The 72,089-nt window shown below is 47.5% G+C and overlaps 2 pseudogenes; one reads left to right on the top strand and one right to left on the bottom strand.

Moving 5' to 3' along the window:
- The window catches only part of LOC143389088 (myelin protein zero-like protein 1), a 20,260-nt pseudogene extending 14,954 nt beyond the window's left edge, over positions 1–5,306 (top strand).
- Positions 5,307–15,219: 9,913 nt separating this feature from the next.
- Positions 15,220–55,645, bottom strand: LOC143389010 (adenylate cyclase type 10-like; annotated as a pseudogene).
- Positions 55,646–72,089: the final 16,444 nt, after the last annotated feature.

The raw sequence follows: 72,089 nt of genomic DNA on the forward strand, positions 1-72,089 counted from the left end.
CGTGGGCCATGAGTTCAATCCCCAGCGCCCCCCCCCCAAAAAAAAAATAAGTGAAATAGCGATGGTCAGGTTGGGTAGAAGTCACTTTTGTCAGCAGAGTGGGTGGCTCATACCTGGAATCCCAGGCACTCAGGAGGGTGGGGAAGGAGGATGGCAAGTTTGAGGCCAGCCTGGGTGCCTTCTTAGAGAGATACTGCCTCAAAATAAAAAATAAAGATTAAAAAAGAGGGCTGGGGTGCAGCTCAGACACAGTGATGTGGGTTCAGTCTCTTATCCCTGGGGAGGAAAGCAGAGGACCATCCTTATTTGGGTGTCTTCCAGGTCCTGTTTGTACCCTTTCTGTTAGACTTACTAAGGGTAAATGACTTGGGTGTTCAATCCGCGTGTCCTTGGCCTGTGGTGAGAGACAGAGGTGGCCCTCTTACTTCTGCAAGTGTTCCCTCGTGAAGTGTGCTGTGCTGTCCGGCTTCAGTGTCACACTAACTGCCTTGGAGGACACTGTCCCGGGTCAGAAAATTTGCCTCAGATACTCCACGGCATTCTAAGCCCTCGGTGTGTAAGCGAGTGACCCTGCTTGCTGTGTCAGTGTCACCACGGTGCTGCTTTGCACGATCAGGGATGCTTCCTTTGCAGAGAGCCCAGGCCCTGTCCAGCGTAGCTCTCAGCAGAGGCCACAGGAGATGCACCATCTTCAGTTTGAGCTGATGTGTTATCTGACTGTGTCTGCTGTGTCCTTTTTCATCACTTCCATGGGCATCTGAGTGCCTACACAAGCCATGCGGCTAGCTGCCACAGAACCAAGGCAGAGATCAGCACCCAGCACTGCTCTCAGGAGACTCCCGGGGTGTTCAGAGAACCTCAGGCTCTTCCACCAGGTAGAAAAAAGTGTTTGCAGATATTCTGGCAGACAACCTTGGGGAGATTTTCACATCTAGATAAGGCCTGCGTAGTGCTGTAGGGGTTAGTCGTGTGTTCCAGACCCGGGACACCCTGGGGACTAGCTAATGGTGTTAGCTTGGAGAGACTTTTTAACATGGGCTTCCCTTCTCTTGTCTCTGAGGTGTGGTTCATCTGTTCCCTACTTCTAACCCTAGGCCTGTGTGATGTGCACATGGGTCTGTGATAGTCAGAGCTCAGAGTGGGGACATGGCAGGAATGCTTACAGACTCTCCCTTGAGTTCATCCCAAGGGTTCTCTCATCTTCCTGCGTTTCCATGTGTAGGCACCACCTGAGAACTGAACAGTGTCAGCGGTCACTCTGTGGATGAGTAAGTAGCTCTCTGCTATTTCACCATAAGAAGAAAAGGATAATAGCTCCCCACAAAGGGAACTTTAAAAGGAGCACCCTAATTTCCAGGCGTGCACCCTTGGTCACCACCGTGACAATTGAAGAAGACTGATTAACAGAAGCCCCCCAGCAAACATGTCCTCGATCCCATTGTCCAAGAATCAGGCACACGCTGTTACGTCTTCCAGTCACCTGCAAGGGAACAGGAATTTTGACTGGCTTAGATGTCACCCTGCTTCACTTTGAGGGGCAGAGGAGGCAAAGGGAGGGTGAACAGCAGAGCCAGAAGCCCTCCCCAGCACAAGGCCTGTGGTCAGGACGTGAGGGTGGGAGTGGGGGCAGCACAGGGAGAAAATGAGCCAGAAATCTCTTATAAAGCATAGTTTAAAATAATTTTTGTCTAATTATTTGATGAGAATTGGTTTCCTAGTTCTTTTCCTGGACATGGTTTTGCAAAAGGCATTAATTTTGGAGAAAGGTGGTTGGGATATTTAAGAGTTTGCTGGCTCTAATACGCAGACACCGAGATGCATAAGATTGCTGTGTGCATTCCCTCCTTGCCTCATGGCAGCTGATACGCTGCATTCTTTGTGACCCCTGTAGAAACTGAGCTGTGTCCAAGGCGCTGAGCCGAGGGTAGTCGTCAGTGGCAGAGCTGGTATCAGCCCGTCCGCCAGGTCCTGAGAAGGGTGCTCCTCCCGTCCTGCTCCAGTTCCGAATTGATGGTCAATATTGGTTCCATTTGCCTCAGAGAGCCACTGTAATTAGGTGCTACCATTTACCTGGCTCTTCAAACACTGGAGTGAGTACTGAGAGTGTTTTGTCAATAGCAGTGAGCATGTGCTCAAAGAGACCATGGCGCAGTTACCCCTTCCAGGTGGGAAGACGCTGCCCGGCTAGCCGAGGTGCATGCTCAGGCACCCGTGTGTTTGCAGACAGGTCTCTTTGTTCTTCCAGAACCCTCTTTTCCTGGCCCACCTTCCAGTATGTTTTTACTTGGGAATAAATTTGATACAAGTAGAATTCAGAGGTACATTTCTCTCCAGTTATCACTAAAAGGATCGATCTACGTTGGGCCATTTGTTTCTGGAAACATTTTCAGTACTTAAGGCCCTTTGTGAGTCAATATTTGAGGGAAAATATCGAAACAAAGCACATGGAGAGTGTGGGGGGAGGAGTGTCTGCGTGTGGGCCCTCGGTGGCAGCCCTGGGTATGGCCCCTTGGTGGCGGCCCTGGGTGTGGCCTCTCGGTGGCAGGGGCTTGCCTGGGAAGCCCCAATGCCAAAAGAAGAGATTTACTGCAAAAATAGGTAGGCTGGTGTGGTCTTGTGATTGTCCTTCTTATCATTTCTGCGTACACAAGTGACTGTCTCCGCAATGGCAGGGTCATCTCCAAATTGATCTTGTTTCATGGTGTCCTCTGCAGTCCTGAGTAGTCTCATTGGCCCTCAAAATCCAGGTCCATGGGGACCCCGTGTACCCTCAGCTTCTCAGCACCCTCTCGAGCAGACTTCCCTGAGCTCAGGGCACCTCCTCCCTTCCTCTGGACCCACCTCTGCCAAGGCCTCAACTGAAAAGTCCCTGACCTGAGTCACTCTGTCACATCCCAGGGGGAGAGGGAGTGACCTCAGACAGCTGAGCAGCATCCTGGGTGGGAGTGGGGCCTTCTCTCTAGGAGGGACTTCCTGACCTCTGAAGCTTGCTGGCGGGTGCAGGTGCACTCTGTGCTGCCTCTGTTCCTGGCTCCTCTGCATTTCCCACTCACATGGTTTCTCAGTTACCTCCTGTGTTAGAGCTGCCGTGTGTTTGGCTCAGGCTCTCCTGTTGATGGGGCAAGCCAGTTTACTTGTGCACCTGCAGTTGGCTGGAGGGATGACCAGCTGGGCAGCCATAGTGTGGTCTTACAGTTTGACAGTTGGGCCATGTGTCCCATGTCACCAGCAGGCTGGCCTGGGCTTGTTCGCAGAATGTTGGATGTGGGTCCCAAGACCAGTACAGGAGTAGAAGCTACGAGACCTGTGGAGGTCTAGGTGTGACAATGGTGATGTCCCTCGGGCCTTATTCTGTGGGTCAGAGCAGGTCAGGAGACTGGCCCTGATTCTAGCAGTAGAGGGGTAGATCCTGCTCAGTGGACGGCGCTGACTGCACTGCGGAGATGCTGCTGCACCCTGCAGACCCCTCCCCGTGGTGGTCATGGGCAGGGCTCTGTTATCAGCTGTGGGAATGCTGTCCTCTGAGCATCTTCTGCATCTTTGTGGATCAGCCTTTGGTTTTCCTGCAGCTTTGGGATGCAGGTAGGAGGTCTCTGTGATTCAGTGTGGATGGTGTGGTCTGTTGATCTTACGCATGAGGGGCCTCAGTGAGAGCACCCCCACGCGGATGCCTGCACCTGGGCTTTGACCCCCCGGTTACCCCACCAGTTACTTCAGCCTGATTCAAATTGTGTTCATATAATAAGATGCCCGGGTAATGGCAGCTCGATAATAACTGGTGTATGTTTAGTTGGCCTGTCAGACAGACCTGGGTTGCCTAAGGACCTCATTCAGCCTGTGGATTCAGGTGTAGATACCGTTCTTAGGGCCGTGTTAGAGATGAAAAAACTGATGCGTGAGCCTCTCCTGTGCTGGAGCCACATGTGGTACTGGGGGACTGTCCTGTGAATCACATGGGTACTGCTACATTACAAGCTCGCAGCCTGTACCTTGGGCCTGGCCCTCCTGGGGAAGTCAGAGCTTGAACCACCCAAGACCGCAGAACACACACGAAGTTCCACATTGTCAGGGTTCCTTCCTGGGATGATATTGTGTTGTTATTGCTGCTGGAGAAGTCAGACGTGTGGCCAGCTGGCCAGGGGAACCTCAGCCTTTGCCCAGGGCTTGCTTCCCCTGGAGGCAGGCACCCGCTGTCCGGCTGATGCTCCTTGTGTGCCCTGGGCTGGGCCCCGACTTGAGCAGCTGCTTTACTGCCGAGAAGAGACCTGTGCTTTAGTCCATCAAGGATTTTTCTTTATATTTCAATGGATTGTGATTCTTTGGTTTTTTCTTTTCATATTTTAAACCAGGAAGAATAGTTTTCTGATATTAGAAGTCAAAGAAGGGGCTAGGGGTGTTGACCAGCGGTAGAGCACTTGCTTTTCTTGAAGAATAACCTGGGTTTGACCCCCAGCACCTAAAGATTGAAAAAGGAAATAAAAGAAACAGTATTTGGAGTCTTGAGGATCACTGTGCCATCAGTAGTTATACTGAAGATAGTGGGCACAGTGGTGCACACTGTGATCCCAGCAACTTGGGAGGCTGAGGCAAGAGGATCCCAAGTTTGAGGCCAGCCTCAATCAATCTATCTAACAAGCTGAGCAACCTAGCAACCTGTCTCAAAAGAAAGAATAAACAGAAAAAAATTGGGGATATAGCTCAGGGGTAAAGCACTCTTGGGTTCAATCCCTAGTACCATACACAAAAAATAAATAAATAAATAAAAGTACCTGTTTATCTAAAATGACCAGTTCAAATTGATGGTATCTTTGAGTGGAACCGAGTGTGTTTTCCATAGTTTTCACAGGTCTCAGGTTGACACACGTGCCATCTGGTCCTGAAGACTGATTGCTATTGCTAAAGTTGCAGAGTTCTGTGGGACTAAAGCAAGGGATATTCCTGAGGAGGAGTGTTATGTTGTTACATAAGCTTCCAAACATACGAGAGAAGTGTAACAAAGTGCCTGTGCTGGCTTTAGAGTCACCACCTGTGCCTAGCCTTGGTGGACAGGGGTCCAGGAGGTCCTGCAGGGGAAGTCTTCTTGCAGACACAGAGACGAGGGAGGTCTGTGCCTTAGAACCAGAGCCACAAACCCGACCGTGGTTGAGACATGTGTCCCGCAGGCACATGGTCGCCCAAGACCTCTAATTCTGCTTCTCTTCGAGGGCCCAGTCATATACGCGCAGTTAGACCACTCCAGCGGCCATCACAGTGACAAGATCAACAAGTCGGAATCCATGGTGTATGCGAACATCCGGAAAAATTAAGACCCAGAGCATCCTGGACAAGAAACAAACCCAAACTGGACTCTTGTGCAGAAAATGTAACCCATAACCACGTGTGGCCTTGGGGACCCAGGCAAGGACACATACATGTGTAGACCCAGAGGGAGGAAAGGATGTGGATGTCATGTATATTCTATTTAATCTTTCTGCTGTTGGGCCAGCGTTGCATGTCGAGAAGATGGTGTGAGGGTGTGAATCTGCCTATGTATAAACATCTTGTTGTTTTTGTACATGCTTTGGGGGTCATTAAGAGTTGGGACATTTCAGAAACATTCCTGTCACCACCATTTAGATGTGGTTGCCTTTCAGAGACAGTAGCAGACTTCGGTGTTTCCAGTGGACGTGGCCTTTTAATCCAAGGGCTCAACCAGTCTTAGCATTTATTGTCATTGGAGGAAGGAGATCCCATGGCGAACATGCAGCCAGGGGACCTATCACATGTGCCAGAAATGTTCATTTGGTTGTAGCTTTTAGACAGCAACTGTTAACTATTCCACTTACAGAAAGTTCAAGAAATTGGTGTTGGTGCTTTTCTAAAACATGGGGCAAATTTTATGTGCTGTGTCGACTTACTTAAATGTTACACCCTTTGTGTCCTGTCAGTGTGTGGGTTTATGACACCAGGTTAGCAAGGATAAGTGTGCCACTAGGTGCCACTGGTACCGCTCCCCTCCAGGTGCCTTAGATCAACACATGGGAGTGATTTGATGGAAAGGCCAGGCTGAGCTCGGGAGTGTGGCACCTGTGGAGGAGAAAGGTATCGATCACATTCTTGGCCCTGGTCCTTCCTCCTTGGGCCAGAGTGGCCATAACATCTGAAGCCAGAGAGGCCTTGGCTCCCTCCCCACATGGGATATGGGAAGGGAACCGGGCTGGCTGGATCACCCTGGTGGTCAGATGGCCCTGATGGTCAGATGGCCCTGGCCTCGCACTGCATAGGATGACCTTCCTTCAGAAGCCTCAGGCCACCAGCAAAGCAGCCTCGGGCAGTCGGCCTGGTCTCCCAAAACTTCCCACCCCCCAAGACGATTGAGGTTCACGGGGTCAAGACTTTTAGGAATCAGTGGGAGTAGAGTGGCCCCATGCACTCTCTTCTCTTCCTGTTTTGGTGTTGTGGTTGGTTTGTCCCACCCCCCTTCACCCCTCGTTACTTGAAACAGTGAATAGTGGTGGAGGAAGGAGAGGGATCTGTTTTCTCATTTTCCTCCATGGCCGCCCTGCCACCTCTCTGCGTTTTCAGGTTTTCCTGGCCTGGCAAATCTCCTGAGACCATGGTGCAGGTTGCATTCTCCCATCTTCCAGATTGCTTTGTTTTAAAAGAAACATTTTCCCCTTTAGAACTGCCTGGAGCCCTGGATATGGGAAGACTGTCATCTAGAAGGTGGTGGCAGGGGCGTGGGCCCTTCCCCTGGAGTCCTGAGAGCTGCTCCCCCTCCCACCTCGGTCCCCTGTGGGAAGTGTGGGATGCTGCATCCTAAGAGCATTTTAAAGGGAAAAAGGCATGACTTGGGTTAAAGGTGCTCCAAGGTGGTGAGTGGAGAAAGGGCTGCTGCGGACTCGCTGTTCACTCCTGAGCTCTGCTGCTCCCTGAGACCTGCCTGCCACTCCCCGGCTGCAGCCACACTGCGTGCACTCGCCAGCCAACAGACGGGTTTGGTGGACATCTGCTGGCTGTACCTGCCTTCAGCTGGCTGCCATTTCCACCCAGCACTCTGGCCTTCGACCCTGAGACCTTTGCCTGTTTTTAAGACCTCAGGAGCCCTCAGCAGGCCCCTGCGTGGGTGGCTGGCCAGGGTGTGGTGGGGAGGCCCAGTGCCAGAGCCCACGTTTGAGCCTGCCCTCTCTCCTTCCTGTAGAACTATGCGAGTGGGAGGCCGGTGCTCTGTGGGCTTCACACACTTCTCTTTCCTCCCCTCCCTGACTCCTGGTCTCCCTGCCGAGTGGACACCTCACACTGTCTGCCTCTGCCTGGTGGAAGAATATTCCTCCTGACTCTTCCCCCAGGGCAGCGAGCATCCAGAGCGCTGGGCCTGTCCTGGCCAGTCTGCCTGCCCTGGAAGCTGCTTGGAAAAGCCTCTTACCAGAGGCTGGTATCCAAGAGCAGAGCCTCCACCCACTGGTCCTCCACGTCCCTCTGGTTGTTTGGTACTTGTGACCAGGGCCAGACTTGTAACCAGAGAAAGAGGACAAATTTTTCATGAGTCTTGTGAAGGGACACCTAAAAGGGATCACCTAGGAAATTAAAACTCCGAACTATCTAGTTGCTCAATGGAAATGTATCCAATTAGGGAAAAAATGTCAATTCATTATTATTTTTGATCTTTTTAAATTGTACTTCTGTGAATATTTTAATACATCATTTTTAATTTCTGAATGTTATTGTGTGGTCATTTTTAATCAAATAGAAAAAAATATAAAACCTATTTATTTCTTCCACCGCAGTCACACCTGCCTCTTTATTCTTCAAATACATGAGCCTCTGGGCCTTTGCACAGCCGCTCCCTCAGCTGTTCGTGCTTGTTGACTGGGTGAGCAGATGGATGGGTGGATGCATTTATCCATTCAACAATCTATACTGAGAGCTCTTCTGAGCCAGGCTCTGTGCTGAGCACAAGGAGACAGGAGTTAAGATAAAGCTCCTCCCAGAACCTGCTTTGGTGTGAAGACCACAAACATAAGTAGGAGTAACAGACACCTTAGAAATAGTTACTTGGTGCTTGGTACAATGTGCCAGGCACTTGGCATTTCTTATTCCATTACAGCTCTATGAGCTAATAATAGTTGCACTAATCTTATACCCATTTTCAGAAAGAGAGTGTTAGGCTTAGATTATGACTTGCCCAGCCACGGTCACTTAGCCAGTGTTAGGAAAGGTGGGGCAGGCCCTTCTGTCTAAAGTAGAGCCCTTAACTTCTGTATTTAAACAATGAGGCTAGGTGCCTGATGAGTTCCTCAGGAGCTGGGTGCAGGTGACGTGAGGGAGATGGTAGAATGCGAGGTAGAGATGCAGGTCGCCGGGGGTCTTAATCTATTGAGAGCTGTGTCACAAATAACATGTTACACCAGACGTGGTGGTGCCCTCCTGTAATCTCGGCAACACAGGAAGCTGAGGCAGAAGGATGGCAAGTTCAAGACCGGCCCCGGCAACTTAGCAAGACTCTGTCTAAATTAATAGAAGAAAAGGGCTGAGATGTGGTTAAGTGCCCCTGGTTCAATACAAAAAAAAAAAAAAAAGTGGTCTTCTAGGCCAGGGATCCCAAGTACAAGTCACTATTAAAGCACTCAAGTGTTCTGGTGTTCTGTTAATTCCATAGATTGCCAAGGGTCCGTGAGGAGCCCCGGCCGCATAGCTTTACACTCTTGAGTGGGAGAGAGTGTTGGCAGGAACATCCCTAGGTGACCCTCACAGGCCCAGGAGTAGAACGAGAGGGATGCTGTGCTTCCCTGGGCCCAGGAGGCCACCAGTAATGGGACTCCTCCTGCCAGCTCTGGTTTCCAGGCTGCACGGGGACATAGACATGCTGGCCAAGGACACAGGTGCTCAGCAGCCATTTCACCCCTACACCCTTTATTCTATATCTTCAACCACATGGACGTTTTCTAACAACTAAGATCTTCCCATACTTAACAAAGCATTTGGGGTGGTGCAGAGATTAAACCCAAGCGGCTCTGCCTGGAGCTAACCCTCTTTTCTTTTTTTGATACAGGTAGTCTCCCTAGGTTGCTGAGGCTGGCCTCCAACTTGAAATTCTCCTGCCTCACTCAACACCCCCACCCCCACCACAGTGGCTTGGGATTACAAGAACAAAAGCATTTTTAAAACCACATTTATAGGGCTGGGGCTGGGGCTCAGTGGCAGAGCACTTGCCTAGCATGTGTGAGGCACTGGGTTTGATCCTTAGCACCACATAAAAATAAAAAAATAAAATAAAGGCATTCTGTCCATCTATAACTATAAAAAAATTTTAAAAAAAGACATTTAAAAAAACAAATCTTCGGTTTCTTCTATTGCTCAGTTTATAGACTCCCTTTGTCTCAGAAATGGTTTCTTTGAGTCAGGACCCAACATATTCTAATGAAGATTTCTTTTTCTTTTAAAACCAAAAGGAGCACACACAAGGCCAGGTTGAACCCGCACCCCAATGTTCTAATAATAAGAGAAAACCCCACACATGTGCGGCGCAGGCTGCCTTTCCCAGCCTTGTGCCCGGAAATTTCTGGAAAGGACAGGGCCCTGTGTTGTTCACACCTGCATGACTTTCCATAGAAGCCATTTCTGAGCCTTGGACCTGTAAGTGTCAGTTGTTCCTGCAGTGCCGTGATGGCCATTGGTCCTGATGTACTATAAAAATGAAAGCCAGACCTGAGCAATCTGAAGCCCCGGCCTGCCCTCTGCCCTCCTCACATCCCTCCCAGAGGCCTGGGCCTGGCTGTGGGGCCACAGCTAAAGGCTGGGGCTGTGGGAGGCCTGGCTGTTTACAGGGGAGGAAACAGGCCTCTGGGCTCAAAGGAGTCCCCCGGGGAGCGCTGCTTCCACACTTCCTCCTGCAGGAGGATGGGGGCTGTTTGTGGCCGCAGTCCTCATCCTCAGGCCGTCCTTAGCCCATGCTTGGAGTTTCAGTCTCCATTTCTCTGGCCTTGAGTCTTCCTGACCACAGGGAAGGGCTGGTTCCTGAGGTTGGTCTCCCTACCTCTGGGAAGAGGAAATTTGGCAGGTTTAACATTCTCATGTTTGCTTGCTTTTGAGTCTGGCCCCAGAGAAATCCTGCTGTATGATGGACACATCTGTGGTTGCTTTGCCTGGGGAGGAGCATTCAGTGATTTCAGGTTCCCACCTGAACCACTGTGGGAGTGTGAGGTGGGCAAAGGTGCTGGGGTCAACCCATCAAACTCCAAGAGCCTGAAGTTTAAATGTAGACCATGTTTTTTGTTCTTTCTCTGCCTTTGAATAGAAATTTCTTATTGTGAAGGGTTTTTTTTTAACCAAATAAAAGAAGCAAAATTTGCACTTACTTTTCAGGGCCTCTCTTAGAACGTACAGTAAGCCTGGAGGGACCTGCCCTCCTTGCTCGCACAGCAGAGCACCAGGGCTGATGTGTAATGGACTGATGGCCGGCCAGTCACTGCGCACTGGCTGGTGTGTTGGACTCACCGTGTTGGTGAGAGGCGCAGCCTGGGCAGCCTGACTGTGTTCTCTGGAGGCCATTCTCTCCTGGGGCACACCGGCCTTGTCCTGCTGTAGAGAAGTCCTGGCTGAAACGTCGGGGTTGTGTCTGGCATCTTAAGCTCAATGCAGATATGTACAGACCCACACCGCCCTATGTGGTGGCCCAGGTCAGGTGCCATTTAAGTTTAGATTAAATTTAAAATTCAGGTCCTCTATCACTCTGACCATGGATCTTGGTGGTTCCATGTTATGGGGGCTGTCACGTTGATCAGAAATAGAACGTTTCCTTCCTGTGAAGTTCTGTTGAATGCACTGCTATCAACCACGCGGGAACCAGTGACCTTCAGATGTGTGTCAGTGTGCCAGGTCAGGTGAGGATGGTGGGAACGTGAGTGTGAGGGGATGATTCTGTAAAGTGGGCCCACTGTGCAACCCCACATGCTTTCTTTTCCAAGAAGCAATTTACCTGCAGCCCTGCCTGGCCTGAGTGGACAGGACATGTCACATTCCTCAGCTAGCCACCTGTTATCTGCAGGAGAAATGCAGGCCAGAGATAATGTCAATGGGAGGAACCCAAGAGACTTTTGTGATCTGATCCCCAAACTCTGAGAGATAAGGATAGTTCCTCCTAACCATAAAATCAGTAAGAATTTATGGGTAAGAAACCAATTAGAATCAGTCAGCATGAGCCAAACAAAGTGACCTAAAATTGTCAATGCAGTGGGGACTTGAAAATCTGATGTCATCTTGCTGTCAATCAAAAGTAAAGAAGTGAGCCTGAGCGGGACTCTCTGGAAACCTCTCTTGAATCCCCAACAAAACTGGAGTGCAGGACAGGTGTATTGTCCTTCTCCTCCCTTGAGAGTGTCCCCTTTCCCTTTCCCTCTCCTTTCCATGAACTACTGAACTAAGCCTATTACTCTGAGCAATGTCTGGGATCTTTCCAACTTGGTTACACGAGTTGATAGCTCCAGTCATCCTGCTTCCCCACATGTTGAAGTGCAGCATTAGAGATGCACGCTGAGGCAAGCGTATAAAACAGGGCTTATTTAAAAAGGGGTAATGTGAGCTTCTCCGCGTGGGAGCAAGGGGCCATAGCTATCCCGGTATCCCAGGAAGTGAGAGTGTCCGCCTTTCTATGTTCCACAGGCTTCCTTTGTTCTCCTGGTCTTCCCCTGTCTCTCTCCTTCCTGCTAGTGACTGGGCCAGGAGATTCTCTGAGGGAGGGCACCAAGGTGAGAAGAGAGGGGCTGGAGGGGCCTGGTGGAGTAATCTGGGCTGGAAGGGGCACAGGGTGCACTAACTTTTATAACTCTCCGGAGGGAGGGACAATCTCTGGGACAGGTCACCCTAGCTGCTGGTAGGAACAGGGTGGAGGAAGGGCTCTGAAGAAATTAACATTTCAATCCCTCCAACTTCCCAGACCCAAATTGGCCTCCATTCTCTCCATTGACCCTCTGTTCTGACTACCTGTCTTTAATTCTGTCTTGTGAATCAGGTTTGAAGTGGGGTCTTTGCATTGCCTCATTTTCTCGGAAGGCTCCTGCTCTGTGACACTCACACCCTCTCTTCCTGTTGGAATGGACACCTGGTGGGCAGGGTGGTGCCTGGGGGCTGCCACTTTCTGCCACGTCTCCTTTTTCACTCCTGCTCACTCCAAGTGCTCTCGGCCTCAGGTCCCACACGTGGCCCAGGGCTTCCTGCAGCTTGCCACAGGCCTTTGGAGGCTGCACCCCTTGCCAGGGAGACAAGCATGAGCACCCACCTGCCCTGGTGAGCTTGGAGCTCGTCGTAAGCCACAGCAGAAGTCAGTCAGCAACCCAGGAGGAGCTCTGAGGCAGAGGCATTTGAAAGCACTGTTCCTGGTGGAGGGTCCCCAGGCTCCTCAGGCATCCGACCTGAGGCGAGCTCTGCCTTAAAAGCCTTACATTCCAGGCACAAAAATGGGATTCCGTCTTGAGGGAAGGTGGGATTTTTAGTAGTATAAGGAAGGGTCTTTGTCTTAGCAAGCTTGTCTTGCCAACTTTAGGCAGACGGTGGTGTTCGAAGTTCAGAGTAAATACTTATCTGGCCTTGCAGTTTAGCTCGACACAAGGAACTAGACATTGACCAGCAGAAGGGCAGGAGGGACAGAGATGATGGGAGGGTGTGAGGGAGGTGAGCACCATGTTTAAGAGCAGTGGCAGAAGGTAAGGAGCAGCCGCGGGCTGAAGAATCAGGAGCAGGGTGGGTACCTGAGCAGACCCAGGCAAGGGGGTCAGGAGTGCAGACCTGGGTGCTGACGAGGTCTGGTGGGGGGGGAAGGGCAGACACATTGTCCCTTTAGCAGGCATGGCACCACGCAAAGGCTTGCCAAGGGTCAGTCTTTACCTGGCCTCTGTGTGTTCATTTTGAGCACCTCCTTGAAGAGCCATCTGATCTCAGTTTGTTATGCCTCCTATAATTTCTCATGTCAATGCCCTTGTCTCTCTCTAGGCCACTTCCTGGTTGCAGGTCACCCTAATTTCAGGCTCACATCATTACCTCCCCGCCTCCATCTTGCACAGCCCATCTCTAGTCCATTCTCCATAAGTAAAGGTGGATTGGGGTGGGGCTCAGTGGTATAGAACCTGCTCCCAGGGCAGAAGGCTCTGGGTTCAGTTCCCAACACCAAGAGGAGTGGTAGTCTTTCCAAAGCTAATGTGTGCATGCACCTCCTCAGGAGAGTCATTGGGTGACTGCTCCCATGGGCGGGCTGTGCCCTGAGCCCCCAACCCCCAAGACAAGGCTGGAGTTGCATGTCCCATGGCGTCACACACCCATGTGCTCATCCGGCTTCTTCAGACCGAGACCCAGTGGGCACACCCTGAGAACTTCCCTGAATCACCCCACAGCCACCTCTGAGCATCCCTGCCAATGTGCTGTTATTGTCCCCATTTTACAAACAAGGAAGCAGATGGGAAGGGGCTTTGCCCAAGGACACACAGCTTGCAACTGGATCCAACCCATCGAGCTGGGGTCCAAAACCCACCTGCCTACCATGCCTCTTTTTCACTTGTGAGCATCCCTGCCAATGTGCTGTTATTGTCCCCATTTTACAAACAAACAAACAAAAGCCTGGCTAGTTCAACTGAGGGCAAGTTACTTTTGTCCTCAGTTGAACCAAGGTCTCCACAAACGCATGAAAGGATAAAGAAAATGAAGTGTGAATTCCCAATGGCTCATCATTCAGCCACAAAGCAGAAGGAAGTTTGTTTGTTTGTTTGTAAAGCCTGGCTAGTTCAACTAAGGCCTCTTTTTCACTTGTCCTTGTGACCTGGGCAAAGCCAGGTCCTCTAGGTATGAGCCAAGGAAGCGCAGTTCCAGCGGCATGCACAGGTCCAGCAAGCCGCAGAGGAACTCCGCGCGCTGCGGCGACCGCAGCTCAGAGAACCAGCGGTACACGCCTCCCTCTGCAGCGGGCAGCGCTTCTCCACCATGCTGCCTCCTGCGCCGCGCCGCGACCCGGGACCGGGGGCCGCGCGGGGGCGGCCTGGGGGGTGCGGGGGGGGGGGCGCGGCCAGGGTGCGCTGGGCCGAGGGCGCGCGTGCCGAGGCCAGCGCTGGGGCTGGGTGAGGCCCAGGCGGACCGCGCTGGCGCGGGGTGGGGGCGGGGGCGGGGCGCGAGCGGGCCGGGGCGGTGAGAGGCTTCGGCCCCCAGCTCACGGGGAGGCTCCCCGCCCGTGCCTGTCCCCAGTGGCGGCCGGTGTGCGGCGGCAGCGGCTATTCCTCCTCGTCGTCGCCCGGGAGGCGGCCGCCCCCATCTCCCCCCCCCCCCCATGGAGCCGCTCTGGCCACGTCGCCGCCCACGCCTGCGCCCAGGCCGGCCTTTAACCCGGGCCGCGCGGCGTCACCGCCTCTGAGCGCTGGCCGCGGGCCACTGCGGGCTATGGGGCACAGCGGAGGGATCTGGCCGCAGCCGCCGCTCGGCTAGGCTTGACGCTGCTGTGGACTGATCTGGCTCATTGCGGCGGCCCTGCAGTCGGAGCACGGGAACAGCGGGCTCCCACAGGGCTAAGGCCAGCACTTAAGTTTTTTTTGAGAGAGAATTTTAATACTTATTTTTAAGTTTTGGGCGGACAACATCTTTGTTTGTATGTGGTGCTGAGGATCGAACCCAGGCCGCACGCATGCCAGGTGAATGCACTACGCATGCCAGGTGAATGCACTACCGCTTCAGCCACATCCCCAGCCCCTACTATTGCAATTTTTAAAAGCTAATTTCCCACTTGTTGATGCACATGGCTAGAGGGGTTGGCACACCCGCCTGGCTTTGGAAGCTGTAGTCAGGTGACGCAAAAGTGTGTCTTTTCCAATCTCGTCATTAGAGACCATGATGAAAGTTTGTCATTTACAATTTTGTGTTACCTTAAAAAGATTTAACAAATGGACATTTAAAAAAAAAACATTTTGAGTTTAATACATTCATTAAAATGATGTCTGTCACAACTCAGGATGCCACCCGCCTTGGTGCTGACGTTTGCCCATCTGATACGACCAGCCCAGGCTGGAAAACAGGCTGCAAAGCTCAGGGGAGGTGGAGGTGTGTGGGTGGGTGGAGTTAGGAGAGTGAGCAGGACCCTGCAGCCCCTCTCGAACGTCTGGAAAGAAGAAACCAACAAGGGAGCAGGAGGGTGCAGGAGGCAGGCAGCAGAGGAAGGTGGCGAGGAGTCAGGGCGGTTCTTGCCACTGCCTGCCTCCTCCTGGAGTGTCAGAAAGGGTTGTCCAGGATATTGACTCTCATCAGGAATTTGTTCTTTTGAACATCATGGATGTTTACTTTGCCCCATAGGATCTTCTCCCAGGAGGGGAGGCTCAGCACCATTTGAAGCCACTGGTCCTCCAAGCTCTCCAAGGTGGAGTACCACCACTCCTGAGGGCACAGAGAATGGTGGGTTGGTGTTCTTGACCTGTGTGAGTGTGGCGCGTCTGATCCCAGGATGCTAAGGCCCTCCAGCTTTCCAAGTCGTTCGACAAGCTGACCTGTGGCCCACAGCAGCCCTGTGACAAGGCCTTCTCTCTCTCTCTCTCTCCTCTCTCTCTCTCTACACACACACACACACACACAATTCATTCCCCTGCTCAACAACACCAAATTTAAGGTGAGGTACTAACTACATTTTTGCTTTGGAACAAAGCAACATGCAGCATTCGCAAGTTGGGAAACAAATGTAACGCAGAGTGGAAGAGGGAAGGAAGACAGACTGGAGCCATGCTAGTAGGATTTGCGTGAGGGAGAGTCCACAGGGACATAAGGGGAAAAGGAGGTCACAAGCCTGATCCATGGACATGCAGCCCCTTTGTGTGGGATTCCCAGACAGGCTGTGATGGCCACGGGGGTGGAAGGGCAGTACGGCCCAATCCCTATGTTGGAACTTCACCCCAGATAATGGCGTTGTGGAGCAGGGTCCTTGGGAGGGATGAGGCTGTGAAGGCCCTGCCCTCCTGGATGGAATTAGAGCCCTTAGACAGGGCAGGAGGGAGCCAAGCTTCCACCCTGCACAGCTACCATGTGAGGATGCAGCCAACGGCACCATCGGCGAAGAACAGGCCTGGCAGACACCAGATCTGGCACCTTGATCTTGGACCTGCAGCTCCCAGACCATGAGCAGTAAATTCCTATTGTTTTAAGCCATGCAGGCTGCAGTGTTGTGTCAGCAGCACGAGTGGACCAAGACGGGGGCCTCCCATGCTAGGGAGAGCCTGATTGGGAAGCTGTCCAGTGGGGCTTCCTGAGAGTAGCCCCCTGCAGCCCTCGAGCGGGGGTCCACACCTTGCTCATGTTCAGCCAGCATTTCTCCAGCATGTTCCCCTGTGTTTCCGAGAGCCTCAAGGCTTTGTTCAGGAACAGGTCGCAGTTCTGCCCATCTCCCATCAGAATGCAGACATAGGCCATCAGGTAGTAGAGTCCTGGGTAGAAGACTGGGCCAGTAGTGTTCTGAGCCACAAGACTCTCTAGGTTCTAAAAGAAAACAACAGAATGGTACAACCAGAGTCTGAAACAGCTCACTGACCACAAAGTCATTTCCCTCACAGATGGTTTGGGAACATTTTAAATATATGAGCAATCAAGGGAGAAACTGTGTTACAGAGACGTACCTACTAAGTATGGTAGATAGAATGGTAACATGAGGTAGAGGGGCCACCAGGGCCCACCCCAGACCACAGTGGCCTGCCAATAGTTTTCTGAAACTAGTTTTTTTTTTTCTTTTGATAGTACTAGAGATTGAACCTATGGCCTCACTTGTGCTAGGCAAGTGCTCTACCCTTGAGCCACATCCACGATCTGTGACTACTTTGAAAACAAAACATCTTACTCTGATTATCAAAGCAGTACAAGTGAATGATTGAAAATTTAGGAGGAAAGTTGGCTAGTTCTGCACGTAAGGAGCTTGGAAATCACCACGTGGTAAACGAGTTGAGATCTGAACAGACCAAAACCTGCCCAGCTCTTCTCAGATCTGTAGGAGAGGAGAGACACAGGACAGACAGCCACCCCCCAAGACTGCAGACAGACAGGTGCACACAGGGCCTCCAGGGCAAGCTGCTGTGGAAACAGTACCAGGGTAAAGGACCTGCACTGCACCGGATGAGTTCAGAGACTCATCAGGGGCCATCTGGGGGTTCAAGACTCCAGGCAGAAGAAGTGGAGCGGGAAGCGCCAGGGTCTGTCTCCCACTCACACAGCAGCCACCTGGCAACCTGCAGGACTCAACTCTTTCAGAACTCCGGGGTCCTTGGAAGCTTTGCACGGGTCTGGGATGGATGGTGAGTTGAAGCAAATTTTGACCAACTTCAGCACTTAGCACAGTAGAGGCTGCCTGTCTCCTGAACCAGCCCTGCGGCAAGCAGCTGTGACATGTTTCTGAGTGACCTACATACAACTTGCTGAATCCAAGATGGACAAAAAGGACCCTGCCCCAGATACCTGGGATCTGCACTCTGACTGCTGATTACTGCTTTTGACACAGAGGGACAGTCCCAGAGGCATGCAGCTGGCAGGCAGTGCATCTCCTGCCATGATTACAAGCCCTCCTCTGGCTGCAGGGACACCCAGGGCACTGAAGGGCTGGTGAACCTCCCCTCTCATCATTCTTCTCTCTCTCTCTCGATTGAGCATTCCAAAGCAGCTGCCTGTATGCAGAAAATTAGAAAGTGACTATGCACAGCCAAGGAAAGGCATAGGCTCAGAAAGACCAAAGAAGAGCTTCAGTGGGCCTTCCTGCTGATCCAGGGCACAGAGACAGCCCAGAACAATGAAAAATAAAAACAAAAAAAATAGCAAAAAAAAAAAAAAAAAAAAAAAAGGAAATGCTGGGGAGGAGAAAGAATCTTATATCCATCAGAGCTACCACACTGTTATATGCAAATCTGTAATATCAGACACACAGAGTTTAAATCAAAAACAGTTATAGGAGACAAAAGAGGAGTTTGATCATTAAAAAGATGTTCCAAAAATAGATAGATAGATAGGTAAATAAATAAAAGAGGTTCCACACAGCAAGAGGAGGTTTATGCAAACCATCAAAATCATAAAGCAAGAACTGGCAGAACCAAGGTGGAGACAACCTAGAGGAAGAGTGGGAGACTGTAGGACTCCACTCTGGACAGAAGGGAGAAGAGCCAGAGGAGATCAGTGAGGAAATAGAGGACATAAGAAACTGGAAATGCTCAATCACTGTGCACTTAGCGGGCAGGTTCCAGCTCTGCAAGATGTAGAGTTATGGAGACAGATTGAGGAGATGATGCTCAATAGCATTGCTGAACTGCACACTTGGAGTGGGCGGCTTTGTGTTGTGTGCATTTGACCACCACCAAAAAAAAAAAAGGGACAATAAATAAATTTGAAAAACTTACATGTTGAGAGTTTTACTCAAGGAGATTGACCAGGTTCTTGCAGCAAATATGGGGGCGGGGGGGGGAATTCCCTTATGCTTCCAGCAGGGAAAGGCAAAAAGGGATCATTTTGAAATATACCAGTGCTCTCAGAAGGACCTTCGTAAGCAGTCTCGCCCCCAGGGGGTTCACCAGAGCAATGGCTGACTGCTGCACTCCTGTCTTCCCTCGGAGAGGCAACTGCACTGCACTTGTGAGGCTCAGGGTCCAGCTAAGCAGGCTCTCTAAAGATTGAGCCTAGTCATGAGGCCACAGGACACCTCCCTTCCCAGACACCTTATACCACACCACTAAAGACCTTTTGCACTGCTTCCTTGTACCTTGTACATCATGTCCAGCTATCAAGAAAACATTATACAGAAAAGGAAACCAATTTGAAGAGACAGAGCTAACAACAGAACCAGACATGGCAGGGATATTAGAATTGTCAGTCAAGGAATTTGAAGCAACTATGATTAATATGAACTCTAGTGGATAAAATAGATGGCAAGAAAAACAGAGATGGAAATCCTGAGAAAGAACCCAAAACAAGTGCAAGAGATTAATAAAAAAGAAAATAAATGCAGAATGCCTTTGATGGGTTCATTGGTAGACTAGGAACAGCTGAGGAGAGAACCTCTGAGTTTGCAGGGATTCCAATAGAAACCTCCAAAACAGAAAAGAGAATAAAGACTGAGCAATTAGGGGCTGGGGATGTGGCTCAAGCGGTAGCGTGCTCGCCTGGCATGCTGTGGCCTGGGTTCGATTATCAGCATCACAAAAAAAGATTTTGTATCTGCTGAGAACCAAAATAAACATTAAAAAAAATTCTCTCTCTCTCTCTCTCTCTCTCTCTCTCTCTCTCTCTTAAAAAAAAAAAAAGACTGAGGAACACAGAACAGAATGTCCAGGACTGTGGGAGAGCAGAATGTGTCTGTGTAGGGCAAACCCCAAATGGCTGTGGTAGGCTCCTCTGTCAAAGCCTCCAGCAGGCTGCTTGTAGCATGCTGTCAAGGTCATGAACACCTTGATTCAGCAGAGGCACTCAAGGTCACACACAGGGCCTGTTAGGTAGGCCCACTCACGAAACCTGTGGACAATGTGCCTTCTTTGTCTGGCCTGCATCAAAAATAATAGCCTATGGAAATGGCCCAGGGAGTTGGCTAAATGGAATTGGCCGGGACTCAGTGGGGCTTGAACCAGGCTGCCACCACCTCTGAATAAAGAAGGTCTGCTCCCCAGGATCCAGACTCTGCCCCACAGGGTTTGAGCCTCCACCCAGCAATGTACCTCGTCCTTGCCTCGGGCTTCCATTCCCACTCCCTTCCTGAATCCAAAAGCCACCATCTTCTTAGTGTTTTAGGCCTTTGTTGTGATCCCAGCACCGTCTGCTTGTTTTTGGCCTTGCTTGTCTTTTGTAAGAATGGGTTTTATCACTTTACTATTGATGGACCTTCACTTAATCACCTGCTCATTTTTCTGTCTGGGTTCTCAGATATTGATCAGGTTGACCACAAGTGAGGGGAACTTTCATCAGTACTCAATTCATCTCTAAAAGTGAGAATGACAGTTGACTCATGTGTCAGGTGATGCACCTGACATTTGGGGAAAAGAAAAACTTGGAGTAAATTAAATCCAGTGTAAGGTGGCCAAGAATATTTTTTTCTGAATGACCTGGAATTAAGTATATCTCAGATTTCTCCTGAGTATCTTCTTAAGTAAGAGACATTCACTCTCTCCAGTGACATTTTTAAAGTAATGCTTTATATAAACAAGTGATTTCCCTATCCCGAGAGCCAGCACATGTTGCACAGATCTGAGCTGCATACTCCTGTTCCGTTTCATGTCACCTTCAAGTGGGCAAAGTCTGAACATCCACCTGTTCGGAGGCAGTGACTTGGTAAGCTGGGAAGAGACCCTGAGGTGTGTGTGGGGGGGGAGTGGTAATGAGCCCTTCCCCAGGCCATGTATCACTCCCTCTCTACTCTCTTTTTTTTTGAACCCAGGGTTGTGCACACAAGCCAAGCACTCCACCAACTGAGCTATGTCCCAAGCCCCGAGCTCTCTTCTCATAAAGCAGGAGTGACAATGTTCAGAGCTCAGTGAGCTGCCTTGCTCCATGGGCCCAGCTGCCTTGTTCAGGTTTTATCATTCAGCTTGTCTAAAGTGGGCCTGTGTCTTCATGGCCTGAAAGACTTGGAAACAGACTCTTGGTTTCTACAGATGAGAATGCAGCTGGGCCCCTACCTCAGTTCTAGCCTCATAAAACCCTCAGCAGAGATCCCAGCCAGGCCCTCCCAGACCTCCAGCCTGCCTAACTGTCAAACAGGAAGTGGGTGCTGTTGGTTAGTTTTGTTTAGGGTGCTGGGGATTGAATCGAGACTCGCAAACACCAAGCCCATGCTCCCTGCTCAAACACGGAGCTAAATAAAGCCTCAGCCCTGGGTGCTGGTTCCAGCTATTAAATTTGTCACACAACAATACAAAACACATCAGTGCTCAGTTTTTATGAGAACAAGGTAAATGCTAACACCAGCAGCTTGACCCTTCATTCCCTGAGGGGCTTGTCCTCCCTGGGCGGTAACCCAGATCTACTTTGCTTCCCACCCCCATACTGGGGAGTTAAACTCAGGACCTTGAACACACTAGGCAAATGCTCTACCACTGAAGTATATGCCCAGTCCTTTGAAATTTTCGTTTTTATTTTTTTAAGACAGTGTCTTGCTAAGTTGCTAAGGCTGGCCTCAAACTTGCAATTCTCCTGCCTCAGCCTCCTAAATTGCTGGGATTACATGCATATGCCTCCACACCCAGCTTAATTTGCTCATGCTTTTATTCTGGTACTTAGTTTAGTTCTTAATACATATCAGTTGAATATTTGAAATTGTCATGTTCAAAGACTTATCTACCAGGTTGCTTATCAGAACAATAGCAATAAAATATTGTAGAAAAGTTCATCCAAGAATAATTGGGCTATACAATATAATAATATAATAATAATATTAGATAAACAATATGCTTTGTTTTAATTTAATGACAGGAAATTATTCATAATATGTTTAATAGCAAATTACAACAAATGGAAACGTGTATGTACAAACATCAAAGAGAACTTGAAAGGTGATATCTCAGTGCATAAAAGCAATCATCGCTGAATAGTAGGGATACAAGCAGTTCATACTTTCTTCTTGTGGTGTTTAGGAGGATTGCTTTCAAAAATATCTATTATAAATAAATGTCTAATGTAAATTCTGCAGTCAGAAATTGGTTGGCCCAGAAAGTAGGCAGCCATGAGTGGAGGAGGGACAGGGCCCCTGGCCTCACCTTGAGCAGCTCCACCCCATGGTCCTGGGCATTCTCCAGCTTTTGTTCAATTTGCTTCTGCAGATAGAGAACTTGCCCCTCCAGGTACCTGGCAATTCCTTCATAGTAAAGAACTGTGGGGGTTCTCCTTGACACCAAGTGTTTGGCTCTGCTGGAAAATGTGTGGAATTCATCCCAATCCTGAAGCTTCGCATACTTGCACACCACAGGAAAGTAAGACAATCAGAGCCACCCCTGGGGACAGGGAGCTCGCATCCTGTCCACTGCTTCTGGGTGCAGTTTCCAGCCCTGGGGCTCTGGAGGCCTCCTGCCTGAAAACACAGGAGGCTGTGGGCCATAAAGCCCTGAGAACACGGAATTCACTGATGGTTTGAAATGAATCAGATCTTTAGGAGCACCCAGGTAATGTTAGCCACCATCGTTCTTTAGAGTCAAAAAAAAAATGAGACATATCAGACTATAAATTCTGGGCTTGAAGAAACTGCTCCAGTTTTTCCAAAGAGAGATGCAGGGGCCAGCACTCCTGAGTGGTGTAAGCAGACTGGTAAACTCAGTTCCACCTGGGTTCCCCTTTTAAATATGAATTTTCAGGTCCCCAGATTCTACTAAATAGACAGGTGGGGCCAGGTGATTTTTTTTTTTTGAGGCAGGATTTTGACATGTTGCTGAGGTTGGCATAGGTGTGTACCACCATGTTCATCTTTTCCAGGTGACTCTTATGCCCACTAAATGTGAGATGCATTGGCCTAGGACACAACTGTTGAAAAACTCTCCAGTCAAAACAGAAAAAAATTAGAATGACATTTGGACTATTATTGAACTTCAACCCACATGGCAAGTGAATTTGACTTTGAACATTAATTGGCAAGGGTAATTAATTTGGAGATTTTGAGTTCTCCCAAGTAATTTTATAATAAGAAGGCATTTCGATTCAAATTTGAAGCTGCTCTGATTGTGACATTTTATATAAGAATGTCTCCATATTGTCACTGACTCTCATCTCAAGACCTCTAGTGGACAATGTGGCTGCATGTAGTTGAAGGTGGGTGGGAAATAGACTGGAATGACTTTGAGCTGAGGGGGGCTGTGGAATTTAAGGAACGTTTGGCTGTGACCCATCTTGGAGGCTTGCTGTTCATCAGGCACAGGTGTGGCCATCACCAGAGGCTTGCTTGGTCAAAGGCTTAGCAAGCTGATGGGACTGAGCCTAGGGTCCTGGGGAGTGGGCTACCAGAGAGTCTTGTTTCCTCCCGCCTCCTTCCACATGAGGGCCTCCACAGGTGAAGCCCCAGGTTACGCCTGCTTCCTCACTCCTCCAGCGAGAAGTGCTGCAGTTGACTGGTGGTCTGGGGAAAGAATGAGGCAAGTGCACGGGGTCCCTGTCTCTGTCCTTCGTCTTGAGAGCCAGGGCAACAGGCCTGGGCATGGTGTGCATCTTCTCTCCACAGGGGGAAGAGGGCTGCAAGTCCCAGGACTGCCCACTGCTGAGGGTGCACAGAGTCCAATGGCCATATTCTGCAGTCCTGGCTTCTTCAACGTGGTTTCTGTCTGCTCTGATATGGGTGGGTTCAGGTAGGCAAGCACCACTCATGACTGGTTTGGAGGCTCCACCCTCCTCAGAAGCAGTGTGGCCACCCCTCATTCCCCTTGGTGGCCTGGTTCCAAGACCCCTCTCCCCACACACAGGATCTGTGGATGCTCAAGTACCTTACAGCAAATGGCCAGTATTTGCACATAACGTATGCACCCTGTCCCGGAGACTTAAAGTCACCTCCAGAGGACTTAGGAGACCTAACCCAGTGTGATGCATGTAAATATTGTTTTAATGTATTGTTTAGGGGAAAATGATAAGAAAATGTACATGTTCAGTACAGATGCAATCCCACCACTATCTCCCAATCCAGGTCTCTGTCTTGGTGCAGTTGAATCCACAAACAAGAACCAGGGACACAGAGGCTGTCGGGCCATGCCCTTTCTGGTTTCTCCAGCGATGTGTGTATAGCAACTGCTCACTGCAGTACACCTGAGACTGCCACTTCCCTGTCCTTGGTTGAGGTGATGAACTAGACAACCCCTCCCTGTCTCTGGGTGGATACTCTGTGATACCCTCCAGACAACTCAGGTATAAGCTACACAGGCTTTTGCTTTCTTCTGGAAATACTCCCTGGAGCTCTTCCAGGAGACATTTCCCCTTAGAAACTTAAGTGACATCCAAGACACTTACCAGATAGCAACATAGGAGTAAAGTCCCAGGGGGATTCCACTCTGGAACTTGAGAATTCTGTTGTTTTCATTTTGGCATATGAACTCCACACATTCTTCAAATGTTCTATAGATAAAGCCTAAAAGAGAAAGCAGCAGGAGAGCGTGGCAGGTAGGTGGGGGTGCTCCTCATGCTGGCCTCAGAGCCCACTGTGGAGACAGTTCTTTCTGATTGCTATGAGCCAGAGGGTCCCGTGAACTTCAAGAACAACAGTCCTACACCCGCTGTGTTGCTGAGTCCCTGCTATCATGGAATGTTATAGGTTCACAACGCAATTCCACAGCACAGACCAGGCAAGAGCAGAGTCTAAACCAACCTTTCCTGACCTGAGCACAAAGAGGACCTTAGTGTGGCCTCTCCCCAAACTTCCCAACCAGGCTTCCGGACTGGCAGCAATATGTGCAGCCCTTTCTAAAATGCATGTGTGGAGAACAGCCCCCCGCTGATCCTGCTGGTGAACTGTGCACCAAGGGCTGCCCACTTGCAGTCAATTCAAGGTCATCAGGTTCACCAACAGCTGTTGGTGCCTGCCACTGTCATCATTAGCAACCCAGTCCTTTAATCTAAAGCACAAAGTCTCTAAGAATACCCTACTAAACATGAAGCCCTCCCAGCACAGGGTGCATTGCTAGACAGACCTGTCAGCTCCAGGGTAAAGTGAGCTGAGAGTGTAACTGACAGCTTAGGTCAATGCTTTCTCCAGACAGGATTCTCCTTCTTGCTGTTCCTCAACAATCCTGTCACCAGCCAGACTGCTCGTCAGCACAGCCACCAACCTCTCCATCCCCATCATATTCATGCAGCCTGAAAACTTGCAGTCTCAAGGCCTCAGCCCTGGGGCTGCCTTACCACACAGCACAGGGGCCACACCCACCTTCTCTTCAATTCCAAAGCTGCACTTACCAGAATAGAGCATGATGTCCAAGCAGACAAAATAGAAAATTGCCTTGCTGAAGATATGCTCTTCTGCCACAGTAAGGTCCCATAGCCACCCCAGCACTTGGATCAGCTGCTTGTATCTGTGAAACAGAAAAGGCGATAGGATCACCAAGTGGTGGATGGGGAGAAGTGAGCCCTGGTCTAGTCCTGGTCCTGCCCAGTAAAACAAAACCAAACAAACCTTAAACCCAAACTGCCATCTGTTTTGTTTTGTTTTCCAATCTGTTTTTTCATAGAATCTTCTTTTTCAAATATACATTTTTTATTTATAGATGGTCACAATAACTTTCTTTCTTTCTTTCTTTATCTATTTATTTATTTATTTGGGGGTGCTGGGGATCCAACCCAGGGCCTTGTGCATGCAAGGCAAGCACTCTACCAACTGACTATAGGCCCAGCCCTATTTATTTATCTTTCTGTGGTGCTGACAATCGAACCCAGGCCTCACACACGCTAGGCGAGTGCTCTACCACTGAGCTTCAGACCCAGCCTGTTTTTCATAGATCTTGAGACCAGGGTGACCATAGTCAGGCCAAACTGGCCTTCAGTCCTGGTTGCTATTGTCTGGGCATTTTCCTTCCTATGAGACATTTCCCTTTCCTGCCACCTGTTAGGGCTTGTAGTCCTGATTCCAAAATAAGGTTGATCAGTCTCATGGCCAGAGCAACCAAATTAGAAATGATGCTTATGAATGAATTCTGTTAAACAGAGGTATCCAAAGGCAAAAGAAGGCCACCAGCTGTCCCATCTTACTGGGAACTGGACTCCCTGTCCTGCCCTATGGACCAGGATAAAAATGAGCCCTGAACATTCAGCAATATGACTGACTTTGGAAAATAAATAAGCTTCAAGATAAATACCTGATTTTCAGGAAGAGCAATTTACAAAGTCTGCAGAGGACCAGATAGTGTTTTTTGAGATTCCAAAGCAGTGACCACAACTTATGGGCTCGAGAGCCTGGGAAGAAAACAATTCCGGTGTGGAGGGGCATTATTTGTGTCTTCATTTCCCTTCTCACCCACCAGCCCTTACCTAACTCGATGGCCAGGTCCAGGTGGCCCATTATGTATTTGATGTGGGCCAGTCGACCAGCCACAAGGGCCATGATATCAATGCCCTCACCCTTCAGCGGGAGGTTCATGATCTGCTCCATGGCCATCAACTCATACTTGAACCACATGCCCTGGCAGCCAGCCAGCTGGTGGTAGAGTGAATAGTCCAGGTAAGCATTAATGATCTGAAATGGCATCAGGGCAGGGGAGAGGGGAAAGCCTAAGGTGGTCCCCAGACCCAAGCCCAGGCACATCACCAGGCACCTGTCAGTGAACCACGGGTTATCAAGCCTGGGAATAAAGCTGGTCACCGGCCAAAGCCATGGGTTTCCAGAAATCAAACTGAGTTTCTATCACCTATTTGCTGGGGCATCCGAGGCAAGCCCATGGCCCCTCTTGTCTACATCCCTTAAACAAAAGGCAAAATGTTTAATTTTTGTGAAACATAAAAGCAATAGCAAATGTAAGTAAATGATTGCACAACAGAAAGCCTGAAAATGTCTTTTAAAAGAGAATAACCTGTTAAGCTTCTCCCTTTTGCCCTCATTCTCTGGGTATATTGTGCACGTTTCCAGAGGTAACCTGTGTGAAGCTGCGCCAGAGAAAAGGCTGAAGCAGGTGTCAGAATCTAGTATCTTCTGTGAATCCAGACATTAAGCTATTTGCCAAATTTTAATACAATGTCGTTGTATTTTGTTTGTTTGGGGAAACAGAATTCTTTTAAAAAATAAAAATGTTGCCAGGTGCAGTGGTGCACCTGAAATCCCAGCAGCTCAGGAGGCTGAGGCAGGAGAACCCCAAGTTCAAAGCCAGCCTTAGCAACTTAAGAGACTGTAAACAACTTAGTGACATCCCTCTCAAAATAAAAAATAAAATGAGCTGGTTTGTGGCTCAGTGGTAGAGTGTCCCTGGGTTCAATCCCTGGTACCAAAAGAAAGGAAAAAGAAGAATGTTAATACGTAATGTGTTTATTACTTTTATTTTAAAGTATTTTTGAATTGTTGCAATTTTTGTTTTATGATAATATCAACAGATACAACACATAGAGAAAAGCCACTTGGGATCCTTGATCATTTCTAAGAGTGTGAAGTTGGAGAAGGGAGGGGCACTCTGGGCCAGAGCTTCTCCAACCCCCTCCTGACTTGGAGTCTCCTCTCCAGCAATTGAGAGCCGCTAGGAAAGCACCCTACCTGGAAGTCGTTCTGCGTCTCCAGTGCGGAGTTCACCTGCATCACAGCCGCCAAGTGGCCATAGAACTTGCAGTGGAAAAAGTAATTGGAGCTGTAGATCCGTCACAGAAGGGAGAAGCAGGCGGTCTGCCGGTAAAGCTGGGCCAGCCTCCTCTTCCTGTGCAGCGGAGGGTGCAGGGCATGGGCAAGGGGGTGAGGCCGAGGATTCAAGCAGGCTCCCGCCGGGCTGTGGGCAGCCCGGGCTGGGTGGGCGCTCGCTGGATAAGGGACATGCACTTCGTTCATCACTTTTGGGTCTGGAATGACCACCCTTCTAGCTGAGGAAGGAACGACGGACCCCAGCCCTGGACCAGCCATGCAGTCTCCCCGGCTATTGCCTCCACCGCTCCCCGCGGCTGGGAGCCAGGGCTCTGCTCCACGGAGTCAAGGACGCTTGGGACACCCTCGGTCCAGCAGTGGGACACAGAGGGCCAAGGCTGCAGCACCCATGGGTCTCACCGTCCACGAGAACGGGGAGGAGGGGTAGAGATGCTGGGTAGAGATGGGAGAATCTGGGTCCTTTCCTTTAGACAGGGACAGACGGCAGGGCAGGATCCCTCTACCGCTAACGTGGGGAACTCATCATTAATGAGGCGCCGAGGCCGGGACCCAGGGTCCTGTCTGCCCTGTCGCCTGGTGGGTGTGGCAAGGCAACAACAACCACAGCTCCTTCTTCCCAACGCTTCTCTATTTTTTTCTCCTTGTGCAGGTATTTCTTATTCCTTTTATTAAACATGGTTGCCAACTAGGGTCATTAAGTTTAGCCAACGAAAATACAGGATCCCAGTACGTTTGAGTTTTGTTAGAATGCCTATGCTCTGAGTAGCTCATGTCACACACTGTCATCAGAGACTCAAGCACAGCTGCCCACCTCTGCCCTGAGGCCTCTCAGAGATTCCTGTTAAGCTCCAGCCCTCCCCTCTGCCTCCAGTAGCCCACCTCCACCTCTGTAAAGGAGCTGGCTCATCTCATTGCCACCCAGGGAACCCCACATCTAAGGGCCACTCTGGAAGCTGGGAAGGCAGCTCTTGGTGAGATTAAAAGAGCTGGAGAAAACCGGCCATGCTGCATCTTAGGCAGAAGGTATAAGAATAGCGCTAGGGTCTCTCTCAAAATGGAAGAGAAGTTCTCTGTAGGCTCTCCAGGCCACCACCCAGTGACAGCCTCCTTGTATGAACTGCCAACAGGTGGGAGACGCTGGACACTCTTATTATTATGGAAGTTGTCAGACCTGTACTTGGCAACAAGAGTATAATGAGCTACCTGCACTCAACACCCAGCTTCCACAATGGTCAACCTTCTTGCCTCACCCACCTTTCCACCCACTCTCTCTCTCCTCCATTATCATGTTTTATAATGCAAAATTTCCACCCACTGAAATGCACAAATCTTTTATTTTTAAAGAAGACTTTAAAATTATAGTGCATTTTGCTTTCTGTGGACTGTATTCAGAATTATTTATAGTTTTCTTTTTTATAAAATTTGTTCTTTGTAGTTATGACTGTGGAGTTTATTTTCACATATCATACATACGTGGAGTATAACTTCCCATTCTTGTGGTTGAACATGTTCTGTATTCATGTATGAACATGGAGAATGATGTCCCATTCATTCCACTGTCTTTCTCATTCCCATTCCCCCTCCTGTCCCCTTCTCCTCCCTGTCCAATTGGGTTCTCCACCCACCCCCACCCCCATTGCATATCAGAGAGAACACTTTTTGGCTTTTGGTTGTTTGGGATTGGCTTATTTTACTTAGCATAATAGTCTCTAGTTTCATCCATTTATCATCAAATGCCGTAATTTCATTCTTTGTGGACAAAATTGTGTACATTTTCTTTATCCATTCATCTGCTGAAGGACACCTAGGTTGGCTCTATATCTTGGCTATTATGAATTGAGGCATTGATATGGCCAAGTCACTATAGTATGCTAATTTTAAGTCCTTTCAATATATGCCAAGGTGTGGGATATTTGGGTCAAATGGTGGTTCCATTCCATGTTTTCTGAGGAATTGCCAAACTAGTTTCCAGAGTGGTTGCACCAATTTGCAGTCCCACCACAATATATGAATGAAACTTTTTCCCCACATTCTCACTGATCTTTATTGTTACTCATGATATTTATTGTTATTCTTGATAATTGCCATTCTGACATGAGTCAGATGAAATCTCAGAGTAGTTTTAATTTGCATTTCTCTAACTCCTGGTGATTTTGAACATTTTTTTCATATATTTGTTGACCAATCCTATTTCTTCTTCTGTGAAGTGTCTGTTCAGTTCCTTAGCCCAATAATTGATTGTGTTATTTTTGTTTTGTTTTGTTTTGTTTTTTTGGTGTTAAGTTTTTTGAGTTCTTCATATATCCTAGAGATTAATGCTCTAGTTGAGGTGTAGGTGGCAAAGATTTTTCTCCCATTCTGAAGGCTCTCTCTTTATGTTTTTGATTGTTTCCTTTGTTATGAAGAAGCTCTTTAGTTTGATACCATCCCATTTATTGATTCTTGATTTCACTTCTTGTGCTTTAGGAGTCTTATTGAGGAATTTGGTTCCTAAGCAGACATGATGGAAAGTTGGGCCTACATTTTCTTCTAGTGGGCACAGGGTCTCTGTTCAAGTTCCTAGGTCCTTGATCCACTTTGAGTTTTGTGCAGGGTAAGAGACAGGCGTCTAACTTCATTTTATTATGTATGAATTTCTAGTTTTCCCAGCATCATTTGTTGAAGAGGTTATCTTTTCTTCAATGCATGTTTGTGGTGCCTTTGCCTAGTATGAATAACTGTGTTTATGTGGGTGTGTTTCTGTGTCTTCTATTCCTGTTCCATGGGTCTTCATGTCTGTTTGGGTGCCATGCTGTTTTTGTTACTGTAGCTCTATAGTATAATTTAATGTCCGGTATTGTGATGCCTCCTGCTTCACTTTTCTTGCTGATTGTTTTGGCTATTCTGGGCCTCTTATTTTTCCAAATGAATTTCACGAGTATCTTTTCTATTTCTGTGAAGAATGTCATCAGAACCTTAATAGGAATTACATTAAATCTGTATAGCACTTTTGGTAGTATGGTCATTTTGACAATATTTCCTCTACCTATCCAAGAACATGGAGATCTTTCCATCTTATAAGATTTTCTTCAATTTCTTTCTTTAGAGTTCTGTAGTTTTCATTGTGGAGATCTTATGTTTCTTTTATTAGATTGATTCCCAAATGTATTTTTGAGGGTATTTTGAATGGGATAGTTTTCCTAATTTCTCTTTCAGTTTATTCATTACTGATGTATAGGAATGTCATTGATTTATGGGTGTTAATTTTGTATCCTGCTGCTTTGCTGAATTCATTTATGAGTTCTAGAAGTTTTCTAGTGGAGACATGAAGAATCATGTCTTCAGCAAACAGGGATAATTTTAGTTCTTTTCCTATTCCCATCCCTTTAATTTCTCTCTCCTGCCTAATTGCTCTGGCTAGAGTTTCCAGGACTCTGTTGAGTAGAAGTGGTGAAGGAGGGCAGCCCTGTCTTGTTTCATTTTTAGAGGGAGCGAAAGCACAAATCATACCAGTACAATTTGACCATGGCACCCCGCATCCTCATCGGGCTACCTGGACGGGCAGTAATTTGCTCTTTGGCAGATGTCCCTGGGTTGGGACAATGCCCAGAGCCTCAGTACTGAATGGAAGTGGGCTTGAGACTGAGATTCTGGGCTGGCTGGTGCTGGTTACAACAGTGTGGCCTGGTGGTGAGAGGTTACAGCAGAGGAGGCCACTGGAGCTCGCTCTGCAGAGGGACCCTCATACTTTTGTCATCTGAACTCCCTCTGCAAAAACTGCCTGTGAGGTTCTGTGGGACCCAGTCCTGGTCTAGGAGCCCCTCCTAGACGCTCTTCCTCCAACTAGTCAGAGCTAAACAGGGGTCCTGGCGCCCCCTAGAGGCCGGGGCTTGGGGGCTGACCTGCATGGTGTGGGGTCTGCCTTGTGGTCCCCCAGCTCCCCCTTACCCTGGAGGGGAGCTGTCCGAGCCTTGCTGGTTCAGGTAGTGGAAGTGTCTGTTCTTCTCCACGTGGCTTTGGAGGAACAAGGAGAAGATGTTGTAGGGGAACACGTGGTTGAAGAGCTTCAGCGCCTTCCTCAACATCTTCATGGCAAGCACCATCTGGCCCATGTTAAAACAGACCTGGAGGCAGCTGGAAGGAAGAGGAGAAGCCAGGATTCTGGGTGGGCCTGAAGGTTCCAGCCACAGATGGCAGGATGCTTACAACACAGCTCCTCTGTGGCCCAGAAACAAACCTCCTGTGGGGTGGGGTGCATGGGGGGTGTAACTGTAACTGCTGGCTGGATAAGTGCATGAAGGAAGCTGCAGCCTAGGGTTAGCATTTGGCATCTTACTCATGTATCATGAGCTCACGTCCATTCCTAGAGGTTGTTGAAAGGGTTCACTGAGCTGTCGGCCTGGGACAGCGAGCTTGTGCGGTAAGTGGCAGTGAGGCCTGGGGGCTCGGGGCTCAGGCGGGACTCTGGTGTGGGTGGCAGGAGGACTTGGGAAGCTCAAGGGTGACTTCTGCCAATGACCACTGAGTCATGCCTCCAGTGGCTTCTTACCTGGCCTTTGAGACTGTAAAATGTGGCAGACTCAAATGTCCTTCTTCAGGACTTTTTCTGCCTGAGAATTTTCAGCAGGTTCTCTCCCTCATTCAAGTACATGTATGCCTGCAATCAGCACAGAGAGAGTGGCCCTGTGCCAGCGGGACAGACCCCTGAAGGGACACAAGCCCCCCCAACCCCCACAGTACGTGGTGGAGGATAGGAGGCAGGCACCACTGTGGGCCTCTCCTGTCCCCAGCCCCACTGAGGACAATGACCGGCAAGCTCCAGGCAGCAGGTGCTGGGCAGAGCTCCCTGTCGCATGGTCCTGGGTGCAGGATCCCTTGGCCAAGAGGACCCACTAGCAATCCCAACTTTCCTCCTGCTGCTGCAAGTTTTGACCACCCCCACTGCCTCTGCCGAGGCCATCTTTGGGAGGCAGCAGAGGAAGGTGAGCCCCAAGCAGCTCTCCTCACTTATCGCCAGCCTCCAGGGCGTGAGCAAACACCAAGACAAGATCAGACCTGGAGAGGAGCACAGGGGAGGCAGCACACCCAGCCTCCTGCAGCCAAGGGAGGTCAGGAGGCTCGTGAGGAGGCAGCTGCCATCCAGCCAGCCAGCCAGGTTCTCCTTGGCAGTGTGCACTGGGACCATGTACCCGGCCCCTGCTGTCAGTCACTGTCTTCCTCCTCAGTCACCACTCCGTGTGGAGTGACAGGGGAACCCACAGGCTTCAGTGAGTTGGTCTCTGAGGCTACCTAAACCTCTGCCTCCTTTAACCCACTGGCCACCTCCTCACTGCCACCCCAGCTACATGCCTGAAATACATACGAGACTTCCATGTTTAAACACTCGAAGGGCTGACAGACATTCTTAATGGTTTAGTTTTTAAAATTGTATATGAATTCAAGGTATGAATGTTGATTGGACTGCTGTGATGGACAGCAACTTTAAAACAGACTAGACTAGCACTGTGGCCAAGGACTGGGGACACAGCTGCTCAGGTGTGTGGAGCTTCTGCAGCTGCTGGAGGCAGATGAAGCAAGACCCAGAGAGACCTTTCCTCAAATTCCTTCAGGGAAGGTTAGTCGGCCAGCAGCTCCAGGAGGCCCTAAGGTCAGACAGGTGGAGAAACACTAGGTTCCTCAGCCCAGTCTGCCTGCCCTGCCCCATCCTCCTGAGACCTACAGGTGTCTCAGCATATCAGAGCACCTGGAATGTCTGCAGTAAAAAACCTCCTCAGCCAAACCCAGCTCAACCCAAGTTGCTTAGCAGTGGATCATTTCAATGTCATTCTGTGATTCACATTGCCCTGGAGCCTGATTTATAATTATCCTGGAGACACATTCTTTTGTGCTTTGGGGCCTAAAGCTATATGTGATGATTTTAGCACAAATTGCAGCAAGAAAAAGTCTAGGAGGTCTTTTTTTAAAAAATATTTTTTAACATATTGTTTAGTTGTCAAAGGATGTTTATTTTATTTATTTATGTGGTGCTGAGAATCGGACTCAGGGCCTCACACATGCTAAGTAAGCGCTCTGCCACTGTGCCACAACCCCAGCCCGAGGAGGCCTTTTTGGAGATGAGATTAAAACCAGATTTGCACCCATCAGAAGACCTCTAGGTATTTCATGCTCGAAGGCATTCTGGTACCAGAGGGTGAACGTCACTGGGGATATTACTGAGGAAGGCTGTGCTGGACCACAGCTCTGATACTCGGAGTCCTTGCTGTATTGAGCTGGGAATAGGGCCACTTTACCTCCCACACGGGGAGACAGGCCATGCCAGACTCTAAAGGGAGCAGTGTACTGATCAATGTTTGATCCTGGTGGCAATTTGTTCCAACTCTCTTTTCTCAATTGAACACTGCCTCTGAGCAACGAGGTTTTCAGAGGAAAGGGGCAATGGCAGGAATCAGGAACATGGTGAGATAAAAAAGCCTCCGGGAGCTTCCCTGGCAGCTTACCATGTAGTTATCGCCCAGGATGAGATAAGCGGCAGCAATTTCCAGGAAGTAATAAAAGGCTTTGTTGTTTTCTCCCAGAGCCACAAAATGTTGGGCCAGAGGCAGGATGACGATCTCCAGGACTCCCCACACTGGCAGGACTCCAGGGGGAGTCGATTTGGAGTCAAGGTCTGGCTGGCCTCAAATTTGATATCTTCCTGCCTCAGCCTCTCAGTTCTCTGTAATTACAGCAATGCACCCACCACATCTAGCTTAGCATACTTTTTTTTTTTTTTTTTTGCGGGGAGTGGGGGTAACTGGGGATTGAATCCAGGGGTGCTCAACCACTGAGCCACATGCCCAGCCCTATTTTCTATTTTATTTAGAGACAGGTCTCACTGAGTTGCTTAGTGGCTTGCTTTTGCTGAGGTTGGTTTTGATTCACAATCTTTCTGTCTCAGACTCCAGAAACGCTGGGATGTCAGGCATGCACAACCTCTCCTGCTGGGTGTACTCCTTTGGTATGAAACTATCTTTAAAAACTAACAAGAACAAGGCAGTTAAACCTACTATAGATACTACTGACCAAAATCATCACACATAGCCTGGACATGTTCCCATTGTATCTCAGAGGCCAAAAGGACTGATCAGATGAAAGAGTCTAACAGCGAATTTACTGATAATGGTTTTTATTCTTATCTCCTAAATGGTTACATATAGCTCTACTTGAGATTTTCAGGAAGTAACTCAGGTCTCTTAGGAACCTCCGATTTAGCTAAGTTGATCTCTTCTTTAGCTGGAAAATGAACAAAGGAGTTGTGGGGATAATTGTAATGCTCCCTGTAGCAGAGGGGTCTGGTCTCTAGATGAGACACAATATCTTTATTTTATTTATTTTTGTGTGGTGCTCAAAGACTCCGGTTCCCTTCTGGCCACAGAGGGCTGCTGCCCTGCCAGGAGCCACATCCCCCAGCCCTGCTGCACCATGAGAAGCCTTGAGAATACTTCTTACACAGAAGATGTCACCTCTGGGCTGAGAGGGGTTATGTGTATGCTCTACTCTCTCCTTCCATAGGAAAGCAACCAACTCTGAGGACCTAAGAGACAGCAACCGAGGAGCAATCTGAGTGCCAGTGTAACTGCAGCCAGGCCACTTTTTAAGCTTTACCAGGGTATCACAGGAGCAGGACGTAAACCATCCCTCCATTTCAGGAATTCTCTGAGATGTCCTATTGGTCATAGTTCACAATGGTACCCTAACTCCTCTACCCTGCACTAATTGAAATAGCAATTTAACCATCCTGAAAAAAGTGACTCAGTTTCAAGTGGGAAAACACAGATAAAATTTAAATGAAATGCCCCAAAATGCTGACTCAAGGATGGAGAATCTTGAAGTGAAAGCCTTTTGCTGAACCAGATGTCAGCAGAGATGATCTTATAATAGAAAACAAATGAGGACTATCTAATTCAGCCAACTCCATTCAGGGAGCAGAAAAAACCCTAGAGCCAGGGAGAAACTGTCTCCTGTCCAGATTTGCTGGTGGTAGAGGCAGGGCTACAACAGGGTTGGCTAGCTCCAAGGCCACGGCCTCCCTCCACAGACATCCCAATTTCTAGAAATGCCTTGTGAACATCTCAGGAGTTGTCTTTTATTCACTTCCACCACGGAGCAAGTGCCCCGCCCTGTACGTGCCATCAGGCCTCCTGCAGACAGACCCCTCTCCTTCCGGACTTCTCCCACTTGTCCTCAGAAGTAGAGGCTGACTGCTTTGGGCTTTCTCTCCCCTGGTTCTGGAAAGCTTCTCTTGGAGGCCAGTAGAAGGAAAGAAACAAACCATGGAGGGAGAGGGGAAGGAAATGAGAGATACTGGGAGTGATACTGACCAGATTACATCATTATCTTGTCATCTGCATGAATATGTAACAATGAATCCCACTATTATGTATAATTATAGAGCACCAATAAAAAATAAAGAAGAAATAAAACTGCTCTGGTCAAGGTTCCCAGTGGCGCCTGCATTGCCAAATGGAAGGGCTGTGCATTTGCCCACATTTGATCACACCTTTCAGCAGCATTCAGGACAAGCTACTGCTCTCTCTTTTCACCAGTTTTGACAACACAGATTGCCTCGGTCCCCACCCCACTTCACAGCCTGCTGAGCCATCATGTAAATACTGCTAAAGCTCAGCTGGACACGGGGCTTCCTTTCCCACCCTGATTTCCCCCTAGATTATTTCATCTGACCATGACTTTAAATCCCATCTATGTGCCAGTGACTTTCAATTTCATATGCCTAAGCCCTGACATCTACTCTAGCTACATGTCTACACATCCAAAATCCTCCTTGGCCAGAGCCACTTGGATGCCTAACAGGCATTGCAAAGTTACCATGCTCACACAGAGCTCTTGAATCTCTCCTCCACACACCTAGACCGACACACACCTTTCCTAATTTAGCATTGCTGGTTGCCATGGTTCATTGCCTCAAGGCAAGAACCCAGGCAGAGGCTAGATTCCCTGCTGTCCCCACCCTTCCTCATTCAGCCCAGAAGCATGTCCGGTGGACCCCACCCAGGAACACACCTGAATTCTTCCTGTTTGCCCTCCTTCCCTTGGCACTGCCCCCCTGCATTGCTAAGACTTTCTCTGGACAGGAGCGGAGCCCATCCCATTTGGACTGTTTCTATAGAGAAGATGAAGTGGGTCTTTAACAACCTGACCTGGATCTCTGGCAGAAGCTGCTGGTCCCCAGCTCCATCTCCTTCCCTCCATCCCTCCTTACTAACAAAACTCAATTTTATTCAGAACAGTTACATTTTCAAGCCTTCCTTGCAGCTGAATGCAGTCATGAGTTCAAACTCTGTGATGTGTTATAGAGGAAATATTGGGTAGGACTTCTAGAGAATTCCTTAAAGGGGACGGATCCCTTTCTTCTTCCCCTTCTTCTCCTCCTCCTTCCTTCTTTCTCCTGGCATTAAATGGGAACATGATGGCTGCAGTTCCAGCAGCTATTTTGGTTCCTGATGTGCTAGTGTCTTGTGAGAAGAACATTTTACATAAGAGCAAAGCGAACTTAAAAATAAGTTTAAGTCCCTCTAGCCGAACTCCTGTAATACACAGCCAGCAATAATTCTGAGCAATCCTCTCCAACTTGTCCCAACTCACTTAGTCCCACAAGGCCCCTGGATGGTTTTATTAATTCATCTTTTTATTGTCCTCTGGCCTCCACTGAAATTCAAACTTGTGAATGGACACGTGACCATCCCATCATTTTTACCATTACGGTCCCAATATGGACACCATTACCTGGCATGAATCGGGGCTCAATAAATATTTGATACATAAATAAATGTTTGTTGAAAAAAACTGATAAGTAGAAATGAAACGCTATTCCTCCTCCTTCAATGTCCTACATTATTATATGTATTGTTTTTAAATGTTTTAAATTGTAATGGTAGGGGTTGAAGATGAGCTCAGTGGTAGCGCTCTTGTCTAGCGTGTGCAAGGCCCTCAGTTTAATGCTTTGCAAGGGGTGGGTGTGTGTATGTGTGTGTGTATATATACATATATACATACACACACACACACACATGCACACATAACAATGCAAGAATTAGATGCAGAGAAAACAGGGTATGCGAGATATCCTCTCTGCCTTTATTACCCACTGAGTGGATCATATTACTTATAGTTTTCTATTTTCTTCATTTATAAAGGTTATTTTATTGAGCTTCCTACTCCAAGGACTATTTATAAAAATCAAAAGAAAAAAGGTACTAAATGCTCATAGAAGAGAAGAAGGAAGGAAAGACACCACCTGCTCACCCCATAGTTTCAAAGGCCTGGAATAAGACTTCTGGTTGAAGGGTCAGACTGTCTCCTCCTTGTACTTCCTGCTCCTCCAGGCCAAGACACTGTTTCTGGTGCTCAGAGTGAATGAAGGACCCTGAGCAGGCTAAGCACTCTGCCTCTGAGTCCTCCCCAGCCCGAGCCCCAGGACATCTACCCCATTAAATGAGAATAAAATGTTTTTTAAAGGTGTACACTCTTCAGGTGGAGAACGGGAAGGGCCACATTCCTGACAGGGACCTTGTGCTGGCTGTCCCCTCTGCCTGGCACACTCTATCCTAGCCATCCACACGACAAAACCCCTGCTCTGTCTCTACCTGAGTCTCCTGAGGGCTACCCTAATGACCTTCTCCTCCTAATCCCCTTGCCCAAAGTTCTATTGCCAGCTGTGGGATTTGTTATTATTGTTATTTTTTAATATTTATTTTTTTTAGTTTTAGATTGACACAGTATGTTTATTTTACATTTATGTGGTGCTCAGGATCGAACCCAGTACCTCATGCATGCTAGGCAAGCGCTCTACCTCTGAATCACAACCCCAGCCCAAGATTTGTTATTTTATACACACACACACACACACACACACACACACACACACACATCATGTTTACTTCTTCTTCACATAAACTTTTCCCAAAAGAATGCTGCTTTGCTCACTAATGTACGTGACACACAGTAGGGACGCAGTGGTATCTGTTGAGTAAATGAAATATCCAACAAGGCCCTTGCGTTCCTGGAAGCTGAAGGGGGTGGCAGACTCTGCTGAGCCAGGGGAGGGATGAAGGAGGAGCTGTGGACCCTTGAGATGGATTGAGTCACAGAAAACACCATTTTTAAGGATGTGAGGTTCAAAGGAGGCTTGGAGAAGGAGCCACTCCTCACTCTTACTCACATCAGCCTCCTAAGTGTCTCCCAGGTAAGGCCTTGGCCAGGAGGTTCAGTGGACCGACTCCACCTGTGGGAAGGTCAGGTATTGCGGTACTCCCCAGGCCAAAGCAGGATGTCCTTGAGGAAGACACTGATCAGAGATTTTCCTAGAAACTCTAGGACAAATACACATTCACTAAGAAATCTCTACAGTCGACATGGAAGCACTCACTGATTCATCTGGGGTGCTAGTAATGAGATACTAGGAGGTGCAGCCGGGGCTGTGGCACACACCTGTGTCCCAGCTGATGGAGAGGCACGAGGAGCACTAGGGCCCAGGAGCTCACGGCCAGCCTGGGCCACACAGCCACCCCCCCCACACACACACACACAGGAAAGGGAAAGAGATGGTGGGAAGTTATATAAGAGTTAAATCTTCATCTACCATGGTGGCGAGGAGGTGGGGGGGCAGATAAATTTCACAATTTGGCTTTTTGAAAAGCAGTATGAGGCAGCAATATGTAGAAAATATAAGACCCTGAGAAGAACCACTGAAATTACAGAGGACGGTCATGGACTACCGCGTCTGCGATCAGACTTGCAGGGAAATTCACAGGCTCTTTGTGAATTCTGTGTAGGTGACAGACTTTTGTACAGACAGCAGGTCCTGACCATAGTGGTAAGGCTCTGGCCTCACTCCAGTGGGGGGTGCTGGTGAAAGATCACCAGCAGCACTTCCCAGAGTGGCCTCATGTGACATAGGCTATCTGGCCAAGATCTATTGCAGGATCCAAAAGTAACTGGAATCCTCTTCTCTGCGCCAACCTGTTGGAGGCCAGCTGTTCAGAACCTATCTGCTAGCTGCCAGCTTATCTTATTCCCCCAAATAAAACGGCACTCTACTAAGGACCTTGGGAGGGGTCACTGGGTTCATGCCCTCTCCCCCATCTCCCTAGGGGCTGCCCGAGGTCCTCCTTCCTTCAGACAATGCTTCCTCCTCCTTCTCCACTGCCTGCCCCCTGACCCAGACCTCTGTGGGGGTCTTCTCACATCTTCAAGACTCCCCAGACTGCCTTCTTCTCCAAGCCGGGTTATGACTTACCTTTGAGAAACCCTACACATCTTTTCCACACTCTGGGAGGGCAGCTTGATCCCAGTGCAGCCCAGGTCCCTTGCTTTAGCCTTCCTGGGTGGGCAGGCGGCCCAAATTCTGTGCTAGGCAGTCGGTGGAGAGACAGCCAGCTGTAGGTGCAGAGGACCCCCACCTCTCCCCAGAGACGCTCTTCCTTATCCACGACAGACTCTGCTATTTTCTTGACAGTTTTTGCAGATCCACCTCTGACCCCAACTTGGATCTCAGCATTCACTGTGTCTTTGTATCTTAGTTCAAATATCAACGTCAACATCACATCACATAATACAACCTTTATAACAATAATTAAAAAGGCATCGATGGCCTTGGAAAAATATAGCATCTGAGGAAAATTTTAACAAATGCTACTGAGGGACTCTGGACTCAGCCACAATCGAGTTCCCTTGATGTCCTCCTGCTGAAGTCTGCTCTGTGCCACAGCCCCAGGGGCTCAGAACATTAACGATTCTCAGCATCATATATAAATAAATGAATAAAATAAAAGTCCACCAACAAAGAAAAATATATACGAAAGAATTCTTTTTTAAAAAGTGATGGACCTGACGCTGCAGATCCTCTTGCAACCTCTGGTAAAGCATTACCCTAAAAGCCCAACCCCTCACTGTAGGAAGCTGGGATAGGGGGAGCAATCAGATGAAGAGGAGACTAAATTACATCCCTCGCTTTTTTCTGTGTTAAATTACTGAAGCTTCCAGAGCCTCAATTTCGTTGTTCATAAAGGGAAAATAACCCCCCACTTTGAAGTTTGATCCAGTGAGAATACATGCAAAATAGAAAATGAATGGGAATGAATATTTATTTTGAACCTGCTGCAGTTCTTCCCAGGGTTTGATATCCTCATAATAAAGCACCCTCTCTGTATAGCCCTGCTTTCCCACTGAACCCAGCCATATGCACTGAGGCCCTCCCACTAGGGGCCGTGAGCTGGGCCTTTCCTGGCTGGCTTTGGTGCTGCTACCGTGTCCCTGTGGTAACTGAGTCCTTAGTCCCTCACAGCCCTTGAGTCCTCTGCTGTTTCCCCAGGTTTGTTGCTAGTGTGTGGCCTCTCTACCTATGCTTTGCTGTGGTCTGGAAACCCTGCCTTAAGACCAAGCACACTTCTCTGAAGCCCTGCCTACTCCTCCCTGCCTGATTCTCTCCCACTCCTATTCCTTTCTACCGGGAATTGTTTCACACTAGATCAACAAAGCCACAACTGCGCTCTTGCTGCATGAAGTTGGACCATCCCAGCCCCCTTGGATCCCAGCCATTGCTGTAAACTAATACAGGTATTTTAGTTTAGGCTCTGGTCAGGCCAGAACCCGGATCCCCAAACCTGGGCCCTATCAATCTCACAGTGAGGCGGGTTCTGCTAGACAGAGCTGTGTGGACAGTCCCCACCTTCTCCTTCCCCACAGGCTGCTGAGGTCTCAGCCTCCCTGTGCCCAAGCCAAGTCCCTGGGGTCCAGATTTACTGCTTCTAGATCTTAGTCTCCAGAGTTCCCAGGAATAGCTGGGGTTCATTAGAAATGAAGGAGGTTTACCTTGGATTCCCTGAAGCTTAGTCATCTTCTTAATGGTGTCCATGTCCAAGGTGTTGAGGCAGATGTTCACCATGAAGTGGTGATACGGGATGAAGTCCCCACTTCTGCAGTGGTTGCACCTGTGGGCATTCTCCTCTAAAAAGTGGCCTTCTTCTGGTCCTTGAGCAAGAGCTCGTAAGCTGTCTTCTGCATTATAGGCCAGGAGAACCGAATGATGTGGCACTCAATCACCTCGCCCTCCAGTTCTCGAAACTCTTCCTCCTCGCTGTGAGCTTGAGGGAACAGGAAGGGCTTGCCAGCCAGGCAGTGGGAAAAAAATAAACCCACTACCCAGCACAGATCAGTCCGTGAGTCTATGTGCCTTTGGCCAAGGGGAAATATGGTTCACTTCAGGTGCGACTAACCCATCTCCTCGCTGGGTCTCAGAGACAAGGACCGATGGTGAACCTCAAATGAGGTGCCATTTTGCTTCAGGGCCAGTCGAAGATCCTTACCATTCTGGAAGCAGTAAAAAACGTTCAGCTCCACGAGGGTGGCCAGGGCCTTGATCATCATCTTCATGTTCCAGCAAGGGAAAACCTCAAACAGCAGTTCCATGGTGAAGGTCAGGCCAGTGATGGCAGTGCACCTCACCAACATCTGGTGGGAGAGGCTCATGCTGTCCACCAGGACCAGAGAGATTTCTGCAAGTGGAAAGCCACACACAGAAGGACACTAGTTACCCATCTGACTACCCACATCCTGGACAGGTCCTGTCATACTCCATAGCTCCTCTTGCAGACACCCAGCTAAGCTAAGTCTGGTTCACAGTTTGCTCCTGTGCAGGAAGACACACTACAGGGCTGGGCTGGGGCTCAGCAGCTGAGGGCTTGCCTCGCACATGTGGGGGCCTGGGTTCCATCCTCAGCACCACGTGAAAATAAACAAAATAAAGGCATTTGTCCACCTACAACTAAAACAAATTTAAAAGAGAAAATGCAGCTGAAGCTCTAAAGACACACAGGAGCAGAGTGAGGCTGCCTCCAAGGCTCTGACTTTGGGTCAAAGTGGGACAGAAATGTGTACAGACAGCAGGGTTCACGCAGGCCACGGCTGGCGCTCGCCGTTCCTGCTCCTTGTGGACTTCTCTAGCTTGTCCTCTCTTTTCCCCACTGGCTCTTCTCATTCCTGGAACCTCCCAGCAATAGGCCTTCTCTCTGACTGTCCCTGAGATTTATTCACATGCATTTATTCCCTCCTCTGTATCAGGAGCAAGTGTCAGAGTTCAGAGTGCTGGTGATCCCTGCTTCTCATGGAATCTCGTGGCTTACGTGGCTCACTGGACGCTCCCTGGATGCTCCACTGGGATGTCCTTGGGTTAGAGATAAAAGGTCAACTCCTCAACAGTTCCCAAAACACACTAGAAGCTGAGCTAGTCCTCCTTCCCACAGCAGGAGACGCAGTAGTGAAAGACACACAAATGACACCAACTGAAGACAGAGTTCCAAGGTCTGAAGTCACTCTGGATGGCATGTGTTGGGGCTGAGTGCAAACTAGAACATTTCTTGAAAGTCATTTTTCTTCCAAGCATAATTAATAATACCCCTGTGACATCCAGTGCCTTGTCATTCCTTTCTCACAAGAGTAGACGGCAGAAGTGTCTCAATGCTAGACTTTTCCCTCTCATATTTGGTTTCTGTTTAACTGAAAATGTGCTGTACCTCATTCTCTTGTGCAGTTAAACAAACTGTCCAAATCAGACTCGCAACACATCACGGGAGGAAGGCTCCTAATCGGAAGTAGAAGAACCAGCCTGCCAGGGCAATGCAGGACAGACAGGCCAGGGCAATGCAGGACAGACAGGCCGAGAGCCCTGGCCCCTCCCTCCTGGGGCAGGGGGGATTTCAGGGGAAGTGGAGGCAGAACCTGGAGAGAGCTGGCACCAGGTGGAATGCCCCTTACCTTTCAGTGATGCGGGGGGCGACAGGTTTTTCAGTCTGACACCACTGACCAGGTTACAGACTTCTTCATTTCCCTCCTCATTTCTAAGAGAAAACACATTTAATTCCTCTGTTGGCTTAACAAAATTCTCTGTGGGGGAGATCAGAAGGAAAGGAAGCCAAAAGTTAATATCCTGTCTTTAAATTCTGGCTTTCCCATTAGCTCTGAGGTGGATCTTGTGTGAAAAAGAGTAGGAAGAGAGGAGCACTGCCTCACCAGATATTCTGGGATACCTTGTTTTAAAAAAACTGATTCATGAAAATTGAAATTTACTCAAAATGGTTTTGTTCTCCCCCGACAACTCCCACCCCAGAACAATAAATGGCACCGATATTGGTGTCTTCCCTAGTATGCACAGTTTGGTAAGAATAGAGTTCACAGGGGACTTAGGATCCCTCCCAGAACACACAGTAACCTACGTTAGTATGCACACTTGCAGTCCCATGCTCAGGCACAGGCACACCCTGAGGGAGACCCAGCTCTGATTGGGGCATGATTGTAGCCAGATATTTAAAACAGTGAGGTCTGGAAAGTGATCTTGCCAAATAACTGGGTCTCTGGGTACCCCAACATGCATCGCCTGCTCCTCCCCGTGGTTCTCCCACACTTGGCAGATTGAAGACACTGTGGTGGGGAGGGGAAGATACCAGTGCAAGGCCGAGGCCGCATCTCCTGCAGAGGTGAGTCCTACGCCAACAGCAAGACAACCAGGTCGTGAAAGAGGGCCCCGTGAGTGGCAGAAACAGCAAGTGGCAGACGATCTGACTCTTCAGTGTGCATGTGGATTTTAAATGCATTGTCTCTTGCAAGGGATGAAACATGAATGCTGCATGTGCGCAGCTCTTGAGGTGCTTAAGAGCTACGGGACACATAGGCAAGTGGTAACACCAGGAAGAGTGATTAAGAACCGAAGAGCAAAGACTAAGCCAGATACCGTGGAGCACACTTGTATTCCCAGCAACCTGAGAGGCTGAGGCAGGAGGATCACAGACTTGAGGCCAGCCTCGGCAATTTAGCTAGACTCTCAGCAACTGAATGAGACCCAGTTTCAAAACAGAAGAATAAAAAAAGGCTGAGGATGTGGCTCAGTGGTAAAGTATCCCTGGGTTCAATCCCCAGTGCCCTCCCCTCCCCCAAAAAAAGGCAAAAAAAAAAAAAGCAAGAAGAAGAGTGATGGTGGATAGGAGTACGTAAATGGGGGTAGAGTCACCGGAAAGCAAATGCTGAGCCCAGTGCCATTAACTCAGCTGGGAAACGGGGTGGAGAAAGGACAGTGCGTTAAGTTTACAAGTGTTATACCAGGGGGTCCCTGGGAGAGCCAATGCACACATGGCGATATATAGCACCTGGGATTAAGAGTGAGATTAGGGCTGGAGATCACACATGCGTGCACACACATACACACACACACACACACACACACACACACACACACACACAAGTACACTTCAAATCCAGCAAAATATAAATAAATGGAAACATCAGGGGGGAGAAAGCAGAGAGTGAGGGTGAAGCCCAGGACCCCCACAGGAGGGTTTGCCCAAGAGAGGGAAAGGAGGAGGAGGGTGTGATGGGAAAGCCCAGGGAGGGGAGCACCTGAGAGGAGGCCAGCACGTCGGTGTGGGAGGTGAAGGGGACAGCGGGTGTGCTGCCCTGGGCTGCTCATACTCTCCCTGGGGAACCACTTCTAAAGCAGCCACGCTCTGCATCGCTCCATCCATGATTACCCAGGGAGCCTCCAGGCACAAGGCACCCTTCCAGGATTGGAGACTCTGGAGTTTACAAAACTCCTGCCTCACGTGGGGACGGGCAGGCCATAGCTAACAAGTTAACAGGACACTTCATGGTGTGACTCAGTCGTGTAAACGGGAGGAGAGAGTGAGCGCTGGGCGCCTTAGACTCAGGGCCACATGCTCCGCGCTGGGTTCCTGCACAGAGAGGTGTTTCGGGAAGGTGTGAACCCATGCTGCACAGCCCGCGCCCTCTGCTCCCAGACACCTCACTCTGTATTTCCTGAGAACAGCGACACCTTTACAGAACTCAGTGCACTTACAGCCTTTGGAAAAGGTGACATGGACCAGATCCTGCAATCCTCTGTCCACCTGCCAGTTTGTCAACTACCCCACAGTGTCTTTTAACATCTCTTTTTCTTCCCAAAAGAGATTCAGTCTCGGATCATGTATTCATTTCAGATTTTTAACTGAAGTGAAATCCATGGAACCTACAACAAACCATCTTCAAAGGGTACAGTTCAGGGCACTTGGCACAATCACGATGTGCTGGAGCCCACCATTCCTGCTCCTTGTGGACTTCTCCAGCTCCTCCCCTTTTCTCCCCACTGGCTCTTCTCATTCCTGGAACCTCCCAGCAACAGGCCTTCTCTCTGTCTGTCCCCAAGATCCATTCGCATGCATTTATTCCCTCCTCCATATCAGGAACAAGCGTCAGAGTTCAGAGTGCAGGTGATCCCTGCTTCTCATGGAATCTCGTGGCTTACATGGCTCCCTGGACGCCCCACTGGGATGTCCTTGGGTTAGAGACAAAAGGTCAACTCCTCAACTGTTCCCAAAATACAAGCTCCCTGGTCTCATAGAAGACACTGAGAAGTTTTAAAGGGGGGGAAACACTTGACTCATTTAATCTTTTAAACTTTTATTAGTGGATGTTAATCATATAGGATGCTGGGATTCACTGCGGTGTGTTCGTGCATGCCCATCTCGTACTTTGATCATTCTCATCCTCTCTCCCTGTCCCCTCCTCTTCTCTATAATGTCTCCCTCTTACTCTCTCGCCACTCCCCTTCCCCAACTCCACAGAGAGGGAGCACAGGACATGGGTTCTTCTATCTGGTAAGTCTCACAGACTTACTCAGAGATTGCTGCTCTCCAGTCCTATCAATTTTCCTGCAAATGATGATTGTCCTCTGTGATACTCCAGTGTATGTATCTGCCATATTCTCTCCATCGGTGACAGACACCTAGTCTGATTCCACGACTTGGCTACTGTGATTTGTGCCATGATAAACATGGGTGCAGGTGTCTTTGGAGTATGCTGACCTCAATCCCTTTGAGTAATGACCCGGGATCATATGGTAGTCCTAATTTTAGATTTTTGAGAAATGTTTATCCTGATTTCCATAGTGGCTGTACCAGTTTACACTCCCACCAGCAGTGTGTAAGAGCTCCTGTGTTCCCCTATATCTTCAACAGCATTTATTTTTATGTGCCACTAAATTCAACCCCAGAGGAAGAATCTGACCCTGCAGATTGAGTGGTGACCGAGCGGTTCAAGCCATCAAATCACCATCGCTCATTGAAAGTCACAAAAATGAAAGATCCCCTTCCAGGGAAAAAGAGAGGCGAGCTCTCTCCCTCTTCTCCTGCCACATACAACTCAAACACAAGAAGACACTCAGGAAGAGGGGGAGCAGACCAGCTGGGGACCTTGGGACCCAGGGAACATTGTGGCGGAGAGCTCTTGGGTTTCTTCTGCCTTACACCTACCAGACTGGGAGCTGCAGAATCTGGCAGCTCAGAAACACCTCTCAGGAAAGCCTCAAAGTGAGAGGAGCTTCAGTCTACTCTCCAAACTGTATACTCAGCCCGCTCTCTGGCCCCTCCTCCTCTGGGTAACGAGATTGTTTTCCTGAGTTTCCAGCTGGCCTCGGTCATGCCATCCCTTGCTGCAGGCCTCAGCATGCTCTGCAGCATGGGGCCCTGTGTACAGACTCCCTGAGCTAGCAATTCACCTCCGGCCACCGCCCGAGCTCTTCAGGTCTGACCCTGGTGGCTTTCTTGGCTGTCACAGGTGTGTGCTAGCCTAGTTCAGGGAGTCTGACCTCTTTGTCCTCTTACAGTTTGTGTGTCAGGTTCAAGGTTTTCTCCCCCCTCAAGCCCTCTGACCCTGCAGGAAGCAGCCTGTGGAAGGCCCATTCTCAACACTTTCTCCACGTAAGGACAGTGATGGAAGACAACTAAGTGCCCGGAGTTGTGGTGCATGCCTGTCATGCCAGCAACTCAGGAGCCTGAGGCAGGAGATGGTGAGCTGAGGCAGCCTGGGCAACTTAGTGAGACCCTGGCTCAAAACAAAAAGCAAAGGGGGCTGGAGATGTAGCTCACTGGCTGAGCACCCCGGGCTCAAACCCCAGTACTGAAACAAGAGAAAGAGAGTCCCCGAGAGACTTACTGAACAGGTTGTTCCAGGTCACCTTGGTTTTCTCCTCAGGCTCCATTTGCCGGAAAACGAGCACCTTGTGGTGGCCCAGGTTCTTCAGCAGTTCCTCACAGTAGTAGGGGATCCCACAGCTGCCCTCCACCAGGTACCTGCTGTCAAGACAAGGTGGTGGCTCACACTGCAGAACACCTGCGGTCACTCGAGACGACTCCCTTCCCATTCTCCATGTGCTCCAGTTTGCTCTCCAGGTTCAGGTGTTGCTTTCATCTTGTTCTCTTTCTTTCTCTTTTTAAATTACATAAACATTTTTCTCTTCCCAAAATTAAAACTAAATAAAAGGTACATCCTCAGTCTTGCTTCTCTTCCTTAGATACAGGTAACAATTGGATGCATTTTTGGTTTATCCTTCCAATGCTTTTTCTAAAATATATGAACAAAAGTGTGCATGGGTGTATACACACACACACACACACACACACACACACACACACACACACACACCTATTCCACTTTTCTGAATAAAGGCATAGCACCAACCATGCATCCTGCTCCTCCCTGCCAATCACAGGTCTCCCTCACTTCTGTTTACTGCCCTACAGTCCTCTGGGATTCATGCATCCTAGTGTATTGAACTTAGCTCCCCTTGGAGATGGACACTGGATAGCTTCCAGACTCATATTAATACAAATAGAGTTTAATAGAAACTTTGTACATATGTTACTTCATATTTGTGTCAACACATGTTTGAGATAGTCTCCTAGAACTGGGATTGCTGGATCAAAAGGAAAATGCAGATATGTATATAGAGAGAGTGGGGCGGGGGAGAGAGAGTCCAATGCCTGACTGGAGTTATTCTATTTTGAGCACTGGGGACTAAACCTTAGGGTGCTCTATCACTTGAGCTTCATCCCCAGCCCTTTTCTTTTTGTTTCAGGATAGGGTTGGAGTTATTTTAAATGACCCCTTGTCCAAGCCATCTTCCTTCCAGGAGTAAGGCAACATCGTTAGAAAGAACAAAAGCAGAGAACAGGATGGTTGTCAGCAGCCAGCCCAAGAGAGACGCTGTCATTGTCTGGGTGTGACAGCACCTGCCTGCAATTCCAGCTATTGGACAGAGACAAGCAGCTTAGCGAGACCATCTCTAAATGAAATAGAAAGGGCCGGGATGCAGCTCAGTGTTAGAGTGCTTGGCTGGCATACTCAAGACCCTGGGTTCCATCCTGAGAGAGAGAACTAGTGCATGCTGTTAGGGGGCTCATCTCAAGCCCCAGTGGAGGCACCCTGAGGAGCTCAGAGAGTCATCCTGGACAGCTTCCACAGACAGACCACACACCTGCCAGCCACGGGGGACATGGTGGGTCACAGGCCACAGCCTGCCTTTCCCACCACCTTCTGTGACTGCGCTCCTAGTGACTGTTATCATGGGTAGACCACAACAGGTAGACCCAAGTCCAGCTTGATGCATGGGAAACACCTGCTGAGCAGGGTGTGGAAAAGGGCAGCGTGGAGCCACAGGAAGAGGTGAGCAGCACCACCCCACCAGGCACAGCATGTGGCCCCTCTAAAGGAAGGGCCAGAAAAACACTGGACAGGAATTTGCAGGCACATCCTGGAGTGTCTGATGGCCTGGGGGTGGCGGAAAGCGTGACTTATGTCTCCAGGTTTTTGGGGATGCTGCGCACATTGAAGTCAAGGCAGACCTTGTTGCGCATATCACTGGGCTGCATGGGCCCCAGGGTGATGTAGGTGGTGTTCCTGTTCTTCATGATGGCACTGGCTGTCGCACAGGGAAGGCCCACGAAGGGCAACAGGGACATGATGATTAAGATGGGGACCGTCTGGATGAGCTTCTCCATGAAGGTCCAGGAGGCCACGTCCACAAACTGGGCCTCATCAATGATGAAAATGATTTTTTCCTCCTTCACTGTCTGGACAAGGTGACAAAAGAGAAAGAAAAATGCTGCAGGACTTCAGGCCTTCGTGCTCTATGGCAGGTGGCGTATCAGTGGTGTCTGATGGTCCGTTACGGTGAAGGGAAAGAACCAAGTCAAATCTTTGTCTTTTCAATAATTCTGCATTAATCTGAATTTCAACAACTTAAAATTCATATCAGTTATGACCAATGGACTCTTATTTGGGCAAACCTGGGTATAATGATGATGGAACTGAAGGAAGTCAGGCAGGCAGGAGAGGCGAGCCCCAGGAGTGGGCTTGAGGGACTCCTCTGAGTCTATTTAAATTCTGAATTGATTCTGAGCTCAAAGCTGGAAGACTGGAAGAGAGGGAAGCACTTTTGGGTCCAGCTTTCATGTACTTCCAAATGTTTCCTGGAGCCAGAGCCCCTTGGGCAGGTGGCCAGTGTTTGACACACAGGTGCTCTTACCTGTTCCAAGATCTTCATGAACAGTGCTTCCAACTGCTTCTGTTTTCTCAAAGTGCTCATCCTGGAAATCTCCCAAGAAATAGGGAACTGTATGAAAAATTATGAGAACACATAGTGCAGGAAACAGTAAAAAAACTTCCAGCTGTGTGACCCTGGGTGAATCACTGAGCTGCCTGTGCCTGGGGGAGATCCTCCTTGGATGTCTTTATGTCCTTTCAGCCCTGATTGCCTGTCCTTGAGCCAAGGGAAGAACAGAACACACCCAGTGTTTGCATGGGCAGTCAGTTGTGGGAGAAAGTGACCCTGTGCTCAGGCTGGCCGGCACTGTACAGTTCTACTGGAGAGGAAAGAAAAACACGAACCAACAGGTGGCCATTAGCCAGGCGCACTGGCACACACCTGTGATCCCAGCCACTCAGGAGGCTCAGGCAGGAGGATCAGAAGTTCAAGGCCAACCTGGGCAACTTGATGATACCCTGTCTCAAAATAAAATGTAGAAATTTTAAAAGGGGCCAGTGAGGTAGCTTTGTGGCAGAGCACCCCTGGGTTCAAGTTCCAGTACCACACACAAACAAATCAACAAAACTGGGGGCCGTTTGGGACTTCTTGAGTGTGGTATTTCCAGATATCTCCAGAAAGTCTTCTGAATGTGGATGTAGGGGCTGGGATGTGGCTTGAGGTAGAGCTGTGCATACATAGTATGTGCAAAGCCCTGGCTTTAACCCTTATGACCTTGGTACTGTTAAGAAAAGAACATGGTGGATTTTCAGGAAGAATTGGGAGCTACTTCCTCACCACCCGGTGCTCTAGTGAGACAAGGGTAATAAAGCCAAGGAGATGTCAATCATGAAGGCTCAAGGAGCGGCTGTGCTTGCCCTGTGGCCCTTCCCTGCAGAGCCCAGTCCTAGCAGGTACCTGGTCATGGAAGATGTCGTTTAGAAGACAGTGGAACTTCTCGTCCAGCAGCCTCCTGACTCTGCTTTGAAGGTTACTCTACCGCTCCTTGTAGTGTCTGCAAGTGTCCAGACCCAGCACGTTGGCCATGAGTATCTGGATGGTGTAAAAATTCTGATGGAAGCTGATTTGTCAACGTGATAGCAATGGTTCTGTTCATGAGAAACCAAGAGTCAGAAGAGAGTTTGGCTTACATTTTTCAGAAATACTGAAGTGAAGAGGAGCTCTCACTCCTCTGGTTCAGCCTTGACGACAGACTCTCCAAGCTCCGTGGCACCTGCTGCTTTCTGCTGCTGACGTTCCTCTTTCACTGTGCACCCTGTGCACTCAGCTCCTGTCACCTGGCCCGGCTGTCCCCACCCCTGCCACCTGGATCTGACAGCGTCGCCCGCACAGGAGCCTGAGAGAGCTGGCTGGTTGCCCACTGGGCTGAAGGTGTTGCTCCGTGGAGGAATGCTTACCTCGGAACAGGGCCCTGGCCTAAGCCCAGTCCTGGGAGAGGAGGCGGCCGACCCCACCAGGTCACTCCTACCTGGAGCTGTTCATGGTTCTCACTGCCTAAAGACCTGTGTCCACACTCCCTTCTGTGACGGGAGACTTCCCAAGGTCTCACCGTCAGCCCTGATCTCTACCTAGTGACCTTCCTTCACTGCGAGCAAGCGGATGCATCCTTGCCACCTTTGCTGAGGTCATCTGTGCATCCTGAGTGTCCTGGTGTTGCTGGTGGCCCCACGTAGCCCCTCATGGATGTTCATCTGTTAGTGCTCTCAGGCTGCTCCTAGAGACCCTCCTTGCTGCCCAAGGCTGGGTCACATTCCCTTCTCCCTGAGGGCAGGGATCAGTTATTGCTTGGGATCATTGATCCATCCCCCCCAAGTCCTTGGGATCATTGATCCATCCCCCCAAATCCTTGTGCTGAAGTCATGGCCCCAGGAATCTCTCATTTGAGAACAGGATGGTAGGAGAGGGATTAGTTAAGATGAGACCTTATTAGAGATGGCTGGGTCCCCAAACCACCTTGTCTGGTGTCCTTATGAAAAGGGGAAATTTGGACAAAGATACTACAGGGGAGCCTGCCACGTGCAGACCAAGGCAGATGTCTGGGTGACGCTTCCACAAGCCAAATAGCATCAGACAGGGCCGGCAAACTGCCAGAAGCCAGGAGAAAGGCCTGGGAGAGGCTCTTCTTCCTCAACCCGGGAGGGAGCAACTCAGCTGCTGCTTGGACCTTTGGATGGGCCCCCAGAACTGTGAGACAATCTTCCCTGTTGTCAAGCCACCCCGTCTGTGGTTCTTTGGTGACCTGCACAGCCCTCAATCATCCCAGACCCTGTGGGACTTGGTAAGTGCCTACGTGAAGGAACGCCTCCCCACTGCTGTGGATCAGCCCTGGCAGCAGGCAGGGTTTTGAAATGGGCTTTTCTCAGGCCTGACATTGAGGAGTGATAGAAATACAGGGGTCAGCAAGTAGTTTCCCCTTCACCCCCTAGAGGGAAAAACTGTGTGAGACACCATAGTCATCCTTGTGGTCATCATTACTGTCACTTCTGCTAGAGGCCAGGCAGACTGTCCCAGAAAGGGCCTTCCACACCCCACACATGAAGATAGAGGAACAGTGTAAGATATTATATTAGCTCTGCCTTCCAGAGCAAATCCCCAGGACGGTCACTGTTCCACTCACAGGGTAACAAACTTGTGTGTGTTCTGCTGGCGAAATCTAGCCCTGATCACAATATCTATGCTAGTGGTTCTAAACCTGTGGGCATGTTGGGATTATTTAGGAATTTTAAAATACCCAAGCCCCACCTGGCTTCAAATCAGGATTTCCAGCAACCAGACCAGAAAGTTTCTCTTTTCCTTAGTTCAAAATATTTACCAGGGCTGGGGATGTGGCTGGGTGGTAGAGCACTTCCCTAGCATGCATGAAACCCTGGGTAAAATTCTCAGCACCACCAAAAGAATTAATCTTGTTAATTCATCATAATTTTTGGCACAGGGCCATATCACCCCAAAATATTCATCATCATCTATTTGTTACAGGGTCATATCTCCCCAAAACTATAGAAATGCCAAGTAAATGGAGCTTCTCTCTAAGGGGGCAGGACCTCTGACAAGGAGAGAGAATTCCCAGGACTCACCGTTGGTGGTTCTCACCTTGAGCTAGGTACTTAATTTCCATAAGTATCTGGCTTTTTCCATATCCAAATAATCCTTTCGTACATTAGGATTCGGCTGAAGTTAGACATCAAGAATTCCTTCATGGTATGCATAAAGTATCTGATCTCTTTATCATGCCCTATTTTTTTAATTTATTTTTTAAAATGAGGAACAAAATCAGCAACACAAAGAAGTCCAGATATTTAAAAAAGCACAGAGGGACACCCCTTCCAAGACTATCCTAGGAATTTACATGGCATGGTTCAGACTTTACTGAGGCCCTGCAAACTTTTTAAAATCTTTCTCGAGAATTTTCCAGTTAACAAGGTGATTTTGCAGTTGTATTTTAGTACCACAGTTGTAAAAGAAAGTTGTTTTTTTTTTCCTGTGCTGGGGATGGAACCCCAGAGCCTCTTTCATGCTAGGCAAGAGCTTTGGAACTGAGCTACAAGCCAGCCCCCAGTAAAAGTATTATTTTTAACTCATTATAATTCCATTTAATTTGCTCATACTAAATGGAATTAAACCAAGTCTATTAATACTAAAGCTTGCTTTTTCTTTCTACATCACACTAGTAGTAAACTATAGATTTACTGAGATTAGAGCTCTAATACTGAACAAATACAGAGAAAACATTTTTATTTCCAATTCTGTGATGAAAGAAATCTTCCCTCATAAATGCAAACCACATTGTCTCAGGGCTGCTAAGAAGTGTTATTAGGGTTAAGAAAGTCCAATTCACCTCCAGAAATCATTTACATTATTATTACCATAAGGGCAACTTAAATTATTTTTAAAAGTATTTTTTTTTCCTGATTATAAAACTAACACTTGCTCACCGTGGAAAATATGGGAAACTCAGGAGAAGAAAAAAAGAGCAAAATAAAAATCACCTTGTGTTCCCACCCTGTCACTGTTATTTTTCTTGTGTTTTTAAATACAAGCTCAAATCAGAAGCTCAGCCCACAGCCCTTGAAACTTGGGTGATAGGAGAGAGGCAAAAGGACCATGATTTCAAAACATGGAGCATTTCTGTCAAGAGACTGAGGGACAAGATGGGTGCTGGGGAGCACCTGTAATCTCAGCAGCTTGGGAGGCTAATGCAGGACGATGTTCGTGAGGTCCTAAGCAACGTAGTGAGACCCTGTCTCTAAATAAAAAATTTAAAAGCCTGAAGATGGGGCTGGGGATGTGGCTCAAGTGATAGCGTGCTCACCTGGAATGCATGCGGCCCGGGTTCGATCCTCAGCACCACATACAAACAGAGATGTTGTGTCTGCTGAAAACTAAAAAATAAATATCAAAATTCTCTCTCTCTAAAAAAAAAGCCTGGAGATGTGGCTCAGTGGGTAAGTGCCCCTGGGTTCAGTCCCCAGCACCAATCAAGACAAACAGAAGAAATACTTGGGGACTAAGGGCCAACTATCACTTCTTTGTGGGACAGAAGATCGTGGAGGACCCATCTGTAATTCATGGATAAAGATCAGATATTATCTAATGTCTGTGGAAAACCAGGACCATTAATCCAAGTGTAGACACTTTAGGAAAAGCAGCTGTGTGCTTTACTTGTTAATGTAAGTATCTGGATACAGATTAACAAGAACCACTCTGCACACCATATGGCTGTGTGTGTGTGTGTGCGTGTGTGTGTGCATGTGTGTAGTTCTGAGGATGGAACCGAGGGGTGCTCTACCATTGAGATCATTCCTAGCTCTTTTTATTTTTTTGTTTTGAGACAGGGTCTCGTTAATTTGCTAAGGACCTCACTAACTTACCAAGACTGGCCTCAAACTTGTAATCTCCTGCCTCAGCCTCCCTAATTGCTGGGATTATAGATAAGAACCACATCTGTCTCATCTATCTATCTATATCTATATCTATCTATCTACCTATATATATATTTATAATGCTTTACTTATTTATTTTATATATATTTTAAAAGACACAGGTTCTTGCTGTGTTGTCCAGGCTGGCCCTGCACACCTGGACTCAAGCCATCCTCCCATCCTCTTGCCTCAGCCTCCCAAGAAACTGGGAGCCCAGGCACATGCCAATACACTGGCTTATGTAACATTTTTAAATAGGTATAAGTAATCCTGGGTGTTAGAAGTCCATGGGGAAGGAAGTGGGAGAGCATATGTGAGTGTTCCTGGAGTATTGCTACTTTTCTCTTTCTTGGCTTGGAGTATGGTTCTATTCTCATTTTGTGATAATAAGCTGCAGGCTCTTATGGATGCACTATTCTGGATGTCCTGTGGTTTTGGGCTGGGTGTCATTCAGTGATGGAGTGCTTGTCTAGCATGCACAAGGCCTTGTCTTCATCCCCAGCACTGCAAAAAAAAAAAAAAAAAAGGTTTTTTTCAAGTCGAGTCTTACTACCTACCCAGCAAAGGGTAGCCCTCATTTCTGTTGCAGATGAGGTATGCCATCCCAAACATGCTGAAGGAAAGAAAAGAGGTCAGATTTAAGATGGGGAAGATGAGGACCAGAGCATCTGGCTCTAGTCCCCAGGAGTCTCCCTTTCCATCTCCAGCAAGAGTCTGTCCCTGAATCCAGGGACCCTAGGCCGAGGAGCTCCATTTGGTGATAGAAGCCCACAGTCCTGCACATGCTCAATGAATGTCTGCTGCGTCTGCTCTGGTAGCAGGTCACTGGGCAGACCAGACATCCAACAGGGACCCGAGAGTCCTGGCCCTGGGAGAGGCCACCCACACTCACACTTTCTCATTCAGGCCCAAGCACTGATAGACTGGCCCAGAATCGCCAACACCTTTCATAGCTTTCTTTGGAAGCTCTTTAAAAAAGTAGGCTGGTAGGTTGCTGCCGTTGTAAATGACAGAGTCACAGGTCATGATTCCTGAGTAGTACATCATCATCCTGGAGGCTATGTTGACTTTTTGACCAATGACTACAACAGGAAGGAGAGAGTCAAAGAGCAGGGGGAAAAAACAGCCCTTGAATTGAATGTCATTTGAGGGTCATCCCCAGGGCATTCACCTGTCACCTCCCTTGCCACTCATGAGTGACACAAGCATTTGGCCTTCTAGTATCCAGTCAGTCAACAGCTACAAACTCATGGGACACATGGAACTCAGTGAAGTGTCTTCCTCACTTGGGAGGCCCAGAGGACACTGCTTGGGGTGGGAGGACCAGGGACACAGGGAGGCTCTGCAAGCTGGGTGGCCAGGCCTGACAGCTCCCCCATGGGCTCTAGCTGACCTCTGCCACCGTGGGAAGAGCACACAATGGGACTGTACTAAACCAGGCACAGACCAAGTGTGCACTGTGTGGACCTAAGTCGGTGGCTTCTGAAGTCAACGGGGTTGGAAGCAGGGTGCGTGGAGGACGGGCAGAGGGACACCTTGAGCTGGGATGCCCTGCACTGCCTCTAACTACCACACACAGGTACTTGGGCTTCAGCTTCTTGTCCACCAGATGGGATGACACTACTACTATCTCAGAGGGTAGTTTGTGAAGATTAATGAGTCAGGGACGGGGCCGCAGCTCAGTGGTAGGGCTCTTGCCTGCCACAAGCAAGGCCCTGGATTTGATCCCCAGCACCAAAAAAGAAAAAAGAAAAAGAAAAAAAGATTTAATATATGCTCACATCTTTGAGTGGTGCCTGGCTGCTTGTAAGCACTTATTTAATATTACTACTAAATGAGCATTAGATATTTCATTTTAACATAAACATTCCTTTCTTGTATTTTGTTTTGTTTTCTCTGGTGCTGGGGACCAAAGACAGGACCTCAGACATGCCAGGCAAACTCAGTACTACTGAGTTACACCTCAGCCAGATCATCCTTTTATAAACCTTGTTAAATTTATAGGAGGCCATTGTTTTGGACTAAGCTCTTGAACTGGGCCCCCAGAAAGCAGAGTAAAACTCAAAACAGACTCCCCCATGCCAAAGCTCCATGTACTCCCACCAAGCTGCAATCTGGACTTGAGGGAAAATCAGGAGCAGGAAATGCTGGTTCCCCAATGGGCCAGCCCCAGTGGCAAGCTGCTGAAGCTCCCCGCCTTCATCCTTAGGCCATAGCTGACCTGAAGCTGACCAGTCAGGCACTTCCCCATTGTCCCCTGTCCTGCCTTCCCAGGACACCACCCAGGGACCAATCTGCTTTTTGTTCTGTGTCTGCTGTCTCCCGACTTCTCTGCCCTTCAGGATGCCACTCTGTTTTACAGAATGAAGCCTTGCCCGGTCCTGTATGATCTCTGAACTAGTTTTCCCTTTGACAAACTCTGTTGTGGGGAGCTTCACCTCACATTCAAGCAGCCCTGAGTTCCTTGCATTTTGTTGATTTCATTAATAGCAGAATACCTATTGAGAAAACAAAAATCAAAACAAAGCAAGCAATGGAGCAAAAGCTAAGGTGTGAGATGGCTGCTGCATGTCCCAGGAGCTGTTGGGGCTTTACCACATTCCACACAATTCCAGGGGCCACCATATCTCTCGTGAGAGGAAGAAGGTGTTTTTCAATTTGTAGGATCACTTCCTCTAACTGCTGATCAAAACCCCCATCCATCCAAAATGTCTCAGGGCACCCATATGCCAGAGGATAGGGCTTACTGGCCTTCCCATTATGAGATAGTACAGTGTGGTATGGTACCCCTTGAACACCCAGTGGCCAAAGACCAGCTCCCTATAAGATCTGGCTGGGCATTAACTTATACCAGGTTCCCCATGCTTTAAAGGGGCAGAAATCACTCTTATATTACATGAGGTAACAGAACACAGCAATTATGAAAGCAACAGATTTATGGATATCATAAAATAAAGTCACAATAAATATTAATTTTTTTATATAGTCTTACTGCCCTTAAACTTGTGATAAGTTCTTTTCTTTCTTTTTATGCAGTGCTGGGGATCAAATCTAGGGCCTCAGACATATGAGGAAAGTGCTATACCACCAAGCTACATCCCAGACTGAACTTTAATTTTAAATATGTTATTCAAAATAAAAATGATCAAAAAAGGACTGCAAATGCAGCTTTAACACATTCTCCTACGCTCTACAAATATTCCATTATTGATACATCTTGCATTCCACAAATTCTGTGACATTACTGGTCTTTTCCTTCATCCTTTCTTCTCTAGATTTTCTAGCCCATGTCAGGAGCTGGGAGGGAGAGTCATTCATATTTCCACACTATTTTCATGGAAAAAATTCTTCAGGATGTCCTGGGCACATTTTGGCTTCCTATGTTTTTCCAAAAAAATTAAAAAGAACACACTTAGCTGATGCAATGAGCTGAGCACTGTGAGTGCCATCATCAAAATCCATCTGGAAAATGAGGATTTTACATCTGACAGTCTTCATTAAGCTGCTTCTGAAAGAAAAAGGGAATCATCCAACTGAGTCCTCTGTCCTAAAACATGGGCAGCCCACAGCTCAGGAAGCTAAAGTAGGAGGGTCACAAGTTCCAGGCTAGCCTCAGCAATTCAGCAAGACCCTATCTCAAAATTAATAAGAATAAAAATTAGGGCTGGGGATGTGGCTCAGTGGTAGAGCAGCCCTGGGTTCAATCCCCAGCACAAGTGAAACAAAAGTAAACAAAACAAACATGGATCACAACACTCCACAAAATGAAGGGAATCACAGGCCATGCAGAACCCAGCATCCAGGTGGGGTCTCCCTTCAAAAGGTGAGGGTGCAATCCACTGGAGAAGGAAAGAGCCACACAATGCTCAGGAGACAGACGGACATGACTGTCTTACAACTGGGGCCAGTGGGGCATACCAGGAGGCTGAGCAATGACCGTCTCATAGTATTCAGAGTTCCTTACTGGTGGTTACCACACTATGGCTTGCCACACTACATTCCCAGGGCAGGGGCCAAGGGTAATGGGCAGGTATGACACCTCACCAAACTTCCTTGAGGAGTGGGTACTCAGTGTCAAACTGCTGCAGTGACAAGATTATAGGTTTCAGGGCCAAGTCCTTCACTTCTACCCATAGGGCCTCGCAGGTATGGCTCATCAGCAATCTGGAGAAAGCCAGACCAGGAGGTGTCTTTTAAGTAGAACCAGCTGTGATCCATGCCCCAACCTGGCTGCACAGCTTTCACCTATGACACTAAGGGCATCTGAACATGGGCATGCAACATGGGCACACAAGTCATCAGCTGGAATTGAAGCAAAGACACAGAACACCGGGTCAGAACCAAGGGCCAGTGGGCACTCAGACAGAAAGAAGCCCAACTCAGAGCAGTTTTTATATACAAGGAGTAGCTGAGGCAAGCAGGATCTCCAGGGTCAACAATGGCAGAAAGAAGACTTGCCCTGACTAAAAGAAGCCTTGATCTCCTCCTGAGATTCCAATGTCTCTCTTCCAGCTTTGGACCCTACCTGAGAGCCTTCTGACCCTTTAGAGCCCAGCACAATGCCATTACTTCTTGTAATCTGACTTCATGCTATCAAATGGAGTTAGCCACTGACAACTCTCCTTCCCCTCGGTAGTTTTCCATTCTCTGCCATGGACCATATCCCATGGTGCAAACCTAGATATTCCCAGGCACATAGGACCTCAGCTCTCCAGACTCCCCCCTTTTTTGGGGGGGAGGTGTACCAGGGAACAATGCAGGGGTTTAACCACTGAGCAATAACCCAGCCCTTCCTTTTAATTTTCATTTTGAGACAGGGTCTTCTTAAGTTACTTAGGGCCTCCATAAGTTCGGAGGCTCGCTTTGAACTCTCAATCCTCTTGCATCAACCTCCCAAGCCACTGGGATTACAGGTATATGCCACTCTGCCTGGCTTCAGACCCCTTCTCTGGACCTTCCCTTACTGACAAGCTTCCCATTTCTACACCCAACCACACAGCAGACATCCAAACCTATCCAAAACAGATGTCACCACTGGCTCCCAAACCCATTGCTCCTTCTTGGGGTATCCATGATGATTGCTAAAAGCAGCAATGAGCTCAGGAAGGCTGTCCTCCCTTCCATGGTATTGATGATTAGCCCAGCCACACTGTCTGCTAACAATTTGCAGTTTGCACCATGCCAGAAGCTTCCTGACAGATCTCTCCTCTCAATGTCACTCTCTTACTCCACTGTCTTTTCATCATCCAGCCATTAGGGCATGTCTATATACACTTTCCTTCATAGCTCCTCTCTGCACAGTCAAGACCAAGCCCAAGGCTGTCCACAAGCCCCTCCACATGTCTCTCCACCTACCCCATCTCCACAACCCAGCACTCACAGCCTGAATTTCAAGCTCTGTCAGCGGTCCCTTCCTAGACTCCTGCACAGATGCAGATTCAGACTCAACACCTGTGCCTCAAGGAGGCTTCTGCCTCTGACATCTACCCGCCAGCCCTCATGGCCAGCCCAGGAGATGACTTTTAAGGAGAACCAACTATGATTCATGCCCCCCACCTGGCTGCACAGCTTTCACCTGTGACACTAAGGGCATCTAAATGGGAGGCATCCTCATCCTTTACTCTTAGGCTGTCCAAGGATGAGAAGCAGGCCAATCACTTATATCCCAGGTGGGCCCAGTATTCTGGGAACTGAACGTTGTGCTCAGTGCTGCTCTCAGAGTAGAGCTCTGCTACAAACAGGTGAGAGAGGCCAAATGGACTTATCCTCATTGTGCCTAACATGGAGGCACACACAGGTTTCCTAGACTGAACAGTGCCTTAAACAGAGTTGAGACCTTCTGGCACTGGAGATAGAGGGCTCGTGGGTAAAAGAGAAAAAAGAAAGGCTGTGGGGGCAATCACCTCTGAAAAGACGGCATGGCGATCCAGGTCCTCATTGTGAAGATGGGCCTGGGGGAAATCTGCAAAGGAGTGGTGCTGCTGCTTGTTCCAGTATTTGTGTGACAGCACCTGTGCCACAAATGAGCCCAGAGTGGAGGTGTTCAGCTACACCAAAGCATCTGGTGTGGCACAGTCCAGTAGGATCAGCTTGGCCTTCTCAGACACCCTGTGGTACAGCTCCTCCATCAGTCCCCAGGGCCCTGGTCTTCACAGCCTGCAGCACCACAGAGGCACAGACATCAGAGTGGAAGCTGATAAAGACATCAGAAGGGCTATACTTGTTCCAGCCAGGAACTGATGGGCCTTCATTTCAGCGAACTCCTCTGCCCACTGCGTGAGCTCCTGCATGATGCCCTTCTGCCACCCCTGTAGCACTGAGCTGAAGTCCAGGTAGTGCTTCTCCAGCCGGTTTATGAGGGGTATGGGGAACTGATTGTACACCACATTTTTCTCCTTGATGACAAGCAGGCGGAAGTCAGGGTGGACCCAACACTTGACACCATGGGTGCCAAGCCCAAGGTCCACGTACTTCTGACCCCCAGGTAGATGTAGTACTGGTTGAGCGCATCATAAGGCTCTCATAGAGGTGCTGCAGCTTTAGCAGCACCACCATCTTTCCTGTCTTCATGCAGATCTTCACCTGGTTGATGTTTCTGCAGATCTGGGTGTACTCCTGGTCCCGGGGAAAACTGGAACCAAAGATGATCTCGGGCTAATGGTCCTCACTGAAGAATGACTGCTGCAGGATCTGCAGGGCCATGTAGTTTTGGGTCAGTATGAGCAAGTAGCGGGATTCAGCTTCTTCCAGTTCCCCAACTCTGCTTGATGAGTTCCAGGATGCTGACTGACCTCTCCCATGCACCTGGCCTCAGGTAAACTGGTCATAAAGATGTCCAAAGTGGGGATGTCACCTTTGCCACTGAAGTTCTGAAAGACTGCCTGTGCAACCTGTGAAGAAGGCTTCTTGTTAGATGCTCTGGTGGTGGCAAAGACCATCTTGATGAGGCTATAGTAGTTACGAAGCCCGAAGAATTCCTTGTTATGCCTGCTGCACACTGTTCCATAGGCTTTGGCAAAAGGAGTGAAGTACCCTTGGACCCTGTCATGCACCAGGCTGTCTGAAAAGCAGATCCCTCTGGCACTCTCTATGAGCTCCTTCTCACTGGGGCTGCTGTGGGACACAAACATACCCTGGTTCATCTTGCAGGGTCGAGGGCCCAGTTGGAAATACCTATGAAGCCAAGTTTTTGGTGGGGGGCAGGATCACCTTCAATGCACCCATCTTCCAGCAGTGGGTGCAGAGCCTTCAGGGACATTTTCGGGGAATCTTCTGCCAAGCCGACCTCATCCAAGACCACCACATTCTGCTGAAGGTCCTTCCCCTGCTGAAAGTGAGCACACCGCTTGAAGGTGTTCATGATGCCATGTGGGGTGCAGTGGGGGCTACACTGGAATGACACCAGGTGGACCTGCTTCAGGCTGTGGAATAGAGTGGAGTGTGAGGCCTGGCCCTGTATGGCATCTGCCATGATGATCTTGGCAAGAGATTTGGAGCTGCCAGGCTTTCCCGCCAGGAAGAGGAGTATCTTTAGCTCAGTGCAGATGATCATCATGAAGAAGTTCTCCTTCAGAACCAAGTTCCTGGCTATGGTTTTTCTCAGAGGCAACTCACTCAGGAAAAGATCCTGTGCATGCATGATCTCATCCAGGATGACCCTTCTGTCATCATATGGTTCTAGAAAATACCTGCATGTGGCTCTGCAGTAGGATTCCTTCTCCTTTAGGGATTCATGGTAACAGACCCCCACATCCAGCACCAGAGACCAGAAGATGGGGTCTCTCCTGAAGTTATTTTTGCTGACACTGATCTCATAGAGAAAGGTGTTCAGCTTCACCAATAGCATTTTGCTGCAGCCATGAAACCAAGTGAACACCTTCACACAGCACTCCATATCCTAGAGGCTGACAAAACTGCACTTACTCTCAGTGTTCCTCATGAACCTCTGAGAGGAAGAGAGCACTTCTGTGATCACATGAGTCTTATCTTCACTGATCCTGATGTAGTCCAGCAGTCTCTGCACAATCTGCTGGATGTAGAGCTTTTCAGCAGTGTTGTTAAGCTGCCCAAAATCCCACACTAGAGGAATCAGCCTCAGGGGCAGGGCGTGGACATGGTACACCAGATTCCTGAGGGAAACAGAGCACAGCCTGTCTGCTGTCTCCTCTGCACTGACCCTGTATCCCAAACCACCTGACTCCAAATGGCAGATGGTCTCCTGGGAGTGCTTCCTGTAAGGATTGCAGGCAGCTATGATGTATGTGAAAGCCTGAGTCCTCCTCCAGGGACTGGCCATCCACAGTCTGGTCACATAAGACTTCCTTAATACAGATTATGGCTTCTGTTGTGTTGGCTTTGTCAAAAAACAAGATGGTGTCTAACTGGGATTGGTCCTTATTGGATAAGGCAGTTTTCTCAGCCTCTAAGACTTTGGAATGAATCATGGCTGCAGTTGTTCCTCCATGGACCTTGACCTGTTTTATGGTCTTAGCCTGGGCATCGGTATGTAAAACATCGAAAATTATATGCAAAGTTATGGAGCTAATGACAAGACAGTCGGACAAACCCAGGCAGGGGCACAATCTATAGGATACTAGGCCAGAATTAGTCAAGAATGTCAAAGCAATAAATAAAATAAGAAAAGACTAGAATCCTCCTTGGTCGTTTTTGGGGCTGGGGATGTGGCTCAAGCGGTAGCATGCTCACCTGGCGTGCGTGCGGCCCGGGTTCGATCCTCAGCACCACATACAAACAAAGATGTTGTGTCCACGAATACTGAAAAATAAATATTAAAATTCTCTCTCTCTCCCTCTCTCTCACTCTTTAAAACAAAAAGACTAGACACTGTCAGAAACCAGTGAGTAGGCAACATGACAAGTAAATGCTATATAGTATCTTGGTTTGGATCTTGGAATGGGAAAATTAGTGAAATCCTAAAAACTGTGAGTGTGGTTAATAGTGACCCATAAATGCCATTTCTTAACAAATGTACCTAGTAACCTTAAGATGCTAGCAATGGGGGAACTAGGTATGGGGTGTGCAAGAACTTTCTGGGAATCATCTTATTCTGAAATAAAGTTTACTTTTTTAAAATGCAATAGGACTGAGCATCTCATCGATACTCTAGGGGGAAGATCCTGTGGACTTTTTATCTTTTTTTTTTTTTTTAGTACTGGGGATTGAACTCAGGGACACTTAACCACTGAGCCACATCCCTAGCCCTTTTTCATATATTATTTTTGGCTTATCTAGGTTCTCAGGACCTCACTAAATTGCTGAGGCTAGCTTTGAACTTGTGATACTCCTGCCTCAGTTTCTCCATCAAAGGGATTACAGACATGCACCACCACACCCAGCCATGGACTTTGTACCTTAAAACTGGTCCACAACCAAAAATACTCAAGAACTGCTCTCCAAGGTTTCTTGCTGCTTTCCTTATCACTGCTTTCTAGTCCTCTGCCTGTTTCCTATGTCGCTCACATTTTCTCACAAAAATAAAAAATTTAGCCAGTGACTGAGGGAGACAGAAAAGAGGAGTTACTGTTTAATGGGTATCTAATGGGTATCAAGTTTCAGTTTACTTTTTTTCACTTTTTGATCTCAGCCATTCTTTAGAATTGGAAGCAGAATCTAAGAATACAAGCTACACAATTTAAAGGAATTTAAACACCCACTATGTTAACATCTAAGGGAAAATTCTACATTTGCAGAAAATAAATAAAACCTTCACCATACTGTTTCCCTGTATCTCCCCACCCAAAGTGTCAGCAATTCTGAAGGATGGTGGTAAGGGTAGTACAACAATATAAATATATTAATGACAGTGAGCTAAATACATTTAAAAATGGTTAAAACAGTAAATTTTATATTATGTATACCACAATTTTTATAAAAGGTACTGATACATGGACAAAACTTAAAAAAATAAACAAAAACAATCTATATGAACAATTATATAGTTATGATACTAATGATCTAATATAACCTATTGGTATAAATAAACATGACAACTTGAAAGAAAAAAAATCTACATGAAAAATGCCAGACACAAAAGCACAACCAATTTCATATTATGTGATTCCAATCATTTGAAAATGTTCAAAAATTCACTGGTGATAGTTGCACATCATCTGTGACTATACTAAAAACCAATGAATTATGCACTTTGGTGAACTGTTTATGAATTATTTCTCAATTAAAAAGAAATTTAACTTGTTTTCAATCTATGACTACTAAAAACAAATACTATTCTATAAATTCTGGAACCACGTTATGGTGCCAAAATGAACAAAGAACAAAAATAATAAAAGGACTGTGGTTTAAAATGGCTGGCAGGGATCAGGAAGGTCTGTACCAGGGCAGGGTGGGTTTCCAATCACAGGGCAAGAACAAAGGCCAGATCATGGAACACACTAGAATGAAGCTGATCAAAGACCTTTATTCTGGTCCTCATCATTCATTAAGCCACCTATGCAAACAATTTCTTCATCTCTGCCCCAAGCAGCAACAGCTGCATCCAGGGCTAAAGTGGAAGACAGACATAAGTAGTAGAAGACCTTATAAAGAAAAGTTATCAGGTAAGAACTCTGCTTATCCTGGATCAAGTAAAGGTAGAGCAGGAAGATGTGCATATGTGCAGAGATTCTGTTCTTCAAAGCTGAGGCCTGCAGAGAGGCAAGCTGAAGAATGCAGTGAAGGCTCAAAAACTGCCGAGCTCAGCAACCAATCCAAAGTACCTAAAAATACAAAGAGCAATATGCAAAGCAAGGTACCTTGAGAGTGGGATTAGTGTAACAAACTGAGCAAAGTTAAAATAGAAAGGATGTTAGTACAAGCAGCAATTCTAATATTGAAGAACATCTATCCAAAAGCTCCTCAGGGAAAAATATGATACTAAAGAGGGTGGGTAGTTGGAAATTAAGCATACCAATCTAGAGAATTAGAATTAGGTAGGTAACATTTAAGAAACTGTTGTGTAACTAAACATACAGGGAAACCATATAAGGAGTAAGTGACATAAAATAAATGAGATAAGCTAAAAGAGTTTATAATATTTTAGATAGTTCCAACTTAAGATGTGGGACCGAGCCCATAAATTCATATGCCCTACCACGCAAAATTACATTCAAAAGGAAAAAAAAGGTTGAAAAAAAGATATAAATCTGCAACAAGGAATAGGGGCCTAAGAGCAGTTAACAGATTCCAACAACAACAACAACAAAAAAGTGAATTATCAAAATCTGCCTGAAGCAAGTTTTTAAGTAGAGTAGAGGAAAATGAGCCCAGAAGGAACACAGAGGGGGCTGCAGCTGAAGAGGAAGCCCATCTGCCTAGAACCATAGGGAGGATCTAGACTCTGTCAACAAGAATTATAAAAGACCAGAGAGGAAAATGAGATAATGACCCATGTTTCTCTATCACAAACTATTGCCCTCATAAGTCCCTCATAACTTTTTCTATGTGGTGAAGATATTTACACCTAACTTGGATGGGGGGATCACAGGGCTCTCTTCTAAAGAGCCAGACAGACCATCAGGGGACACTAGAGTACCTCTACCAACACTGCTCCCACAACACAGCATTCTGTATACTGGCCTTTGGAAGCCACAGGTTAACATCTGACCACAACCTTGCTCATCCTAAAGCAAAGCTGCCAGGCAAAAACCATCCCCACTACACTACACACAGCTTCCAATCTTCACATTCTCTCATTTTTAAAAAGAATAAACATCACTGAGAATTTGAAGAAATCCTACACAAATAAAAGCGACCAAAATTTATTATAAAGTTCTAGCATAAAACAGATAACTCAAGGCGAAGAACATAGTAAAAATAAGCCAGAAACACCTCTAATTTAAAAAGATAATAGCCTGCTTTTGACAATGACAACATCTTGCTGAGATCAATAAAGCTAAAATATATAAATATAAATATGGGCATGTATATATGTATACAAGTGTGTGTGTATGTGTATGTGTATGAGTATAAATGAGAGAAGATTTTTTTAAGACAGAGTGAGAGAGAGAGAGGGAGAGAGAAAATTTTTTATTATTTATTTTTTAGTTCTCTGCAGACACAACATCTTTGTTTGTATGTGGTGCTGAGGATCAAACCCGGGCTGCACGCATGCCAGGTGAGCACGCTACCGACTGAGCCACATCCCCAGCCCAAGAGAAGATCTTTAAGACATTAAAAAAACATCAAGAAAAGGCAAATCTAAAATCTAGAAAAGGCAGGGAACCAATCAATAGTCAAACCCCAAAGTCTGCCTGAGTGGGGAAGACTGGTAACCCACCCTTTTTTAAGCTAGAGTCCCATAATATTATACCCTCACAGTAACCAAAATTAAATCAGACTCCTCACAGACTTATATATAGCCCAGGGGTTACATCACCACTATGATGCAGGAATCTTCCAGTCTTAGATCTCATTAAGGAGGTACTGTATTGATAATGTTCCTATGTGTCTTGCTGGAGCAAAAAAAAATTTCTGTGGAGAAAGATATCACCATAAAATCTCAAATTATCCAACAAAAATTTTTTTCCAGTGCAATGACCACTATGTAAAGACAGTACCAAAAGAAAGAACGGATAAAAAGACAAACTCAAAAGTCTAGATATTGGATTGGACATACTATAAAGTAAGAACTTCAAAAGGCTTTGGATATTAGATGGGATATTACACATGACATACTCTATAATAAACAACTACATTAACCACTTAAATAAGTGAAAGACAAGTTTCAGAGTATCCACAGAAAAACAAAGAGGTTTAAAGGAAATGAAAAGAACTGAAGAAAGAACCGAAAATTCCAAAATAAAAAATTACACAGAACACATCATACAAAGGCAAAATTAGGGTGGGCTTTTATGTATGTTTAGTGAAAATCCCAGAGAAAGTGCAGAGAAAGAACAAAGCAGAGTCAATGTCTAGAGAAACTGGCTGAGAATTTCCCAGAGCATATCCAAACTTCTGTCCATCATAGTGAAATCTCAGAAAATCAAAGGCAAAGAGAAAATCTTAAATAGGGATAAACTACCTTCAAAACACAGACTGTGATTTCTCAACAGAAACAATGGAAGCCAAAAAAAATGGTAGAAGAACAGCTAGAATTCTGAATTTGGCAGTAAAATCTTTTTGTATTTCCATTTCCCCCTCAAAAAAAAGAAAAAAAAAACATAAAGTTGAGAGTCAGCTACCAGTTACCTATATTAAAGAAAGCTCCAAAGGACTTATTTTGGGGAAAAGGATTACAAAGGGAGGGTAAGAAATAAAAAAAAAGATCAAAAATTGCAGTAAGCATGTGAATAAACTCATATATTGTCTGTATCATACATCAATAACAATGTCTGATGTGGACTGATAAAGACACATGGCAATAACAGCATGTTAAGTTGAGGGATGAGGGTTTGTAAATGGCATTAATGGATTCTAACATTCCATTTTGCTGAGGATGAGGGAAAAGATTCTAACTTTTGGCTTTGATAAATTAAGCATGCATATTGTAACTAATGGACTAACCCTAAAAGGATAGATATATACGACTTCCCAACAGATAGAAGGGAAAAAAAAGGAATAATAATACAAAAGGCAGCATAAAACAGGACAAATGAAAAGCAGGAAAAATAAGATAGGAAATTTAAGTCCATTGTTATCACTAATTAAATTAGGCATAAATGAACTAAGTGCTCCAGTTAAAGGCAAAGATTGTCAGTATGAATTTAATATCCCCAATTATACAGCACTTACAAAGATATGGAAATGTAAAAACAAAAAGATGGGAAAAAAACACGTAAACACTAAAGAAAGCTGGCAAACTTTAATAACGAGACCAAATAGATTTTAAGGCAAAAGAACATTACTAGAAGTAACAATGGTAAATTTTTAAATATTAAATTTCAATCAAGAGCAATATATAATGATTTTAAATTTGTATATTCCTAAATCCAGTCTTAAATCTACAATGAAAAATAGATCCAGAACCATAATGAAAATATTCTTCAGTCATAGTAGGAGACATTAATACACAACTCTCATTAATTGATACAGTAAGCAGACAAAAGAAATTCAGTAAGAATATAGAAAACATAAACTATGCAATGAGACTTGACATTGCACCCAACAACTGGAGACTACACTTTTTCTTCATTCATAGGCACCCACACACAGAATACACCTACATACTGGATTATATAGCAACACATGAATCTAAAGAAATTATTTTAAAAAAAATAGGTTGAAAAAGAGGCTGAACAAAGATCTACAAATTAAGAGATTACTCAAGATCTAGGCTTGAAGCTGGCCATGAAAAGGTATCTTCAAAGACATATAAAAGACTACAACACAGACCTAGTGTGATAAGGAGATGCAGAACATGGAATAAAAAGAAAGAAATAAATGAAGAAAAGATTTCAGAAGGTAATGAAGCTTAAAGGAGGTAATGAGAACACCTTGTTAGGGTGAAGGTGAGAATGAACTGAGGGCACATGGATTATGAAATGCTATTCAATCAGAATATATGGATTGAAGAGTAAGACTTAGGAATTCAGTAGAGGAAATAGCTGAGAAAGCAGTTAAAATGCGGTACTTCAAATATTTCCTATTTTGATGACAAGATTTAGTTAGTACATGAGTTACCCTAAAATCCCTAAGAAAAAAAATAGTTACAAGAAGTACAGAATCTCAATGCAAAATAATCAGTACACACAGACTGCTAAAGAAGAAAATGGACAGAAGTAACCTTTTAAATGTTGGCAATTGTTCCTGATGGCTAACATTATGATGAGGGAACAAAATTTCTATTTATTTACATTTAGGGATGGAAAACACAAGCAGGTACAAAACTTTCCAATTCATCTGAGTCCACCATGTGTCTTCATATTCCCTCTCCCTTCTTTATGGTTAGCAGTTTTCCAGAAGTTCTAACTCCCCAAGGGAAACTGACTATAAATAGAGTTAGCAAGTTTGTTTTCACTGTCCTAATAGGAAGTAAGGAGAAGAAACTATCCCTGTACAAATAAAAGAGAACCAAACATTTGTTTATAAGAGCTGAACTTGCATCATTAGCAAGGAAAAAAAAAGGTGGAAATGATTTTCTACTGATAAAAAGCTTACCTTCCAGAAGAGCAAATTCATCGACAGCTTCTATTGCATTATCTGAAACACAAGGAAAAGGGACACTTGACTGTGGTCATTTGGACATCAGCTCCAAATTAGCACAATCCACACAATGAAGGAGATAAGGCTTTATACAAATTTAGGCATTTATAAAATATGTCTCTTGCTGTCTTGAGATCTATTTCTGTTCCATCACTAAATCTTACATACTAGCTGCCTAATAGAGTAAAGTAAACTCCAGGCAAATACTGTTCAATGAGAGGGGGAAATGTGAATCCTCCTACCATTTTGATTTACTCTTGAATTTATTCTCTTTGCTCTGAAAGTTATAAGAGAAGAGTTTGGCAATATAGTAGGGAGTACAAGATACAGTATATGAAAACTTTGGACATGTGCAAGGGTTAGCAGCTGAATAGAGGGTCAGAAATCAAACACCTGCTTTGCCTTCTCAACCTGCAAAGGGAAAGCTTAACCCAGCCCTCCACTGTCCACTGCCAGATACTATAGAGACACTCTACCCAAATCTCTCCTCTGAAGGGTTCTCCTGTTTCCTTGTTGAGCACAACAGTAGGCATCTTTTGCAATGGTCTCCAAAAACAGTTCCTGTCAAACAAATGAACAAATTAAAAAAATCAATGGACTCCTGTTTTTTAAAGAAAAGAAGGTGAAGGGCTCAAGCAGGTGGGGAGGTTCTGAAACTTAAGACAGTACAGGACTTCACTAAGGTCATTCCAGTACCTCTTCCCCCAGAAGGCCACTGCGTCCCTTCCCCCTACTCATAAATCCACCGTGTTCCTTTACTAGACTGCTGCAAGTTGTATGTGAGCCAGGAGAGGTGCAAATTAAAGTTGATCTCTGCGCCCTCGTAAAGTGGTTAACAAAGCAATACAACACATGAAGGTGCATGGCACTCTTCTCCAACCTTCCCTGATTACACACGCCTCAGACTGCAAACACCCCTTTCACTTTACAGCTCAGCACATCCCGCTCAGACCCTCTTCTTCCTCCTCCCCAAATTCCGTCAAACAGCCCCAAGTCCCACCCCCAGGAAGCCACGCCCCCAGAACCACGCGCCGCCACCCCTAGTGTCTTCCCGCTGGCAGCTCGTGCCAGAATGAAGATTGCTTCCTCTGCCGGTAGCATCACGTCCTCACGTCGGGGTTTGCTTTCACCAAAGCCTTCACTCGCTCCAAAGACAGCCTCGAGAGTCCAGCCCCCCACCCCCCCCCACACACACACATACTCGTGGGAGCTTGAGCCTGTGAGGCCGCTGCCTCCCCTCCAGGCCCCTCCGCCTCCCCTCTAGGGCGCCCCGCTTCCAGACGCTGCCTCCAGCCAAGCACTGAGCTTGCTGCGCGAGGCCGCCGACTGTGAGTGAGCATGCAGCACAGCCCTCCTTTCCCCCAACCCCGCCCCACCCCCCCCGCCCCCCCCCCCGCGCTGTCTGGGGGCCACGCCCTCTTTGGATGCGTGGCTCCGCCCATACGGGGCGAGGCGTGCCCGGAAGTTCAGCAGGCAAGATTGTAAAACTGGTACTTGTGCAGTTCCTTTCCACCCACGTGATGGCTGTATTTCACCAGCTGTTCCCGGTGACCCTCCGACCACCTCAAGCTTAAAAGCGCCCAGGAACCTACCTTTTAATAGAGTTAACTTGGTGGCTGTGCCGGGCTGGTGCTGGGAGGAGCGCCCTGATGTGGAGGAACCCAGCCCCATCCTGGAGGCCTGGACATGCCCAAGTGGCCTAGGAGGGTGCAAAACCTAGACCAACTTCCAGGAGAGATCCAGCCTTAGTCGTTCTTGAAGGAGAGGTAGGACTTTGGCAGGCAGAAGTGGAAGAAGTGCAGTCCAGGCAGAGGAAACCACAAGAAGGTCTGGAGGCCGGAAAGCATGATGTTGAGGCAGTCACAGGCACCCACGTTTGTTTAGAGATTGCATCAGATCACTGGGTCCCCTTGTACTCAAAATAAATAAATCAATAAATAATCGGAAAAGCTTTTGTTCCTGTACGTTATGCCAATATGTATTGTATTACAATTAGTTTCATAATATTTTAGTACATTACACAATGACATAAATAACGTTTTTATTAAAAGTAACTTTGAAAATGAAAAATTCAGTGGGAAGTTTCTGATGTCCAGCTAAATAGAAGAAAACCGGGTCATCTAGCTGCTTGTATATATTAATATTATCCATTTTTGTGTAGCTCTGAGAAACTACTGCATCTCCTTAAGAGAGATAGAAAAAGGCAAATAACCTCTTAGTATTAAGAAAATAGTTTTTGGCTTCACCTCTGAAAAGGATGTCCAAGAAATCCCCTCTCTTCCCACTGCAGGTTCCCATACCATACTTCGAGATCTGGTAACACAGGAATATTTAATATTTGCAATAAAAGTTCTATGTT

The sequence above is a fragment of the Callospermophilus lateralis genome, unplaced genomic scaffold, assembly GCF_048772815.1.
Source record: "Callospermophilus lateralis isolate mCalLat2 unplaced genomic scaffold, mCalLat2.hap1 Scaffold_43, whole genome shotgun sequence".
NCBI classification, from domain to species: Eukaryota; Metazoa; Chordata; class Mammalia; order Rodentia; family Sciuridae; genus Callospermophilus; species Callospermophilus lateralis.